The sequence below is a fragment of the Rhinopithecus roxellana genome, chromosome 19 (genome assembly GCF_007565055.1).
Source record: "Rhinopithecus roxellana isolate Shanxi Qingling chromosome 19, ASM756505v1, whole genome shotgun sequence".
Classification (NCBI taxonomy): Eukaryota; Metazoa; Chordata; class Mammalia; order Primates; family Cercopithecidae; genus Rhinopithecus; species Rhinopithecus roxellana.
In genome coordinates this window covers 78,553,070-78,625,158 of record NC_044567.1, presented here as the reverse complement: position 1 = coordinate 78,625,158, position 72,089 = coordinate 78,553,070, and positions in this window count along the sequence as shown.

The following is a 72,089-nucleotide window of genomic DNA, read 5'->3' as shown; positions in this document are numbered from 1 at the left end:
TCTATTTATATCTCAGGTTGGTGAATAAAATGCTAGTGAAACAGCAGGCAGGAATTGTAAAGAAAAGATTATGAAGTTACTCAGCGGAGGTGAGGGCCCTGATGGGGGAGTTTGGAGGCCTACTTTGGGGACCTAAATGCCTGAAGGGTCAGGGGAAACCGTGCCTCATGGGAGAGAGGACTGGATGTCTTGGCATTTACAAGTAATTGTGTGGCTCAGGCAAGGCAGAGGAAAATGGAACCATTTCCTAACTCCTAGGGCTGTGGTCTTGGTGGACAGAGGATTCAACTTGGGCAGGGGGCAAGTGAGGGGCAGGGCGTGGCACGTTGCACTGGACATTGCCTTTAGCCCAGTTCAGGAAGGGGGTGGTAAGAAATGAAATGGCACAGTTAATCTGCAGTTGTGACACTAGGAGTATTCTAAGAAATAAAAGGAGAAGTCTAGGCCACTCACCAGGCTGTTTTAGGAGAGGTGTAACCCTTGAGATAGGATGTGGGTAACACCACAAGCCTGAGGGCACACGTGGCCACCAGGGCCACCTGTCTACCCGGGAGGATACCCGATGCCGCCGGGCACCGGGCCGGGGAAGGGAGGCACTGAGACCCTGGGGTTCCCGTGAGTCTGCTGGTGCAGGCTCGGCTCCACAGATGGTCATTGTTCTCAACACCCCTTTGTTGTCCTTGCCCAGGCGCCAGGCGGGTGGGAACTGAAGAGTCATGGCTTACCCAGAGATAAGGTCTTTTTATGAGCTTCCTGATTTCGCTGAGGGAGGGACTTGGCCAACTGGCACGGATGATGGACAGTCCCCTCTACCTGGTTCCTTCTGGGAGAGTGAAGCTCTTTCCAGTGCAGATGGGAGGGTGCCGACCGGCTCTGGGGAGACTCGTGCTGGGGTGCTCAGGTGCAGAGGTCCAACCCAGCAGGACATCAGCAAGAGAGAGGAGAAAGCTTTTGTTTATGCTGCTGCAGTTCACGCCAACAAATGCTCAGGAGAACAAGTCCAACCCTCGCTTCTGGAGGTGGGCAGACTAGCAGATTATGTCCCAAGATTCTTCTGGAAATTCCTCCTTTCCCCTCCAGGGAAAAAGACAGTGACGGGGATTAAAAGAAAATCCAAGAAACACCCATATATTTTATCTAAATTCAAAATGCAGGAGAGACTTGAAGGTGAACGCTTGAAATGTCGTTAGTCAGGTCCAAAGGACTTTAAATGAGGTAGTTTCAAATGTTCATTCTGGTGAATTCATAAAGAAACAGAGACAGAGGCAGAGGAAAAGACACACAGAGAGAGAGAGAGAGTTCAGAGAAAGAGATTTTAAGTAAGGTAAACTTTTAGTATGGAAATACATGTGCTTGGTAAAATAGTCAATTAAAAAAGTATGGAGTGGCCAGGCGCAGTGGCTCATGCCTATAATTCCAGCACTTTGGGAGGCTGAGGCGGGTGGATCACTTGAGGTCAGGAGTTTGAGATCAGCCTGGCCAACATGGGGAAACCCCGTCTTTACTAAAAATACAAAAATTAGTCAGGCGTGGTGGCCCGCCCCTGTAATCCCAGCTACTTGGGAGGCTGAGACAGGAGAATCGCTTGAACCCAGGAGGCAGAGGTTGCAGTGAGCCAAGATTGCGCCACTGCACTCCAGCCTGGATGACAGAGCGAGACTTCATCTCAAAAGCAAGCAAACAAACAAACAAACAAACAAAAAAACGGATAAATGCTTGAGGTGATGGATACCCTGTTTACCCTGTTGTGATTATTACATGTTGTATACTTGTATCAAAATATCTCATGTACTGTGTAAATATATATACTACTATATAACCACAAAAATTAAAAATGAAAAAAAGATATGTACATTTTTCAAAAACAGAATAAAAAGAGAACAAAGCTTCTGTCCCGATGGTGGGAATAGTGGCAGGCAATGAGGTCTGAGGTTCGGAGAATCCAGCCGTAAACAAACACACAAACAGATCATAAAATGTGAGATACTGTTAAGTGTTAAGTACTATGCAGAGGATTAAAATAGACTCTGATATGTTGGCAAGTGATTGGGTGGTCACACCCTCTCTTTGTGAGCAGACGGCTTTTAAGGTGAATAATATGAATAACTGGTACATCTCTTCCTTCTTTGTTAGCTTTCTAATCTCTAACAGTACTTAATGTTGAGAGTTGCTCCGATGCCATGTGTATGTCATCTCTCACTTATACAGACTCACACTGACATTCACACATTAACAGTCAAAGAGGCAGCCTCAGACCACTCACCATCTGGGGCCGCCTATTGTTCCCTCCACCCTCTTTCTTGTATCGGAACTAAGACCCCATTCTCCCCTGTCCTTATACACTCCACATGTTCCCCACCCCATCTGAGGAGTTCATGAGCAGCATGTTGAATATGTAAAGTGTATGATGCAAGGTGGAGATTGTGGAAGTGTGGGAGGCCATCCTGAACGTCTGCTAGCCTTAGATGGTCTTTTAGATGCTCTTTGTTTTTAATACATCCATGGCGTGAACCACCTTAGTCCTCCTTTGTTTCTCCAAAGGACTGCAGAAGAAAATAAGCCAATTATATAAGCATTCTGGCTAGCAAACTCTTGGTACCTACTAACCATAGATCTAAATGTTGTGTAGTAATGCTAAGGACTCCAAGTTCCTAGGAAATCCTCATTATTTTTACTCTCAATTCTAACACAGTAATTCTCTGAGTTAGGAGAGGACACCACTTCTCTCCAGAAATGAGAACACTCCCCCTTCCTTCCCTCTGCCTTTCTGCCTTCCTTTCTTTCCTTCCTTTCTTTCCTTCCTTTCTTTTCCTTTCCTTCCTCTGTTCCTTCCTTGCTTCCTTCCTTGCTTTCTCTCTTCCTCTTTCCATGTTTCCTTTCTTCTTCCTTCTCATAGTTTCATTCTTTATATATGTATCTGTCATCCATTTGTTTACTGTTACCATTTTTGCACTTTGTATTAATGAAATCATACACATATTCTATGGCTTCTTCTATGACACATTTCTTTGTTCATCATTTTTTCATGTTTTTGAAATTTACTCATGTTCATATTCATAGTTATTAGATATTTTCTCTAATCAATAGTTTTACTTTGTATTAAAATGCCACAATTTTTCCCTTCTGCTGATGGGCATATAGGCAGTTTCTGATTTTCACTATTGCATGCGATGCTGTAATGAACATTCCCTGTGCTGCCTCCTGGTACACATGGACATACACTGGTGAACAGAATTCCTGGTTCAAAGTGTTATGAGCAGATTCAACTTTATCAGACAAAACAGAGCTATTTTCTTTTATTTTTTCCCCAGAAGAGCTGTCATTTGAAGAAAGCTCTCTGTAGTTAGGAAAGGGGAACATAGGTCAGGGTGGGTTCAAAAGTAGCTTCTCTAACCATTACAAAGGAATTTATTAAGTTTTTTAAAAAGTAAGTCTGCAATTTTAATCAATAAGAATCCACATAAACAAAGAACTTTGGCATACATGGAAGGAGCCCAGGCTGTGGGAGGCATCGACGAATACAGGGTGCTCCTCCTGTTAGATGGTGGACTCTCCTAAGTAGGCAAAAGTGTGATGCACATAATTGTGATGTGTTTGAGGTAAAGCCAAAGGAGAAAGAGTCAGGGAATGCTAGGGCTACCCATGGCACTAACTAGTTGGGGCCTGGATCCCAGTTTTCAGATGGAACTGTCCCCTCTGGCTCCTCAGTCAACATGAATTTGCTTGAAGGACCATCAGTTCCTTAAAGCCTCATCTCCCCCAATGGGTGTTGTTTTATCAGCCTCCTTCTCCCTGTGTAGGGAAGCCCGCCTCGCTCACCCTCACTGTTTTACATAAAACTGGCCAATTCCCTCATTTGATTCATAATAATGAAAACTGAACATATGACTGCAATTTTAAATTGTTTTGGGTTTTGTTCATAATGATGCAAATAGGAATGCATAGATTCATAGATATAAAAAAAAAATCAAGACCATTGTTTAACCCCAAATGGATTTTATACACAACATAGACCAAAGTGAATTTCAGTGAAATGCTGGAGTTTCCAATCTGTCATGGGTGCCCACAGGGGTGATTCTATGACAGGCTTCCTCTACCCACACCAACGAAGCGTGGGCATGGGAAGATGACTTCATCCTGTGCTCCCATTTTCTGATTGATTTGCATAATGCTTAGGAATTTGTGAAATATTTCCACCAGCACTGTTTAATTAGATTTTCATAACCTAGTGAGTGAGGAAGAAGGGATGATCTCCAATTGTGAAGAATGAAGAAACCAAGGCCCAGGGAGGTTGACAGACTTGTCCTGAGTCACCTTTGCTCCTCTCCCAAGTGGGCTGGGTCCAAAAGCGCTGGGTTGTGCCACAGTCAATGGAAACGTGTGCATCTCAGGGTGCGTCTTGGGATTACAGTGGTATTTCTCCATATCCAGGGCTAACCGAGCTTAAACTCACTGAGGAGAAATGGGCACCCACAGAGCGAGGTGGCCATCCATTCCAGCATCTCATCACGGCCCTGGCCCCAACAGCATCTTCCAGAGGGACTCAAGCCCATCCAGGGAGAAACCATGAGCAATACAGTGATGATAATTGTGTAATAGGCAGGAATAAATTTCAGATTCCCACCTTGCTCTGATTTTCAGGCCTCTCTTCTGTGGTGGAAGGTAAATATCCCAAGAAAAACAAACCTTGGCTGCAGCTGTCTTCAAGGATCTGTGCACTTTCAAGATAAGGTGAGTTGCCCCAATCATTTTATGATCCTAATTGTTGGGGAACAGGATATTCATCCTCAAACACATCACTGTGGCCCTCCCAGTTTCCTTCTGTGCTGATTAAAATGAAGCCATTTGCTTAGGAAACCCCCCAGACCTGTGGCATTGATAGTCATTTTTTTTCTTTCCCTAGAAAACCTAATTTCCAGAGGGTATGCCTTACCACAGCAGGCCTCCACGTGGCTTACACAAATAATGCAAAAATCTCCAACAACCTCTACCAAGAACTTACTCCTGGTGCATGGGCTGCATTTTATTTTATTTTGTTTTATTTTATTAAATTTTTAAAAATCTAACTACAACATTTGGGCCGTTGTTTTCCTTACCCCTGCCCCCCAACACCTTCGATTGTACACAGAGTAATTTCAAACTGTAAGCTACTCCTGACTTAACTACTTATTAAAAACACTAATATGCTTGGCTGCTTTGATGTCTATGGAACAACAAAGGAAGAGAGTTACTCTGGGCCACTGTAATCCTTGATTTGTCACTAAGTTATGACACCCAGCAGAGCCGTGTGACAGTGCAAATCAATCATCCCGTGTGCTCCGCGGGGCCTTCCCTGCCTCCCGCCGAGCCGCTGCAGTTTAATTAGCTTTTTTCACACTACCGCAATGTACATCTGCAGCTTCAGCAAGAAAAAGAGATGGAGGCAAGTTCACTGGGAAGTGGGAGCCTTAAAAAAAGTTCATATCGTGGAAAAAAAAAAAAAGTCTGAAAGAAGAAACATCAGAGACCTTTGTAGTTTTTGCTTCAGAGGCATTAAGACTGAGATACACAGGCCTGGGGTACACCAGATTGTTAAATGTAGACTTTAAAAACAGCTCCACCAAACCCTGTGCAGAGGAGCTATCAGATGGTGTTTAAAGGACTTTTTCTTCTTTTGGGGGTAGTCTGTGTCTCCTGTTTTCCTCCTGCCTCTATACCCCACCTTTGTGGAGAAATTCTTTGAGTCTGAACCTTCTTGAGCCCATCAAGATGAAAGAGGTGAGACCTTGATTCTGCCCAAGTTTTCCAAAACTTTGGATAAGTTCCTCCCGAAGGGTGGCGTCCTTGAGTGAAAAGCATGTTCCTCTGTTCATTTTGCAGTGATAAATAATGGCAGCCAAAGGCTAAAGCCAGGAATGAGGCCTCGAAAGTTGGGAGTCATTGACGGGGACAGCAGGGGTGAGAGCAAATCAGGCCTCGGTGTCAGACACAGAGCGACACTTTTGTCCTGGCCTGGGAGGGAGTTAGACAGATGAGATCAAGCTGACCCTGCCTATGCTGGGGGTGTTCAGGATACTGTCTGGTTCCTCTGGAAAACCACTTACCAGGGGAGGGGCTGGGAGACAGCCAATCTGCTTTTCTGGCCAGTTCCTGGGCAACTGTTACGGCTCATGGGCTTGTGAGCTCAGACTGATGACAGCGATTTAAGGCAAGTTGGAAGTTGGGTTTTCTCCTCCCAGAATTATCTTTCCCCAGTTAGAGGAAGGGAGCAGGACAGAGCATGGAGGTGCTGAGGGGTCACCTTGTCACAAGTCATCACCCCCTATTCAGGTGATGGCTTTTGCATCACTTGCAGGGAGGTGTGTATCTGAGGATGCCAAGAGCCCATCTCACAAGCTCTCCCTGGTGCTCCTTCTACCCATTTTGTTTAGGCTTTGGCAACAGACTGGGTCCATTTCTTCTGTTTCTGTCCCTCATGTGTTGGCACATCTTAGCTGATGGAGGCAGGCTCTGCTGTGTGCGCTGCTCTGAGACTGCACTGCCAGACCCTGGAGGGTCTCCCATGAAGATCCTGGCCCAACCTGCAGGACCTTCAGCACTGTATCAAAAGGTCAGGGTCAGGGCTAAAAAGAAATGAGCTAACAAGCCACAAAAGGATGTGGAAAGAACTTAAATGCATGTTGCTAAGTGAAAGAAGCCAATCGGAAAAGGCTATGTACTGTACAAATCCAACTGTATGACATCTGGAAAAAGGCGAAACTATAGGGGCAATAAAAAGGTCAGTGGTTGCCAGCGGGGAGAGGGAAGAGGGTGAATAGGTGGAGCATAGGGCATTTTTAAGGCAGGAAGACTCTTCTGTATGAGATTGTCATGGATACATATCATTGTATGTTTGTTAAAACTTGTAGAATATACAACACAAAAAGGAAAAACCCTCATGGAAGTTATAGACTTTAGTTAGCAATAGTGTATCAATATGGTCTTATCAATTGTACCAAACCTACCACACTAATGTGTTATTAACAAGATGTTAATAATAGGAGAAATTTGGTGGTGGTGTAATATGGGAACTCTGTTATTTTCACTTATTTTTTGTAAACCTAAAACCACTGTAAAAAAGAAAGTCTTGGCCAGGATCTGGATTAAAATGAAAAAAAAAAAAAAAAAAAGAATAAAGTCTGAGTGGACGAGGTGGTTCACGCCTGTAATCTCAGCACTTTAGAAGCCCAAGAAGGCAGGATTGCTTGAGCTTAGAAGTTCAAGACCAGCCTGGGGAATATGGTGAAACCTCGTCTCTACAAAGAATAGAAAAATTAGCCAGGCGTGGTGGGATGCACCCATAATCCCAGCTACTCGGGAGGCCAAGGTGGGAAGATCATCTAAGCCCAAGAGGCAGATGTTGCAGTGAGCCATGATCACACCATTGCACTCGAGCCTGGGTGACCGAGCCAGACCCTGAAAAAAAAAGAGCAATAAAGTTTATTCATTAAAAAAAATTTTTTTGGCCGGGCGCGGTGGCTCAAGCCTGTAATCCCAGCACTTTGGGAGGCCGAGACGGGCGGATCACGAGGTCAGGAGATCGAGACCATCCTGGCTAACACGGTGAAACCTCGTCTCTACTAAAAATACAAAAAAAACTAGCCGGGCGAGGTGGCGGGCGCCTGTAGTCCCAGCTACTCGGGAGGCTGAGGCAGGAGAATGGCGTAAACCCGGGAGGCGGAGCTTGCAGTGAGCTGAGATCCAGCCACTGCACTCCAGCCTGGGTGACAGAGCAAGACACCGTCTCAAAAAAAAAAGAAAAAAAAATTTTTTTAAGTCACAGGGACAAAAGCCACAAAAACAGGAAGGAGAGGAGAGGTGAGCAAGGGGAGGCTTCCCTCCAACCTGCAGTGTTTATTTTGTAGTTAATTGCCAGCGGGCATTCACTGAGACCTGTGGTCACCTGGGAAGCATCCTTTCTTCTGAGACAGGCTTCTTCTTGACCTTGCTTTGAGCACTGAGCAACAATCACCTCCCTGTTAGTGACACGTGAAACCTGAGTCTAACTCTCCTTCCCTGTTGACCTCCAGGGACATCCAAGTGCCGAGTTTTATGTACTAGGTGGATGTAAACAGCATTTTGATATGTTGAATCACCTTTTGAAATATACAAAGAAAATATTCTCTAGTGAACTCCTCCAGAGAGGAAAGAGGTACATAATTTCAGGGCAGAAATTGTTCTTCTAGGTCATGTGGTCCCACCCCCAGAGGGGTTCATTGACCTCATCAAGGTCATCCAGCCAAGCCTGGACCAAACTGAGACCAATTTGAGGTTTCCTGACTCTCCATCCTATCCAGCATCCTTCCACTGGGGTGGCTGATAAATGGTCACCAACGTGGTGGAAAGTTGGCCTGCTGACCTTCCAGGAGACCTGAGTCCCAGTCCTATATCTGTTTGTCAGGTACTGTGAGGCTTCATTAAATCTCATAACCTCCCTCTACACAAGCCCAGATGAATTTCTTTGTCTCCAAAATGGAAACACTCATCATATTAGAACTCTTGGCTGGGTGTTGTGGCTCATGCCTGTAGTCCCAGCACTTTGGGAATCTGAGACGGGTGGATCACTTGAGGTCAAATGTTTGCGACCAGCCCTGCCAACATGGTGAAACCCTATAGCTACTAAAAGTCCAAAAATTAGCCAGGCGTGGTGGTGTATGTCTGTAATCCCAGCTACTTGGGAGGCTAAGGCAGGAGAATCACTTGAACCTGGGAGGTGGAGGTTACAGTGAGCTGGGATCATGCCACTGCACTTCAGCCTGGGCAACAGAGTGAGACTCCGTCTCAAAAGTAAAATAAAATAAAATAAAATAACTCTCACCAGCAGTTACTAGGATTGAGGAATTTTTGCAGAATAGACACCTTGTCCTGTGTCAGTTAATGCCGCCTTGGGTTACTTTCCTCTCCACTGCAGTTTTATTCCAGACAGGGATTATATATTCTTCCCAGAGAGAGGCAAAGGGGTTATTTACTCCTGTGGAGTGGTGCTCCTCAAACTTCCATGTGCACCTGAATTCTGGTTCGGGGATCTTGTTAAGATGTCCATTCCGATTCTGCAGGTCTGGGGTGGGGCTCCACGTGCTTCATTGCTTCCCAGCACCCAGATGGAACTGATGAAGCTGGTTCCTGGCCCACACCCTGAGTGGCAGGGCCCTGGAGGACAGGGGAGGGGCTCACAGAGTGAGAATCCCTTCAGTGGGTGTCTCTGGCTGCTTTTGTCAGGGATAAGGGGCCTGGGGGACAGGTCCCCATCTTTGACTTCAGGAAGGGCAGAATCAGAAGCTCCTGGGGCCCGGGGCCTCCCCAGCATCTGGGGGATCAGCTGCCAGGGTTGACAGCCTGGTAGGGTGGGGACAAGGACCTCGAACGGCCCCTGGCCCCTCGTTCATTTTGGCTCCTGTTCAACTTCACACAAGGCTCAGCACCTTTCTTCATCCCCTGCTCTTCCCCACCCGAGGAGTCCACACCCCTCTCCTGCCTGAGTGTCTGATGCAGAACTTTCAGCTGCTCAGAAGCTCAGCCTCACCAGACACTTCAAATACTTTCCCACCAATGGGTTGGGACATCCCATGAAGCCCTCACAGCCCCAGCACCGGGAGGTCAGCTTCAAATATAATGTGTGACTGGGGGCCAGCTCCCGCTCAGAGAAGCCTTAGCACTTTGTGGGTGACTCCCCGGAGGAAAGGCCTACTCATCGCAGAGGGGAAGGACGTCCCTTTTGAAAGAAAAACCTTGTTTTCCTCCTCTTCTCACCCCCTGTTTCATCTGTTTCATGTCATCTCAGTCTGGTTCCAGGAAGATGTACGTGGGTGGGGCTGGGAGGGGTGGGAGTTTGGCACGCGTGGCCTCTCCTGGTGTGTGATTACCTCGGGTGCTTTTGTTTGCACCTCAGGAATGCTAATGGCCCTGGGTAGGTTCACTGGAGACTGTTTTTGCACAAGTGTCTTTTTTCGCATTTAGCTGACATTCCCCAGAGGCAGTACCCAGCAAGCATGGAGTGAGGGCTCTGGGAAGACAGCGGGCATGAGGCCCCCAGCTGCCACCAAGCCCCTAGCTGCAACCGGCCCATTGCACTGTGAGGGGCATTTAGCATTCTTGGCCTCTTTCTACTAAATCAGAGTCCTCCCTAGACATGCGACAATCAAGAAATGTCCCCCCACAGTTCCAAATGCCCCCTAAGGGGGCTGGTCCCTCTTCTGGTTGAGAAGTAATGAGGGCCTCGGTGACAGTGGAGACCTGCCCCTTTGGCCAGCCATGCAGACCTCCTGGCTCAGGGTTACGCACCTGAAAATTCATGGGTGTAACCTGGACAGAACAGGACGCTGGGACTGGTCTCCTTCTGTGGCTCTTGGGTTCTGTAACCGTAGTTCATCCAAGACACCGCAGCGCAGGTGTCTGTGCCGCCTCCTGTCTTCCACTCTTCTCCCTCTGCTTGCTGACCCCAAAACACCCACACACATAGAGTTACTCACACTTACATACACGTATGCACACACACTCATGTACACACATACTAACACATGCACACACACATGTATGCACTCACACATATACATACTTCCTGACACACACACTTACACACTGTGATGTCTGGTCACACACTCATATACACATACCTACACACCTGTACACACTCACACACTCATGTACAGGCACTCATAGTTGCACTTACACACAGCCCCCCAAAAGCCGAGGTTTCCATACAGGCTCCTCAGAAGAAACACCCTAGTGTCCTCTAAGGGAGTCCCTTTTTCTCAGAGTGCCTGGGCAAGGAAGGAGGAGGTATTGCTATCCTTGGGTCAGCCTGGCCCTTGGGGACAGAGAAGACAATGAGGGCTGGACAGGGACATAGTGTCACCTGTGTCACCTGCCACCAGCCCAGACAGGAGCAGAACTCTAGAGGGCAGCTGCTTAGCTATTTAATAGTTTTGTCCCTCTGGACACCAAAAATGATGATTTAATCTAGTTCCTCCTCCGTGTCCATCAGATAAGCAATTCATGATTATACAGAAAATGTAGAAATGACAGAAAAGAAAAGAAAATACTCCAGAACACAATCTCACTGCTCACTGAGAGATAACCCATTGTTAACAATTATGTTTACACTTTCTAGTCATTTTTCTAATTGCCTATTACCACACTTAGCTTAATTAATCACACCTTTTCTTTACTCTAATGCTTTAACATCTTGAGGCCTTGCTAACCCTCGAGGTACGGGCTCCTCCAAGTTTAGCCAATTTCTACAGATAGTAAGAGATTCACTTAGAGTTCCTTGCACATGCAAACCAACGAATCCAGAGCCCACACCCCAAGCACCTCCCTTATTGATAATATGGTTGGGCTGTGTTCCCACCCAAATCTCATCTTCAGTCGTAGTTCCCATAATCCCCATGTGTCGTGGGAGGTAATTGAATCATGAGGGTGATGATTTTATAAGAGGTTTTCCCCCCTTTGCTTGGCTCATTTTCCCGCCGTCTTGTGAAGAGGTGCCTTCCACCATGATTGTAAGTTTCCTGAGGTCTCCCCAACCATCCAGAACTGTGAATCAATTAAATCTCTTCTTTATAAATTACCCAATCTCTGGTATTTCTCCAAAGCAGTGTGACAATGGACTAATAAAATTGGGTTCTTACACTCAGGGCTACTTGCTGTTGCCCTTCTCCAGTCACTCCAGAGCCAGTTGTCAGCAACTAGGGACAGCCACCCTGCCCCAGAGCCCAGTGAAATTATTTAGGTGAGTCAATCCTAAGCTTGCCTACCCTGACTCACCCATTCCTTCCTGCAGAAACCACAAAAAAGGCTCTTGCCTGTATTTTCCCCTCACTCTCTCTGCCTCCTGACAGATCCTGGTGCTCCCCTGTGTGCCTTCCCGTGGCCCCCACTGTGGCATGGTCCACCCCTCCTCATGGGATGTGTGAGCATAACTATTGGTTCAATAGCAGTTGCCCCCTGATCTGAATACCATACCTGAATACTAATAAAACCTGCATTTTAAGACACTGTAGTATCCAGCTATTGAATCAAACACTGATCTGGATGTTGCAGTGAAGGTACTTTGCAGATGTGGTTAACATCAGCAATCAGTTGAGTTTGGATAGAAAAGATGCTCCTCCATAATCTGGCTGGCCCCTGACATGGTTTGGATCTGTGTCTCCACCCAAATGTCATGTCAAATTGTAATTCCCAGTGTTGGAGGTGGGGCCTGATGGGGGGGTAATTGGATCATGGAGGCAGTTTCTAATGTTTTAGCACCATCCTCCTCGTGCTGCCTCATGATAGAGTTCTCATGAGATCTGGTGGCTTAAAAGTGTGTATCACCCTACCCCCAACCTCCTTCACTCTCTTCCTCCTGCTGTGGCCTTGTAAGATGAGCCTGTTTCCCCATCACCTTCCATCATGATTGTAAGTTTCCTCAGGCCTCCCCAGAAGCCAAGCAGATGGCCAGCGTCATGCTTCCTGTACAGCCGGCAGAACTGTGAGCCAGTTAAACCTCTCGTCTTTACAAGAGTCTCAGGTATTTCTTTATAGCAATGTGAGAACGGACTAATACAGCCCTCATCCAACCAGTTGAAAGGCCTTAAGAGCATAACTGAGGTTTCCCAGGAAAGAAGAAATTCTGCTGCAAGACTGCAATATCAATTCCTTTATACGTACATACATACATATATTTCCTATTGGTTCTGTTTCTCTGGAGAATGCTGACTGATACACACCTATCTATTTATCCATTCATCTATTAATCCACCCATCAATCAATTTGAATCATGCAATTTGCACCTTACTTTATTCAGTTAACATTTCTTCCATATCACCATTTTATTCTCTCTTTTTTTTTTTTTTTTTTTTTTTGGTTTGATTTTTTTATTTTTTTTTTGAGACGGAGTCTTGCTCTGCCGCCCAGGCTGGAGTGCAGTGGCCGGATCTCAGCTCACTGCAAGCTCCGCCTCCCGGGTTCACGCCATTCTCCTGTCTCAGCCTCCCGAGTAGCTGGGACTACAGGTGCCCGCCTCGTCGCCCGGCTAGTTTTTTGTATTTTTTAGTAAAGACGGGGTTTCACCGTATTAGCCAGGATGGTCTCCATCTCCTGACCTCGTGATCCGCCCGTCTCGGCCTCCCAAAGTGCTGGGATTACAGGCTTGAGCCACCGCGCCCGACCTTGGTTTGATTTTTTGACATAGAGTCTCACTCTGTTGCCCAGGCTGGAGTGCAGTGGCACCATCTTGGCTCACTGCAACCTCCACCTTGCAGGCTGAAGTGATGCTCATGCCTTAGCCTCCTTAGTAGCTGGGACTACAGGCACCCACCACCACATCCAGTGAATCTTTGTATTTTTAGTAGAGATGGGATTTCACTGTGATGCTCAGGCTGGATACCCAGAACTGCTGACCTCAAGTCAACTACCCGCCCCAGCCTCCCAAAGTGGTGGGATTATCGGCTTGAACCACCACACCTGGCCCATATCACCATATTAATGACCACATAGTAGCTCATAATATGGCTACACCACAGCTCACCCAAATTCCCTATTATTGAACCTAATTTTTGGCCATTATAAATGTTACTATGAAAATTTTTTATATTAATTATTGTATGCATCTTTGATCAGTTCTTAGGACAAATTTCCAAGAAGGGTACTACTACGCTGATGGGAATGAAAACATCCATTTCTCTGTTGAGAAATATTAATATTTCCAAAATGCCCTTCAGCGCCTCCACCTCTAAGTTAAACCTGTGCTTCTGCATTCAGCCACAGAAGCCTCTGAGTACTATCAATTTTATTTCCTTTTAAAACAAAAAACTGTAATTTCAAAATTACTGAAAGAATGTGTTATTATAAACTTACTGTAAACATTTCAGATATTGCAGAAGTATTAGATTGGTGCAAAAGTAATTGCAGTTTTGCCACTAAAAGTAATTGCAAAACCACAATTACTTTTGCACCAACCTAATATATAAGATAAAAAACGAAGTCTCTTTCTCTCCCTGCCTGTACTTTGCTCCAGCTCACTTCAGTTCCTATAATAACCCCCAAGAGTGGATCACTGGGCTTCCTTCCAGATCTTCCCCCCATCAGCCACAGTCACACACAGGTGGCAGGATGATATCGCATAATAGGGACCAATGTCGATTTCTTTCTTCTTCACGTTTTCTTCCTACTTCTTGTTGCCCTGAGGGAGAGTTGTGACCACAAATGTAGAGAACAAAGGCATCAAAATATCTTGGCATTTATGTATTAAAAAGCCAGATTCCAGGAGACCAACTTCCTTGCTGAAGAGTTTTTCCCCACCAGCCAGGAGCAGGCACTGTCTGGGCAGAGGAAGAGGAGGAGTCAGAGAGTCAGGGGCTGGTGGATGTGAACCCTACACAGACCCCTACTCACGTGCTGCCCTCACTCCCAGCAAGCTGCAAGAGCAGGAAGGTGGCAAAAGAACCTTCCCTTGGAAATGTCTGGAAATCCACCAGCACAGTGGAACGTGCCCCTGGCTCCCTGGCTGGGAAGTGGCTGCCACTGAGGAGCTCTCAGTCTCCACAGTGTGGAAACAATAGAGGCAGCCACAAGGGCTGCCAGGGCTAGAGAGGACCGGAGGCAGTGCCACTGGGTGTCCCATGGTCCTAGAGGGGAGCTGGAGGGAGAGCCGACCTCAAGTGCCTCTGCTGTTGCGAATAAAAGGACTGCTGCAGTAGCTAGAAGGGAGGCTCAGAAGACCTGGGAGGTAGAGAGAGAGAGCAGTGGAGACCCCTCCAGTGACGCAGGTGTGGTGTGAGCCTCTCCTGGGGGCCAGACTGGAGCATCCATCAATGGGGATTCTGGCGTGGACAGACACAGCTCCCAGACGAGACCCTTCTTCTAGCAGCAGGACACTGAGCAGTCTTCCGTCCAAGGTCAGAGGCCACCTGGGGGAAAAACAAAAGAGGAAAAATCTTATGGAGTGAGTTTCCTTATAATTGACTGTGACTCCGTTTCCTACCACTAAGTTGAATTTCAAAGTAGTCAGTTATTTTGGACATCTGGACATGAGTTTCAAAATTTGTAATATACATATGTATATTATTTTTATTGCTAAATCTTCAGATTATCCTATATATACATACTTGTATATCATTCTATGACTTGCTTTTGGAACTTGGCTATCTACCTCTCTATCTATCTATCTGATATTTCTATTTCAGTTCATGTCTTCTGCCTCATTCTTTTTTTTTCTTTAAATAGAGATGAGGTCTCACTATGTTGCCCAGGCTGGTCCTGAGTTCCTGGGCTCAACTGACCCTCCCACCTCAGTCTCCCAGAGTGCTGGGATTATAGGCATGAGCCACCGTGCCCTGCTCACCTCATTATTTTTAAACATGGTCATCATCTCTCTCTGTCTCTTTTTCTCTCTTCAGACTGGATGCAGTGGCTCACTCCTGTAATCTCGGCATTTCAGAAGGCCAAGGCAGGAGGATTGCTTGAGGCCAGGAGTTTGAGAACAGCCTGGGAAACAGAAAAAGATCCCATCTCTACAAAAAATTAGCTGGGTGCAGTGGCACACACCTATAGTCCCAGCTACTCAGGAGGCTGAGGAGGGAAGATCAATTGAGCCCAGAAGTTTGAGGCTGCAGTGAGCTTAAGATCAAGTCATTGCAATCCAGCCTAGGTGACAGAACAAGACCATGTCAAAAAAATTTTTTTTCAATGACTGTAATATATGCTTATAATAAGAAACCACCAGGAAAGTCAGTCTCTCCAGCCTGGGTTCCTCATTCCCCTCTCCTCCCTGCGGGTAGCTATTGAAGCAGATGATGATGGTTTTGTTGACTGGAAGAGTCTGCTTTCTTCTGAGATCTGGAGATGGGCCAGGGTTTCAAGCCTTGTTTGGTGAAAAGAGTCACTTCCTCCTTAGAGAGGCTGAGAGTGGATCCCTCATGGGGCATTAGAATGAACTTGCATATTGCTTCCTATTCCATAGTATTTGCACCCATCCCTCTTCCACAGAAGTTCAGCAGGAGCAGCTGAACATAAACACAAGATTGACAACATCCATACAAAAAAGTGTACGAAGCAAAAATGTATGGCTCAGCATATTACCACAGATTTATTGTGAAAACCCATGTAGCCAGAACAAAAAACACACTCTAATATCCCCTCCCTATCACTAATCCCTCATATCCCCTCATATCCCCTCCCCATTACTAATCTTTCCCTCCCTACCATGAGTAAATTTTATAACCACTTCCTTACTTTTCTTTATAGCTATATCACCCAAGTGTGCATTCCTAAACACTATAGTTTGCCTGCTTTTTTGAATTGTATATAAATTGAATAATACAGGATACAAAGGAATGTATGTTTTTGCATTTGATGTCTTTTGCGCAACATCATGAGACAGATCCACTCTCTTGTGTTACTTTGGTTTATTCAATTTCATTGCCAGATAGCATTCCATTATATGAATATTCCACAATTTATTATTCATTCTGCTGTTGATAGACATGTGGTTTGTCTCCAATTTTTGGCCAACATGAATAATGTTGCTAGGGACACTTGTGTGTAAGCCTCATCGTACACAGGTACATATATTTCTGTTAGGCATATACTTGGTAGAATTGCTCATAGGATAAGCCTATCTTCAACCTCAATAAAGAATGCCAAATAGTTTTCCTGAGTGATTGTAATAATTTTCACTTCCATAAGCCATGCATGAGTGTTGTAGTTACTTCACATCCTTACCAATTATTAGTACTAGTTGTTTTTGCTTTTGAAATATTAGCCATTGTGATGGGTGTATAAAAGTAAGTCACTGTGGTTATAATTAGCATTTCTTGATGACTAATGAAATTAATCGCCTTTTCTTGTTTAGAGGACATTTGAATATCCAATGTGTAAACTACCCATTAATATCTTTTGACCATGTTTCTATTGGGATTTCTGGCTTTGTCTTATTGATTTGTAAGAGTTCTTTATATATTTTACATTGAGTTCCTTGTTGTTATATTTACTGCAAATATCTTCTACCATCATGTGGCTTTCCCTCTCACTTTATGATGGTGTCATTGGGGGGGGGGGTGGAAAAAAGGATGTTACTAATTTCGATGTAGTCCAACTTGCTAAACTTTTACTTTATGGTAAGTGCTTTCTGAGATCTGTTTAAGAAATCTTTGCTCACTCTGAGATAGTGAAGATGTTTTTCTGTGTAGTAGCTTTACTATTTACATCTAAAATCTACCCCAGAATTGATTTTCATAGATGGTATAAAAAAGAATCAGTATTAATTTTGTTCTCTATGCATATCCAATTGACCCGGCACTATTTATTGTAAAGATGTATCCTTCTTTTTTCATTGTCCTGTAGTGCCACCTTTATAATATATAAAGGTTTTATGTATGTATTGGTAGGTTTCTGAATTCTTCATTTTATTATTTTGGCTCACTTATCTAACATGTCACCATTACTACAATGTCTTAAATATAGCAATTAATATCTTCATATCAAGTACAGCTAGTACTTTTATTTTATTATTCTTTCTCAATATTATCTTGGCTATTCATGGCTATATGCATTTTAGTATAAATTTTAGGATCAACACACACATAAAATATCTGTTGAGATTTTGATTGGGATCGCACTGAATCAACGTATCAGTTTAGGGAGAATTAACATCTTTCAATACATGAATATAATTTTATATTTTTAAAAATATCTTCAATTTTCCTCAATAATCTTTTGTAACTTTTCTGATAATGGTCCTGAATAGCTTTACTAGTTTTCAGCCTAACTGTATGTTTAATGGCTTTTTATGTATGTAAAAATAAAATTTTATTTTCTAATTGTCGCCGGTATATAGAAATACATTCGATTTTTAATATTAAATTTATATTCAAATAATTTTCTAAATATCTTATTTATTTCGGTTAATCAGCGATTCTTTTACATTTTCTACAAGCACAATTGTGCTGTTTGTGAATAATATTTCTTACACCTTTATTTCTTTTTCTTGCCTTATTGCACTGGCTAGGTCCTTCAGTATAATGCTAAATAGAAGTGGTTGTAGTGAGCAACCATGTGTCTTTCCTGATCTCAAGGGGAGACTTTATCAATATAATGCTTCTAGTAAGTTGTTTTGGGTAAATACCCTTTATCAGGTTAAGAAAGTTCTCTTCTATTCCTAATTTATAAAGACTTTTATTTTTTGATCATAAATGGTTGTAAAATTTTATAAAGCAAATTTTCTACATTTATAGAGGTAATGCAATTTTGCTTATTTATTTTGCTAGTACAGTGAATTGCAGTGGTTAATTTTCTAGTGTTAAGCAAAGTTGAGTCTATTACTAAAATAAAAGTCTACCCAGAATTACTGCAATCAACTCAACTTGGTTGTAGTATATTACCTTTTTAAAATATCTCAGGATTTGGTTTTCCAGTCTTGTGTTCAGAATTTGCATCTTTATTTATATGATACATCAGCCTGTAATTTTCCCTTCTTATAAATGCCTCATCAGATTTTGGTGTCAAGGTTACACTGTCTTCACAAATTGAACTGAAAAACTTTTCTTTTTTTACATTTTCTCGAAGAGTTCATACAAAATTGGTGTTTTTTTCTTAAGTGTTTGAAATGATTTACTGGTGAAGCCATCTGGCCCTGAATCTTTCAATGTTGGAAAACTTTATAATCACAGATTTATTGTTTCTATTAGATTTAGAACTATTCACATTTCTCAATTCTTCTAGTGTCAGTTTTGGTCAACTAAATTTTTCTAAATGATTGTTACATTTAAATTTTCAAATGTATTAGTGGAAAGTTATTTATAATATCTTCTTTTGTTATCATTTTCATGCCTTTAAGAATCACAGTAATATCTCCTTTTAAACTTAATTCCTGATAATGGTTATTTCTGTCTTCTTTCCTTTTTATTTGATTAACCTTATGAGGGAATTATCAGTTTTATTAATTATTTTAAAGAATCAGCTTTTGGCTTTATTTAATTTCTACATTTTTATTTGTTTTCTATTCTATTAATTTCTGCTGTTAGCTTTATTTCTTATTACCTTCTACTTTGTGGTGGAGGGAGGTTAATTTACTGTTCTTTTTTTCTAGCTTCTCAAGTTTGGTACTTACATTGCTAAGTTTCAGGCTTTTTTTCTTTAGTCTAATGTATGAAACTAAGGCTATGTAGCTTACTCTACGCATTACTTTAGTTATATCCCACAAATTTTGATGTGTCACATTTCATCATTATTCAGCTAAAAATATTTTCTAATTTCCATTACGATTTATTCTTTTACATGTATATGTTTTAGAAGTATATTGCTTAATAAACATATGGGAATTTTCTACTGATTGATTATTGATTTCTAGCTTAATTGCATTGTGTTCAGAGAATTTATTAAGCATGACTTCATATTTGAAATTTGTTGATACTTGCTTTATGATCCAGCATATATTCATTTATAGATCATGTTTTTAAGGAGTGCTTGAAAAGAATGTGTATCTGGAGTTGTTAATTCCAGCATTCTATATATATCAATTAAGTCAAGTTTGCTAATTATGTTATTCCAATCTACTATATTCTCACTGATTATTTGTCTGTTTGCTTTATTAGTAACTTAAGAACTGTATTAAAATATTTCTCTATGACTGTGGACTTGTTCATTCTCCTTATACTTCTGAAAATTGTTGCTTTATATATTTTAAAGTGGTCTTGTTTGCTGCATACAATTCAGAATTACTATTTGACTTGCTTATGAATTTTAACTTTTTGCATTTTAAACTTTCTTGTCATTAGTAATTATTTTTTCCCTTAAAATCTACATTGTCTGATTGAATATAGTTATATAGGCCTTCTTTTGTTTTATGTTTACACGGTAAACCTTGTTCCAAGTTTTTACTTTGAAATTTTTTATATCCTTATATTTTATATGAATCTCTGGGGAAAGTCAAATAGTTAGGTGTTATTAAAAAATAATCTAAGTTGGTGGCCAGACACAGTGGCTCATGCCTGTAATTCCAGCACTTTGGGAAGCCTAGGCAGGTGGATCAACTGCGTCAGGTGTTCAAGACCAGCCTGGCCAACAGGCCAGAGATTGGTGAAACCCAATCTCTACTGAAAATACAAAAATTAGCCCAGCATGATGGCAGATGCCTGTAGTCCCAGCTACTCGGGAGGCTGAGGCAGGAGAATAGCTTGAACCTGGGAGGCAGAGGTTGCAGTGAGCCGAGATTGCACCACTGCACTCTAGCCTGGGCAACAGAGTGAGACTCTGTCTCAAAAAATATATATACATAATAATAATAATCTAGGTTGGCAATCTTTGCCTTTTAATTGGCACATTTTAATCCATTTATACTTGATGCAATTACTGAAGTATTTGGGTTGACATCGATGATTTTACTCAGAACTGCCTATCGTTTCACCAGTCTATTGTCTTTATTTTTTTCCTTTGGAAAGAGTGAGGGTTCATTTGGATTAAGTATATTTTATCATCCTGTTTTATTTATCTAGTAACTTGCAAGTTCTATAAAACTGTTGCTCTTTCTCTAGTGATTATCCTGGAACAATTTTTCTCAGCAGGGGGCTGTTTATCTATCTCCTTATTACTGCTTTAGACAATCCATTTAGATTTATCCACATATTTTCATGGTTTTGGTGTTCATTCTCTCTTGCATTTCCTATTTTTTATCTGAGATAACTTTCCTCTGTCTGAAATACACTTCAGTATTTCCTTTAGTGAAAGTGTGCTTGTGATGAGTACTTAGTTTTTGTTCGTCTAAAATGTTTTTATTTAACTTACTTTTTTTTTTTTTTTTTTTTTTGAGATGAAGTTTTGCTCTTGTTGCCCAGGCTGAAGTGCATTGGCACAATCTGGGCTCACTGCAACCTCTGCCTCCCAGCTTCAAGTGCCTCAGTCTCCCAAGTAGCTGGGATTACAGGCATGTGCCACCACACCCTGCTAATTTTGTATTTTTAGTAGAGATGGGGTTTCTCCATGTTGGTCAGGCTGGTCTCAAACTCCTGACCTCAGGGGATCCACCAGCCTTAGCCTCCCAAAGTGCTGGGATTACAGGCGTGAGCCACCACTCCTGGCTCCAGTTGTTTTTATAACATCACTTTAGTCTCTCCCTCTCTTTCTCTCTCCTTCATTGTGATTGTGTTTTACCTACCTTCCATTTCACTAATTCTCTCCTCAGTTTTGTCTAATTTTATTAAAAAATCTGTTCATTGAGTTCCAATTTTTGTTATTATGTATTTTAGTTCTATATTTTCTTTTTGGTTTCTTTTAAAATATGCTATCTTCTCTCTTTTTTAAAAAAAGTATTTTAGAGTTACTTGTCAAAAATTATCTCTTCTTCATGATCATAGTAAGCATAGTTATTTTAAAGTCTGTGTCTAATAACTTCAATATCTGGAGTTCCTGTAGATCTGTTTCTATTATCTTTATCTTACTGTTCCCATTCATGTTTTCTTGTCTTTTTTGTATTTGATGATGATGGTGATGATCATAATGATGATGATGACTGTGAGCTAGGATTTATATTTGAAAAATGATTTTTGGAAATAATTTGTGGACTAAGATGATGGTTATCTTCTAGAAAGAATTTTCATTTGCTTCTGTAGGGAACATCAGCAATATGGCATTGCCTTAACCCCATTTCCATTGAGATTACTGAAAGTTGGACTGTAGTCTTTGTCATAGATCTTTCTAAGTGCAGAAGTCTTACCAGGTGCCATCCAACATTGGAAGATGCTGGACAACAACTTTATTCTCTTACTACTGGGAGTCTGCAGAAGGTACTGTTCAGCCTTTCAGTGTCTCAGTGTCTCTTTTAGAATAGCCAAATGCTCACAGAAGAAAGCAGTCCTAAAACCCAGGCTCATCTCTCTGGGTTGCCATCCTCTCCTAGATCTTGGCCCAATAATTCTTCCGAACCTTGTTAATACTCTCCTGCCTTAGAGTGATTTTAAGACTACTTTGTCCCGTTTATCTCATGGTACATAGTTTGGGAGATTAGTCTAAGTTACCCTGTTCTTCATTCCTGGAAGCGAAGTTTGAGATGACATTATTTAATCATCACATAATCAGTATTATATGAATTGCACTCATCTTATAAGGTGACTTTGCTATATCCCCTCAACATATAGTTTAAACCACTGGATTTGGTGGGCAGATTTAGAAGTAGCAAAATCTCCTGGACCAATCACTGGACTGCCTGTTAGAATACAAGCTTTTTTTCTCTCCCTATCACTAACTGCACGTGGCTCAAGCTGCAGTGGCCTTAGAGTCATAACATTTCAGTTTTACCATTTGTTCCCACCTCCTTTTTTACTTAAGGGAGAAAACTCAGTAATGCCTATGATAAGCCTAGAATTCGTGGCAGAGGAATTCTGCGCCTGATATAATTTGTGGAAGAAACCCCCTCTTTCCTTACTTTTGATGACATGCTCCGGATTGAGGCAAACAAACCTTGATTCTGCTACCCTCCTTCTACTTCCAGAGTGCTGACAGGCATGATTAAGAATTGTATTAGCTAAAGTGGAGAAAAAGTGGAATTTCAAAGCTTCTATCTAGCCTTCATGTAGCTAGGATGGACCTAAAGAGTGCACGACTGTTTGTGAAGGTAATGGAACAACTCCCATTGCTTAGGTCTGGTGGACATGTTCTATAAGCAGAAGAATTCATAAAAAAGAAAAATAGAAATTTCTCTGCCTATATTTCTGTATTAGGGACTGGGAAACCCTTGACCTATTATGCCATTTTAAGAAAATATTTATTACTCTGAATATGAGTTTAGGTTCCACTATCTCTGAGAGTTGTATGATATCCGTGGAAGTTATATGTATCCTGTCCAAGTCTAAAGTCTCACTGGTACCAAGACTTTGAAAGAGACTAAACTTGCAGCACCAATGCCCACCTTGGCTTGCCCCACAGAAGACCCCTACAGTGTTACTGCAGGCTGTGTAACTCAGGTGGTTGGGTTGTAGTTCAGAGATTATTGCATCCCATGAATTGCACTGGTGGTGACAAAACAGCTCCCAGACAAAACAAACATTTTGTTTCATGCTTCAAACACTTTTTTTTTTTTTTTTTTGAGACAGTTTCACTCTTGTTGCCCAGGCTGGAGTGCAATGGCGCAATCTCGGCTCACTGCAAACTCTGCCTCCCAGGTTCAAGTGATTCTCCTACCTCAGCCTCCCGAGTAGCTGGGATTACAGGCATGCACCACCACACCCAGCTAATTTTATATTTTTAGTAGAGACTAAAAATATACTCCATGTTGGTCAGGCTGGTCTCGAACGCCTGACCTCAGGTGGTCCAACCGCCTTTGCTTGCCAAAATGCTGGGATTACAGGCGTGAGCCCGGCCTCAAACACTTTTTGGAAAAACAAAATGTTTTGTTTTTCCTAAAGAGAAACAGAGATAAAAGGATTGAGGTGACTCTATGTCTAAAGAAAGAAGGAAAGAAAAAGACCTTAAGGCAAGGAAGCTCAGCTTGGAAGACTTTATCCTATTTTCTTTTTTCCTGATTCCCTTCAGTTCTGGAAACATTCATATTTCATATTCAGTTTGAAACACTTTACCTTACATTACTTTTTTTCTATTTACCTCTATACTTTCAGCAACGTCCACTATATAAACAACAGCCTTATGTTGGCAATGTATGTGTGCTGAGGGGAATTAAAGCGGTCAAGGGAAGTGGGGTCTGCCCCCGGACTCTCTCTCCTCCGAGGGTACCATAACAGCAGCGCAGCACTGTGTCAAATGGGGACGGCATGACAATCAGCAGAAAAACTAACAAGCCCTGACCTCCTTCTACCCCCACCGTCCCCCATAGACTAGAGGAAGATGCTCTTTGAAAAGAGAGAACAGATGCTGTGTTACACGGAACGCTTGCTCAGAAATACCCACGTTTATTGAACCTTCATGTTTGGGCTGCATAAAGGGTGGGAGGATCTGACAGAGCCAGGATTAGGGTGAGGCAACTAAGGGGAGTTGTGCAAGCGTGTGGCCCAATCCTGCTTCTATTTAAAATTTTGTCACTGTTTTCATCATCAATTTTTTTGCATTAATTTTGAGTTTTTAAAATCTTGCATGGACATTTTCTTCATGTTGATGACTGAGGTTGTTCTTTTGTTGTCTACCTAAAATTGGGGCCCTAGGCAAATGCCTCACTTACTTCCCCCTAGTCACCGCCCTGCATCTCTCACACACACACACACACGCACACGCACGCACGCACGCGCAACTGGTACTCTGTTCTCCACCTCTACAAAACACATTCCAGTTTTTTTGAGCTCCTCCTACTTTGCTACCAAGGGTGTCTGCTGCTTACAATGCCATTTTCTCTTCCCCACTCATCTGCTTATCCAATTCCTCAGTTAACTTTCAAGACTTGAACATCAGCATCGATAATCTCCCCAGAAAGAAAGAATTACCTGTTTCCCCTGTGTTATTTATTCACCCTGAACATACCTGTTTCACTGTACTCATCCCACTGGACTTTAATGATCAATTTATGTGTCCAGTGTCCACCTCTCCTACTAGAGTGATTGGTCTTTGAGGGCAGGCATCTTGCCATCTTGATGTCTTTCTATTTCCAGCAGCAGGCATGGAGTCGGTGCTCAAGAAAACACACAGTCAACACAGAATAAAGACAAGGCATTGTCCCCATTTTATGGAAAAGGAAATAAAGTTCAGAGGGTTGGGATGGTTTGCTCAAAGTCACACTGGGTCAGCCGGGGCTCAAAGCCAGGTCTTCAGTTGCCCACAGCCAGTGCTGCCTGCACTATGCAGAATAAATGGTGCTCTTTGTAGAGGACCAAGCCTCTCCATTTTGGGGAAAGCCAGCGTCCCTGCCAACCACAGTAGCTCTCTGCCCAGGTCTTGCACCCAGCCCTGGCCCACCCTGGGCAGTGCTCCAAGACTTCTCTCTTCATCCTCCTCCCTCCAAGGAAACTGACTCATCTGGATTCCAAGCAAAGCTCCTGGACTCTGGTCCTGCTGGAGCTGGCCACCAACACACCCTCTGATTACCATGGCAGAGTTTCCTGGGATAAAAGGCATCTCCTCATCTCCAGAGTGGAGAGCCAAGCCCGGCCCAAAGCCTGCGAATGAATGCCCAATGTACCAAGGTGTTGCCCTCTGATGGAAGAGTGTGCAGCATGAAATGGTCTGCTCTTTACAAGACATTTTTCTGGAAAGCCTCAGGTCCTGAAAGGGAGCCGCTTAGGCAGTCAGAAATAATTTTTTTTTTTTTTTTTTTTTTTGGTTTTTTTCTCCCCCTTTTCTTTTTTTAACCTTCTGCTTCTGACTCTGCCAGTCTGTGTCTCTCTCTCACCCCTGGAGCTTTCTTTTCAATACTGGTCATTCGTGGAGTCGGCTCTGCCCTCTCCGCTTGTGACTGGTGGGAGAGCTGAGCCGCCTCCCTCTAATGAGGGGCCCTCCAGGCCGTGCTGCCCTCATTTTTGATACCTGGGGAGAGGATGTACAGGCAAGGGCCAATTGGATCAGAAAGGCCCCACTGAACAGACATCACAGCCAAGCTCAAAGAGTGCAGGAAGTAGAACAAAGAACAAAAACATTTACAGAAGTGCTACAGTGTAAGGGGAAAAAGTACTAGCAACTCTAACAAGGTCAATGGTGAGGGAAAAAATTTTTTTGAAAGGAATTGCTGAGGGAAAAAAAAAGAGAAACCTCAAAAAGGGGCCGAGGATTCCGAGTAGGTCCTGCTGGTTGGCTCCTGGGACGCCTTCCTTGATATCTTCCCATGAAGCACTGTTTCTACAAGACTTCAATACATTGGAAAAGTTTATGCAACGGACCAGGAGGACGGTTAGAAGTTGTGAGTCACCGTCATCAGCCCTGCGTGTGTTTGCTTCCTGTGGGACCACATAAATGGAGCCTTTCTGGTTCTTTGGCATGTGTTGAGGTGGGTTGGGATGGGGGTGTCTGGCCAGCCTATTTTAAGGGAGCGTGGGGTAGTGGGCCTTCATGGCTCCTAAGAATGGAACAAATGAGCTGACCTCGCCTTGTACTTGGTCCTCAACGTCAAGACTAACAGGAGGAATTTAGGTACTAAGGTTTCAATTCCACAACTTGGGGCAAGTTTTTTTGTGTTTTTTTTTTTTTTCTTTTTTCTTTTTTGAGATGGAGTCTCCCTGTGTCGCCCAGGCTGGAGTGCAATGGCGCCATCTTGGCTCACTGCAACCTCCACCTCCCGGGTTCAAGCTATTCTCCCACCTCATCCTCCTGAGTAGCTGGGACTACAGGCACCCGCCACCCCACCTGGCTAGCTTTTGTATTTTTAGTAGAGACGGGGTTTCACCATGTTGGCCAGGCTAGTCTCGAACTCCTGACCTCAGGTGATCTGCCTGCGTCGGCCTCCTAAAGGGCTGGGATTACAGTCGTTAGCCACCGCACCCGGCTACTGGCTACTTGGGGCAAGTTTTCTAAACACACACTACCTCAGTTTTTTTTAACCTGTAAAATGGGTGAAATATCTCCTTTGCAGGGTTATTCTGAGGTTATTATGACACCCAGTCAGCATGCCAAAAAGCATATCTAAACATAGAAAACATATCTAAACCTAGAAAAGGTACAGTAAAAATACAGTATAAACAATACAAAATGGTGCCCTTGTACAGGGCCCTTAGCAGGAATGCAGCTTGCAAGACTAAAAGTTGCTCTGGGAGAGTCAGTGAATGAGTGGTGAGTGAACGTGAAGGCCTAGGATGTTACTGCTCACTACTGTAGACTTTATAATACTCTACACTTAGGATACGTGACTATAATTCTTTTCATAGCTCCATACATAGCTTTAACTCTTTTTTCTTATCATTATTTATCACCAATAATGGGAATGTTAAAATAGAATTTTCCAAATCTTGGGTTTGTTACCTAAAAGAATGGGCTCTTGTAAAGTCTGTTTCCCAGGAGATTTTTTTTTTTTAATTTTATTTTAAGTTCTGGGATACATATGCAGATTGTGCAGGTTTGTTATATAGGTATACTTGTGCCACGGTGTTTTGCTGCATCTATCAACCCATCATCTAGGTTTTTTGTTTGTTTGTTTGTTTTGTTTTGTTTTGTTTTGTTTTGTTTTGTTTTGTTTTGTTTTGTTTTGTTTGAGACAGAGTTTCGCCCTTGTTGCCCAGGCTGGAGTCCAATGGTGTGATCTCAGCTCACCACAACCTCCTCCTCCCGAGTTCAAACAATTCTCCTTCCGAGTAGCTGGGATTACAGGCGTGCGCCACCACACTTGGCTAATTTTGTATTTTTAGTAGAGATGGGGTTTCTCCATGTTGGTCAGGATGGTCTCGATTTCCTGACCTCGTGATCCACCAGCCTCGGCCTCTCAAAGTGCTGGGATCACAGGCGTGAGCCCCATCATCTAGGTTTTAAGTCCCTCATGCATTAGGTATCTGTCCTAATGCTCTCCCTCCCCTTGACCCTCATCCCCCGACAGGCCCCAGTGTGTGATGTTCCCCTCCCTTCCCAGGAGATTTTTAGTGGAATAGACAGCCATCAGTCTCAGGTGTGTTGCTAAATTTCATCTCATTTTGTGGATCACCTGTAGGCAAATGTTTAAATCTTCCTTCCTCTTGTGAACCAGCAAGTTTTAGGGTTGTTTCTCCTTGACCTCTGTTATGTGGACTTTATCATGCAATTCATTTGAACATCCACCAAAATATTTGGAAAGCAGAGCTGCCACATGAATAATTATAGAAAGAGTATGTATTTCCTTCACACATACCATATAATGTACTGAATTTAAACTGATTTTTTATTGTTGTTTTTCCCTGTCCACCTACCAGAATATAAGTCCACGAGGGCAGGAAATTTTTAAAAATACAGTTTTTTATTTTTGAAGAGTTTTAGATTTACAGAAAAGTTGCAAAGATAATAGAGTTTCCATGCACCCCACATGCAGTTTCTCCCATTGTTAACTTCTTACATTATTATGGTACATTTGTCACAACTAAAGAAATGACAGTGGGGCCAGGCACGGTAGCTCACGCCAGTAATCCCAGCACTTTGGGAGGTGGAAGCGAGTGGATCCTTTGAGGTCAGGAGTTCAAAACCAGCCTGGCCAACATGGCGAAACCCTGTCACTACTAAAAATGTAAAAATTAGTCAGGCATGGTGGTGCCTGCCTGTAATCTCAGCTACTCAGGAGGCTGACGCATGAGAATCGCTTGAACCAGGGAGGCGGAGGTTGCAGTGAGCCGAGATCACACACCACTGTACTCCAACCTGGGCAGCAGAGCAAGATTGTTTTTGGGTTTTTATAATAGCCATTCTGACTGGTGTGAGATGGTATCTCACTGTGGTCTTGATTTGCATTTCTCTAATGATTAGAGATGTTGAGCATTTTTCATAGGCTTGTTAGCCACATATATGTCTTATTTTGAAAGGTGTCTGTTCACGTCCTTTACCCACTTTTTGATGGGATTGTTTTTTGCTTGTTAATTTTTTTAAGCTCCTTATGCAGTCTGGATATTAGACCTTTGTCAGATGCATCATTTGCAAATATTTCCTCCCATTCTGTAGGTGTCTGTTTATTGATAGTTTTTTGGTTTTTTTATTCTGTGCAGAGGCTCTTTAGTTAGGTCCACTTTTTCAATTTTAGTCAATTGCTTTTGGCATTTTCATTATGAAATCTTTGTCAGGGTCTATGTCCAGAATGATATTTCCTAAGTTGTCTTCCAGAATTTTTACAGTTTTAGGTTTTATATTTAAGTCTTTAAGCCATCTTGAGTTGCTTTTTGTATATAGTGTAAGGAAGGGGTCCAGTTTCAATCTTTTGCATATGGCTAGTGAATTATCCCAACACCACTTATTGAATAGGGAGAACTTTTCCTTTTGCTTGTTTTTTTTTTAACTTATTTTGTTGATGGTTGTAGATGTGCAGCTTTATTTCTGGGGTCTCTATGCTGTTCCATTGGTGTATGTGTCTGTTTTTATACCAGTACCATGCAGTTTTGGTTACTGTAGCTTCATAGCATAGTTTGAAGTCAAGTAACATGATGCCTCCAGCTTTGCTCCTTTTATTTAGGATTGCTTTGGTTATTCAGGCTCTTTTTTGGTTTCATATGAATTTTAAAATAGTTTTTTCTAACTCTGTGAATAAAGTCATGGTAGCTTAATAGGAATAGCATTCAATTTATAATTTGCTTTGGGCAATATAGCCATATTAACAACACTGGTTTTTCCTGTCTATGAGCATGGACTGTTTCTTCATATGTTTGTGCCATCTCTGGTTTCTTTGAGCAGTGCCCCCATTCAATTACTTATGCAATCATTTTTATATCAGTATGGGCTCATGAATATTTATTTTATACCCTAGATTGTAACCCAATACTGTTATTTGTCTTGTTACTCAGTTTTGGCTATTGGGATCCCTTTCTGGTTGGCACCTGTGTTATTGATACGCCCCCATGGTTTTGTTCCTTGAGCACTTTCCTACTTTCTAACACTATAAGATGCTACAAGCTCATCTTGTATATTCTGTGCCCAAAGCCCAGAAACAGCCATTTCTCCAAGAAGTCCTGGTTCTTTGTATTAGAGAATGGTGTTAGAAACCATGATCTGGGCTCCAGATATGATTATTGCTACTGAGTTGTTATTGCTCACAGGCCCATGGAGACAGAATTTTTGTCTGTTCTGTGAATCTCAAGCACTATAATACCTGTCACGTAGCAGTTGCTCAACACGTATTTGTCGAATAAATTAATGACTAAATAATTTTCAAAACTACTCTGTAAAACTGGAATTGTATTATTATCATTTTATAAATAAAGTAACAGCGTCGGGGGAATAAGAAACTTGCTAGTCATACAGATAGAAATGGCAGATCAGGGATTTAAAACTTGTCTGACTTCAAAGCCATTGATGTTTTATTATCTGCCAATTTGAACTACCTGCTTGACTGTTTTCTTTGTTTACTATGGTCATCTGAAGATATTTTTAAAACAGTGTAACCTTTCATCTTTTTGGAGTGGTGTAGCCTAGCAGGATGAAAGAGCTTGGAAGGTAAGATCAGACAGACCTGGATGAAATCTGAACTCTATCTCTTGGTAGCTGTGTGATCCTAAGCAGATTGACTTATTAATATCTTCTTTTTGCCTTAATTTCTTTAACTATAATGTGTAGACAGTAACAGTATCAGCCTCAAAAAAATTGTTGCAAATATGAAAAACAATATCTATGATCTAAAGACTCTCTCTTTCCCCACGAAAGGCATTTGCTACTCATCACATACTTCTTCTAAGAGGTAAATATTGTGACTTCCCTAAGTCTAAAGAAAGCTTTTGTTTCCCCACTACCAGATACAAGGAAAGAAGATACATGCATAAACAGGACAAAAATATTTAAGGAAATAGTGTTTAGCCTAACTAACTCCAAAAGCTATAATTCTCCATGGCAGTGGATCTCAACCTGTTAGTTGCAGACATCTAGGGTTGGTGAGGTTACTTCAACTTATGCATATTTGCAGGAGCACCAGGCACTATGGATAGGCTATATAAATACTATGTCTTATACATATATTCCATCTTATATTTTCATTATAGGTAGATGATATTATGGTTAATAAAGTGTAATTTTTATTGCACTTGTGTGGTATAGCAGACTGTTAATAAGCAGTAGTTATTGTTATTTTACTTAGTAGTAGGGAAGTTAACTAGATTTATTCATCACGGTCCCTTGTAGCCCTGGATGCCTGACTCTGGCCCAACATGCAATTTATACCCAAGTAATCAACTTTAAAAATTATACTAATAGTCTGAATAGGTTTTATGTAGAGTCTTTAAGAATTTTCTGTGTGGAAAATTGTATCTTTGCCAAAACTATTTGTTCTTTTTCAAACTTTACCTCTCATTTATTTTTCTTGTCTTATTTCATTGGCTAGGATCACCTGTGCAATGTTGAGTAGATACATGAAACAGTGATAGGAACCATATTTATATCATTTCTGACTTTAAAAGGAAGCTTGTAATGTTTCTACATTAGGTATGAAATTTATTAAAGTTATTGGATGAGGAAGTTCCCTTATATTACTGATTTGTTGGGTGGCAAATTTATTGAATACTTTATGTCACATATACTAAGATGATAATATGGTTGTCATTTAAAAATATGTTAATGTGTTGAATCACATACCTAGATTTTCTTTTCTTTTGTTTGTTTGTTTGTTTGTTTGTTTGAGACAGAGTCTCACTCTGTTGCCCAGACTGGAGTGCAGTGGCATAATCTCAGCTTGCTGCAACTTCTGTCTCCCATATTCAAGTAATTCTCACGCCTTGGCCTCCCAAATAGCTAGGACTACAGGCGCACACCACCACACCCGGCTAATAGTTTGTATTTTTAGTAAAGACAAGGTTTCACCCTGTTGGCCAGGCTAGTCTCGAACTCCTGATCTCAAGTGATCTGCCCACCTTGGCCTCCCAAAGTGCTGGGATTACAGATATGAGCCATCATTCCTGGCCACACATACCTAGATTTTCTAATGTTAATTAGAAACATATTCCTAGAATACTTTCTATGGAAGTTAGGCTTACAACTTAGTCTTTACTATATATATAGCTGAATTTTATATATATAGCTGAATTATATATATATATATAGCTGAATTTGATATGCTAGTATTTTTTTTACTCTCAACAGCAATTCTTCTTTCCTCTTTTATATTTATAGAAATGTCTTCCTAGAACGTTTTGAGGCACAGATGACATACAATAAATTGCACACACTGAAAATGTACAATATGATAAATCTTGCCATATGTATGCATCTGGAAAATCATCACTACAATCAAGATAATGAACATATCCATCACTCTCAAAGGTTTTCTTATGCTCCTTCATATTTCATCGTTTCATCCTTTCTTCCTCTCTGCCCCTTCCCCTCTTCCCGATGGTCCCCAGGCAATCATGATCAGCTTTCTGTCACCATAAATTAGTTTGCATTTTCTACAATTTTAGACACATAAGATAATTTAGTACTCTTTTTTGTTTGAATTTTCACTCTGCGTAATGTAGGTATGTTGTAATGTGTATCAATGGTTCATTTCTTTTTATTATTGAGTGGTATTCCATTGTGTGAATATATCATAGTTCAAGGACATTTATGTTGTTTTCAGCTTTGGGCTATTACAAATAAAGTTGCTTGACATTTTGGGCTGGATGATTAAAAAATAAATAAATTAAAATTAAAATTAAAAAAACAATTAAAGTTGCTGTAGACATTCATGCAAAAGCCTTGTAGAACATATGGTGTCATTTCTCTTCAGTAAATACCCAGGAGTAAAATGGTAGGATCATATGGTAGCTAAGTATTTAATTTTTTTTTAAACTGAAGCCAAGCATGGTGGCTCATGCTTGTGATCCCAACACTTTGGGAGGTCAAGATCGGAGGATCGCTTGAGCCCAGGAGTTTGAGATCAGCCTGGGCAACATAATGAGACCCCATCTCTCTATATATATTAAAAAATTTAAACAGCTGGGCTTGGTGACACACACCTGTAGTCCCAGCTACTTGGGAGGCTGAGGTGGGAGGATCACTTGAGCCCAGAGGGTCAAGGCTGCAGGAAGCCTTTGTCTGCCACTGCATTCCAGCCTGGGTGACAGAGTGAGACACCCAAGGAAAGAAAGAAAAGAAAAGAAAGAAAGAGAGAGAGAGAAAGAGAAGGAAGGAAGGAAAGAAGGAATGAAGGAAGGAAAGAAGGAAGGAAGGAAGGAAGGAAGGAAGGAAGGAAGGAAGGAAGGAAGGAAAGAAGGAAGGAAGGAAAGAAGGAAGGAAGGAAAAAAGGAAGGAAGGAAGGAAGGAAGGAAGGAAGGAAGGAAGGAAGGAAGGAAGGAAGGAAGGAAGGAAAGAAAGAAGGAAGGAAGGAAGGAAGGAAGGAAGGAAGGAAGGAAGGAAGGAAGGAAGGAAGGAAGGGCAAACTATTTTCCAAGGTACCATAGTGTGCCATTTTACATTTTACACTTCCATCAGAAGTGTATGAGAGTTACAGTTCCTCCACATCCTTGCCAGTACTTGACACGGTCAGACATTTCCAATTTTAAACATTCTGATAGGTATGTCATTGTATCTTTCCCTGGTTTTAATTTAAATTAATTGATGTTGAGGATCTTTTTATGTGCTTATTTGCCATCCATATATCTTCTTTGATAAAGTTTCTTTTCAAATCTTTTGGCTATTTTTTAATTGGGTTGTTTTGTTTTTGCTTTCTTATTATTGAATTTTGAGCATTCTTTACATATTCTATACTTAAGTTTTTTTAATTAGATATATGCTTTACAAATATTTTATTTTAGTCTGTAGCTTGTCTTTTCACTCTCTTAATAGTCTTTTCTAAAGAGCAAATTTAAAAATTTTTGATGAAGTCTAATTTAATAATTTGTTATTTTATGAATTATGCTTTTGGTGTCATTTCTAAGAAACTTTTGCCTAATCCTCAGGTCACAAAAGTTTAGTTCCTTTCAGACGCTTTACAGTTTTAGGTATTAGCATTTAGGTCAATGGTCCATTTAAAGTTAATTTGTTTTCACATGATATAAAGTATGACTCAACATTTGTTTATTCATTTTTGATGTCCAAGTTCACTTTTATTGACAACTAACTTTATTTCTTTTTATTTTCCCTTTTTATTGTCCACTTTTATTCTTGTTCAATATTTTCCAATATGTCCAATTCATTTTATTGGTACTCAATTTTCCAGCACCATTTATTGAGAAGACTCTTTCTTCTCTCTCCACTAAATTTATGTCCAATTCATTTTAATGATACTCAATTGTTCCAGCTCCATTTGTTGAGAAGACTCTTCTCTCTCCACTGAATTGCATTTACAATCTTCTTAAAAGTCAGTTGTTTAGAACCCAGGCATGCATGGGTCTATTTCTGGACTCTCTAGTCTGTTCTGTGGATCTGTTTTTCTTTATACCAATATCACACTGTCTTGATTACTGTAATTTTACAGTAAGTTTTGAGGATGAGCTGTGAGCCCTGTGGGAGGCTGTATGTATCTGTGAAGAAGAAATTCAAGTGCTGACTTAGAGAGGTGCCAAATGAGGCACTCTAACTAATGTAAGAAATATCACAGGGCCATGGTAAGTGAGAGCTAGTAGAGTCCTTACAACACATGATTATTTCACTTCATTATTAACTGAGTGTTTACTACATTTTAGATTCTATGCTAGGCACTGGGGATAAAGTGAGTATATAAAATCAGACAATATCCTCATTCTTATTGTGTTTATATGTTAGGAAAAAAGAGAGGGACTAATTAAATAATCACACTAAAATGTGTAATTACAACTTAAAATAAATGTTGCAAAGGAAACGAATAGGCTTTTAGGATGGAAATAATTCTTCCTTGTGAAAGTAATTGTTCACCTAATTAATGAACGGGAGTTTACTAGGAGAAGGAAAGGAAGGTAGAGAATACTGTATCACAGACTGCTAGTTTTCCTCAATACCTGATATATCTATTGTTTCCTCGATAGTACCAGAGGATTTTTAACATATTTCAGTTTTAACTAAACTTTTGACACATTTTCAACAAATTTTAGTTGTGTATACGATTGTTCAGCATGAAAACGATATTTCCCAGCCTCCTTTGCAGGAAGTGAGGCCACGTGATTAAATTCTGACCAACAGGATATAGGTGGAAGTCTGCGTGCAACTTCCAGGAAGTGTCTTTAAAAGGGGCTGATGTGCCTTTTGCCTTATCTTTTCAACTTTCTGCTAGCTGAATGTAGATATGATTGCCGAAACTGAGTAGCTGTATTAGCCCCAAGGTAGAAACTACGGGTTGCGAACAGTGCAACAACAAGATAGAAGGAGCTTGGGTCCCTGATTGTTTTGAAACTGGTAGATCAGCTTTAGACTACCTACCTGGAGAGAAATTAACTCCAAGATCATTTTACACGCTGGTTGTTTTTTTTTTCTTTAAATATTTTTTCTCTGTGCAGCTGAATTTAATCCTACCTATGCTAACTAATTAATTTAATCCTAACTAATTTTGTGCCCCAACAATGAGCACAAAGTCCCAATGGTGAGAAGGAATGAGATACACACAGGGAATGGAGGGATCAGTACAGCTGAAGTGCACAGCCTAGCCCTTTCCTCTCTCGTTTTATGGACAAAGCAGCCAAGAGCCAGAGAAATAATTAACTTAGCTCTGACTGGAGTCATGGGGACTGCTATCCAACCATAGTGATCATTATTCAGAGCCTTTACAGTGTCTCCCACCATGCTACATGCCTGACAGTTATTTGCTCCTCGGGTCCTCACAGCAACATTGAGACATCATGTGCCACTTAACAATGAGGATACATTATGAGAAATGCATCGTTAGGTGATTTCATCATTGTGCAAGCATCATAGAGTACTCTCATACAAACGTAGATGGTATAGCCTACCACACACCGAGGCTATATGGTATAGCCTATGGCTCCTAAGTCATAAATCTGTGTAACATGTGACTGTACGGACTACTGTAGGTGACAGTAACACAGAGGTAAGTATTTGTATATCTAAACATAGAAAAGGTACAACAAAAATACAATGTAAAGGATTAAAAATGGTACACCTGGATAGGACACTTACCATGAGTGGAGCTGGCAGGACCGAAAGTTGCTCTGGGTATCAGTGAGGGGTGAGTGAATGTGAGGGCCTAGGAGGTTACTGCACATGACTGTAGACTTATAAACACTGTACTCTTAGGTGACACTAAATATTTAAAAATTTCTTTCTTCAGTAATAAATTGTACTTACTGTGGCTTGTGTTTAGCAGGTCTGAGAAGGAAAGAGACAATCTGAAGGCTGATTAGTCCTCATTTTATTATTGGTCAAGCCAACCCCGAAGAGTAGCAATAGACAAAGGCAGCCTTTTCTTGCTTTTGTTTTCTGGATTTTTTTCTTAAAATTAGTTGTAGTGCTATGCATTTGAGGTCACCATGCTGCCCGCTTCCTGGACCTAAGGATTACATGTTTGGGATATAGATGTGAAGGGGGTAGGGAGGTTTGAGTACAAATTAAAATAATGCATTTCTGTGCATAATATACACAGAAGTAGGAAGACAGGAGAAACATTTAACCATGAGCAGTGGCTTGCCCCTGCTTGCAGCTCTGCCTAGCATGGGAAAATGCTGAGATGTCAGAATGACCTACACTCTCTGGGACATGCTGCTCTGAACATCAAGCAAAGCCAGGCAGGCCCAAGCATCTAGCCACTGAAGATTAGTTCTGGGTGGGATAGAAATCTATCATCTAGGCAAACAGTGTATCCTCTTTCTGGAATTATTTGCTCACTCACCTACTTACAATGTGGGAGCATGGAAACCGTACCAGACACTCTGTAGGCACTGAGGACACAAAACAAATAAGAAGAGTCTCAATAGGGCTTTGGGGAAGACAGACAGGTAAATGAATCATCACCATGCAGAGTGGTGAGAGTCATGAGGGCAACTCAGGGCCCTAAGGGACCTCTTGGGAAAAAAAAAGCTGTAAGATTTGCCAGATTGTGGAACTATTGGATGCGATTGCAACTGCAAGTTTAGAGGCTTGTCTTTAAGGCCTTCCTGCTTGTCACTGCTTCCCCTTCTTGTTCAAGGGGGATGAAAAAGTGTGTGTATTACCATATGGTCCACTCTTGGCTATCTGTGCCCAGATGAGGGGAGCAGAATTAAAACCAGGGAATGTGACCCTCTGATATGGTCTGGCTCTATGTCCCCATCCAAATCTCATCTCAAATCGTAATCACCATTGTGTCAATAACCCATGTGTTGAGGGAGAGACCTGGTGATTGCATCATGAGGGCAGTTTCCCCCATGCTATTCTCATGAAAATGAATGAGTTATCATGGTTTTATAAGTGTTGGACAGTTCCTCCTTCACACACTCTCTCACCTGCCACCTTGTAAGATGTGCCTGCTTTCCCATCTGCCACGATTGTAAGTTTCCTGAGGCCTCCCCAGCCATGCGAACTGTGAGTCAATTAAACCTCTTTTCTTTATAAATTTTCCAGTCTCAGGCATTTCTTTATAGCAGTGTGAATACAGACTAATACACCCTCCAAATCTGCTATATTTGACTGTGGCAGGTATTTTAGAATTCAGGAAGTCTGATCTGCTCCCCTTACTCCTGCTGTCTACTTTATCTCAGGTGGAGGCTGTAACCTTATGCAAAGTTCCTCATACATAACAACAGGAACTGCCTCTGACCTGGAAAATGGACTGGAACCAGGGCCACTCTTGCAGTGGGAATGCAGTGGGTGGAGAGAAGTAGCAGGCAGTTATGAAAATGCCTCTGTTGGAAAGAATTTGCTGCAACCACTCTGTCTTTAGGTGACTCAACTCAAGAGTCACATCCTAGGATTGGCCTGGTTTATGTCATGTGACCACACATTGGCCTCGATGAGAGAAATAATCTGCCACAAAGAAATGGGGCTGCTTTCCCAAAAGTAGGGGGCAAAGGTTCTGGACAGCTAAAGCAATTATCACCAGGAGGCTCTGGGCAAGTCACTCCCTTCCCTCAGTTTCCTACCCATATAATAAGGACAATAACATCATTTATTTCCTGGGGTAGCAAGAGGTTAAGGGTAACAAATGAATGACATGCTTAGAACAAGTTTGGTATGCAGTCAGTGTGTTCATTTCTATTGTTGTTGCAATACATCACTGTAGACGTAATGGCTTGAAAACACACACATTTATTAACTTACTGTTCTGGAGGTCAAATGTCCTAAAATAAAGGTACAACACATCTGTGTTCTTTCTGAAAGCTCTGCAGGAAAATCCATGTTCGTGTCTTTTTCAGCATCTAGAGGCCACCTGCATTCCTTGGTGCATGGTCTTGTCCTTGCATTGCTCTGACCTCTGATTCTATTATCATATCACCTCCTCTGATTCTGACCCTCCTGTCTCCCTCTTATAAAGATTCTGTGATTATGGTGTGTCCCCTGAGATTATCCAGGAAAATCTCCGCATCTTAAAATCCTTAACTCAAACACATCTGCAAAGTTCTTTTCGCCATATAAGGTAACATATTCACCGGTTCAGAGTATTAGGATGTGAACATATTTGGAGGGCATTATTCCGCCTAACTTGTAAGTATTCAGTGAAGACAAAAACTGTATCAATTGCCTTTGTGGTTTAGATTGATGCAAGGTGCAGCCCTAGGATTTACCCTTTCTGAAAACTTATCTTACGCAAGAGACAAGAAGGTTTCCAATGTCCTCTTTTAGAAAAGCATTTTCAGAATATAAAATTCCAACATCAATAAAGCTACTGATTGAGCTAATAGTGTTGCTGGATGTCAGCAAAGTCCAAAGTAAGATTTGTTGTAGTCAAAATGTAACCCAGTTGTATACCCATGTCATGGCAACCTTATCCGCAATAGCCAAAACCTGGAAGTAACCCAAGTGTCCATCGACAGACAGATGAATAGATAAACAAAATATGGTACATACATACAGTGGAATATGATGCATCCTTAGAAAGGAAGGAGATTCTGATACATGCTACAACATGGCTGAACCTTGAAGACATTATGCTGAGTGAAATAAGCCAGCCCCAAAAGGACAAACATTGTATAATCTCACTTATATGAAGTCCCTAGAACAGTCGAATTCATATAGAGAGTGAATGGTGGTTGCCTGGGGCTGGGGGAGTAGGGAATGGGAAATTAGTGTGTGTTGGGTACAGAGTTTTAGTTTGGGAAGTTGAAGCATTCTGGAGATGGACAGGGGTGATGGCTGCTCAATGATGTGAATATACTCAACACCACTCTGTAATTAAACATGGTTAAAATGGTAAATTTTGTGTTATGTGCATTGCACCATGATTTCTAAAAATTGACTAAAGGAATGAAAGAAAGAAAGAAAACGAACATGGATAATTCTGCTCTGGATAATGGAGAGCCGAACCTACTCTTAAGGGAGGGTTGTTCACCAAGCAGAGCTGAGGAGAGTGGTCTGGGGAGAGGGATCGGCAGAGGCAAAGGTGGGTGTCTGATTGAGACTTCATTCGGAGGTTGGTGTGGTCACCAGAAGTGGGAGTGGAGCTGTGGGGTGGCCAGTGGGGGAGTGAGAGAGTGGAGGGAGGCTGGTGAGTAGCTCCTGGGCCCTGTCCCCTTCCCAGCTGCGCAGCTCTAAGGCTCTCACTGTGTCAGCCTGCGGTGGGCTGAGGATGTCAGAGTTACTTGGTCACTCTTCCCAGAGTTGGTCCATCCCATTCCCACCCAGGATCAAAGTGAGCTTCCCTCCACAGGAACCCTTTGTTTATTTCCTCGATTTCCTGGTGACCTAGTTTCCCTGTCCCTGCTCTGTATTCCTACTCTCCCAACACCCCTTCATCCCACTCCTGCTGTGCTAGAAGGAAAATACTCTGACCTTCCAGCCCAGATGGTGGCCCCTAGGCTGCTCCCAGCTCCTCGTGCCTGTGGGAGCCTGGCGAGGCCTCCGCTCCCTATCAGGCCTTGCCCTGTAACTGCGGGAGATTCTCCAAGGACCAGTAGGCACAACTGTCCCTTTGTTCTTCCAGCCCCTAGGAGCAGAGTTCCTCCCAGAGACTGAGGAGTCAGCCACAAGCCCTGTCTTCAGCCTTTCAAAAAAAAAAAACTCATTTTTTTTCTGCTTATAAGCAATGTACATGTGTTCATGGTAGAAATTTAGATATTACAGAACATCAAAAATTATTTTAAAAATTATTCATCATACCCTCCCAGGGATGTGAACTCTTAGCATTTTATGTATACTCTCTCTCTCTCAATCGACTTACCTCTAAGTTTATATGAGGATATATTTTATTTTATTTTTTTACATAAGAGTTAATACCTGGAAGGATTTATTTTGTTATCCATACATTTATACATACAACTATATAATCCTTATTAATAATATAAGTAATTACAAACTTTACATGATGTAATAGTTGTTCAAGTGTGCATGTTTGTTTTTTCTTTTTCAGTTAGCAGTATCTTACAAACATTTTTCTTTCATGGACTCTTCTGCAATATCCATTTAAATGACTATAATATTCCATCATATTGTTCAGTTTCTTAAACTGGGGTCCACAGTCCCTGGAAGATTTATAGGGATTTATAAGTTCACTCTGGACATTTTTTTAATTCTTATTTTTTGGGGAGGTCAAGGCAGGTGGATCACCTAAGGTCAGGAGTTCGAGACCAGCCTGGCCAACATGGTGAAGCCCCATCTCTACTGAAAATACAAAATTACCCAGGCATGGTGGCGCATGCCTGTAATCCCAGCTACTTGGGAGGCTGAGGCAGGAGAATCACTTTAACCCGGGAGGCAGAGGTTGCAGTGAGCTGAGATCGCGCCACTGCACTCCAGCCTGGGCAACAAGAGTGAAACTCCATCTCGAAAAAAATACATAAAAATAACTTCTCATTTTTTAAAGATATAAGTAGGAGTTACAAGGAGAAAGAATGAGGGAAGAGCCTCCCAGAGAAGGTAGAGAGCCCATGCAATGGTGTTGAGGTATGAAGGAACAGGTTTCAGATATTTAGGATGGTCTGTTGTAGGGGGAAAAAAAGGATCTTGCCTGATGGGGAATGGTGAAAAATGAGTTTATTTTGGTAGAACAGGAGCCATGTCAGGCTTTCTACTTCCTGCTGTATTGACAGGTATTGAGGAATTTTTGTGGCAGGACATGGTCCATTTGCCTCTTTTCAATAGAATTGAGAGCACTGACCATTGAGTCTTGTAAAACATTGTCATATTTATTCACTCATTTTTTATTCATTTATTCATTCACCAAGAATTTGTGGAGAATGTATCAGCTGTCTATTACTGTGTGATAGATTACCCCCAAAATGTAGCAACAACAGTAAATATGTATTGTCTTTTATAATTTCTATGGCTCAGGAATTCAAGAGTAGCTTGGCTGGGTGGTCCCTGCTCAGGTCCTCCATGGGATTGTAGTCAAGGGGTCAACTGGGGCTACAGTTGTCTGAAGGCTTGATTCAGCCTGGAGGATCTGCTTCCAAGTGGCTTATTCACTCACATGTTGGCAGGAGACTTCGGTTCCTTGACATGTGACCTTTCCGTAGGGTTCCTTGAGCGTCCTCACACCATGGCAACTGGCTTCTCCTACAGCAAGTGATTTAAGAAAGAGCAATATTTTTTACAACCTTGGCTGAGTAGTCCCTATCATTCCTGCAATATCATGTTCACTCAGGGGCCAGCCTTACTCAGGTTGGCCCTATTCAGTGTGGGAGGGATTTGCACATGGGTGTGAGCCTCAGAAAACAAGAATGATTAGGGACCATCTTGGAGGCTGGCTATCACAGAGTGGTGAGCAAGACCAAGTACTAAGGACAGAAATTGAATTAGATGTTCTTGCACTCAGGAAAATTACTGTGCCATTGATGTGCACAATTTCGATGACACTCAAGCTCCAGTTGGAGGTCACCTTAAAGGTACAGACAAAAACAATTGATCTCAGCCTAAAGGCCTTCTCTGCTCACTGTGAGCCAGCATCACTGCACTGCCAACAAAGGCTCATGAGCAGAACCCTCTTGAGCAAAATCAAGGACCAGACTCATTGTCTGCAACAAATTTGGGTCCATTTTGTTCAACCACAGGACAGTCAGTATGAAGTGATATGAAGTAAAAGAGGACCAGGAGGTCAAGCCCTAGCTCAGATTCCCTGCCTTACCTAGAGGTCATCTCACTTCCTGTTCTGACAGGCGCTTTTAATACTTCCTAGAGCAGCCTTAGGCCTACATGAGCATAGGAAAAGACTCTGGACTCCAAAGGTTCTCTTCCTCCTTTGGCAATAGTAACATGTACATTTCCTCCTGTCACTGGAAGACAATTGATCCCCCGTGCTTTGCTTTGAGTTAGGCTTAAGGGTGCAGGTTCCTTCCTTGGTTCCTTGGTTCTTTCCTCCCTTCCTCCCTTCCTTGGTTCCTTGATTCCTTGGTTTCTTTCTTTCTTCGTTTCTTTCTTTTTTTCTTGGTTTCTTTCTTTCTTTTTTTCTTTTTTTATTTCTTTCTCTCTCTCTCTCTCTCTTTCTTTCACAGGGTCTTGCTCTGTGGCCAAGGCTGGAATGCAGTGGTATGATCACAGCTCACTGCAGCCTTGACCCCTTGGGCTCAAGCGATCCTCCCACCTCAACTTCCCTAAGAGCTGGGACTACAAGCATGAGCCACCACATCCAATTAATTTTTATTCTTTTTTTTAGAGATGGGGTCTCCCTATGTTGCCCAGGCTGGTCTAGAACTACTGGCCTCAAGTCATCCTCCAACCTTGACCTCCCAAAGTGCTGGGATTACTGGCATAAGCTACACCACCCCCACCCCCACCCCCCCCGGTCCAGGTTTCTCCTGTTTCAGAACTTGGGAGTGGAAAAAGGTCACATAACTTGTTGAGAAAATCACAACTATCAAAGTATGAAATCACTGAACTTCAGTAAGACAGAAGGGAAAGGCAACAGAGAGAACCAAAGTCTCTGCTGGTGTGCAAGGAGTCAAACCCTGTGGATGCCACATCCGCTCTATTCTCAGGAAGCCTTGTCCCAAGAGAATAACATCCAAACCTCCAAGAGAAAGCTTCTACCCGGGGGACCTTGGTGTGATGACACATGGACTCTCCAGTTAGCATTGCTCCATCACCCCTTCTGGCCACTGGTGGGTGGAAGGTGAAGGGGACTCATTGAACTGTGATGGTACGCCAGCATGGAGTGACCCTACCCTTGTGGGCAGGAGCTGTCTTCATCTCCACACAGTAGTGTTTCAGCAATATTTCCCAGGAGATCAAGGGATGAGATTGGCATGGCAATGAGTTCAGGCAGAGTCTGAACTCTGCCCATGGAATGAATTCAGGCCCAGTCTGGTGGATGGGTGGACCTTGGCAGCCTCTACCTGCCTCATCATGCCAGTTGGACTTCAGAGAAGAGAAACGACTGTGAAGGGGACTTGGAAATTGGCTTCCACAGATGAACTGAGAAGGCTCCAGTTTCTCCCCAGGGACCCTACTGGACCTGCATTTTGGCAAGAAAATGCCAAAGGAACCACAGAGAGTAGAGGTCTATAATACGGAAAGAATGTATATGAAACATGAGTCTCAAAACCAATCCACCTGGAGGGAAAAGACATGAAAACCAGAATGGATGTGTTTGAAGACTCATCTCTGAGGTTCTTGAGGGTTCCATGTCTGAAAACCATTGTCATGACGACCAAGACCATTTTTAATGCCACCACAATGGGGATGATTTTGAGCATGAATGTGATTCCAAGGTCAAGTTATCTGTGGCATGTCCAAACTGAGTCATGATGATTATGAAAAAAGCCTGGGTCAGGAGACCTGGTTCAGGTTCTCTTTCTGTCATTTACCAGCTATCTGACCCTAGACAAGACATTTTTCCTTTCTGAGAATCAAATTCCTAATTTATGCTACAAAGAGGTTGAACCGATCATCCATGAGGTTTCTGGTTGAAGGACTCAAGGAGACATTGTTCTAGAACTGTAGCTCAATTGGTGATATACAATTAAGCTAATTGGAAGACAATTATAAGTGAACCCAGAATTTCCACAACCTTACTGAAAATTCAACAGAACATTCAGTCCCCTTATCCTCCCACAGGACTATATGCCATCTTCAGCTGACTCTAATTTGCATGATTTACTCTTTTGAGATTATGTTTTGCAATGATGCTCATACTTATATTTCTTCTAAATCCACACTGTCATTGCCCTTCCCTCTCCCGTAAGTTTCTTTTCTCTTATGTTATTTTATTTTTGAGACAGGGTTTCACTCTGTTGTCCAGGCTGCAGTGGCATGATCAACCTCTTTCTCCCAGGTCCAAACAATCCTACCAGCTCAGCCTCCCAAGTAGCTGGGACTATATGAACACATCATCACACCTGGCTAATTTTTGTATTTTTGTAAAGATAGGGTTTCACAATGTTGCCCAGTCTGGTTTCAAACTCCTGAACCCAAGCTATCCACCTGTCTTGGCCTCCCAAAGTGCTGGGATTACAAGCATGAGCCACCATGCCCAGCTTGCCTCCCCAATAAGTTTCTTTGATGTGCTATTCCCTACCAGCCCTGTCTGTCACAGTTTTATTGTGTGGCTATTTATTTTCAGCAATGACTAGGAAAGCCCTCCACCCCACCTGGACTCTTTCTGCATTCCATCTCAGGTGTGTCCATCATTGCTGTGATGGCCACCCATTCCATCCACCCTATCCTTGGCCAAAGGTTACCCACCCATTGCTTCCACATTTCTATCTTTAGGGGTGGGATTGGGGAGCTAACTTCATCCTGGGCAGCCCTTCCCCTAACTAGACACATATTTGAAGGGTATGTGAATGTTGAACTGAGCTCTGGCTCTCTGTACCATTTCCGCCTTGGCATTTGCATGCCCATCTACAAGACAACTCTCCAAAGTGTTGAAACCTGGCATTTATACATCTCTGAGGCTCCCCTTCTCCAAGGGAAGGAGACTTAGCGTCTTTAGCTGTCCTTCATTTGAATGCTTTTTAATCTCTTCACCCTCCTGATTGAAATCCTCCAAATATGTTCCAGTTTCTCCATGTTCCTCCTCAAATGTTTCCCAGAACTGAAGGCAAAGCTCCAGATACAGTTGGCCTGAGCAGTGCAAGATTCGTTTCTCTTGCTGCAGCCTAAGATCGCCTTTGCTTTTTGGCAACCACATCACACCGTTGCCTCATATTGATTTGCAGGCAACTAAAACTTGACAGTGTTTGTTTTTTCTTAACATGTGTCCTTGTTAAGTCATTCTGTACTTGTACTGCAAATTTTTTTTTGACGTAAGTACATGATCTAACATTTGACTACCCAAGAGTTCCTTCTTGTGCAGCTCAGTCCCTTCCCTAGTCTGTCAAGGTTATTTAAAATCCCGAGCCGGTCATCCAGCTGTCCTTCTGGCTTTGGGTCAACAGCCAATTTGATTCGCATGCTTTCTAGAACTTAATCCAAGCCATTGATAAAAATGTTGAATAGAACCTGACCAATGACAACAGCCCTGTGCTACTAGAAATCTTTCTTGGGGTCAGAAGCCACACGCTGATGGTCTGATTGCCAAATGTGGCCTGCAGATGTGTTTTGTTTGGCCTGCATAATGTTTTATTTTTTTTTAAAACTTTGAATTAGTGGCCAACATCTGGACTTCTAGCTTTCCCTGGATGATCAAAGATGTCTCAACACTTGACTTCACAATTCAACAAGAGCAGCTATGTGTGATTATATAGGTTTTAGACTGCACATTCCACCTCGATGCGTGTAGTGACCACAGCCACTAGGCAAGACATGGGCTCTCTATTTTGCCTGTGTTCCCACACTACTCCTTGTTACTAAGCACCTGACCACTCGCACTCATTGATGATTCCTGTCTCACTCCTAAAGGTATTAAGTTAGTAGCCTCTACTCCCAATTTATCAGCACCTTTTGGGTATGATTTCTCAACCAGTTATAAATCCACCTAACTGTACCATCTGCCAGGCCATATAATCTCCCCTGGATTTTGTAAGAGATCTTGTTAAATGATGCATAAAACTCAATTATCAGGGTTCACTGTGTCTCCTTGACTTACAGATTATTAAGACCATGGAAGATAAAACTGCAACCAGCCTGACCTGTCTTGATTTGGAGAACGATGCTGACTCCCTTTTTTTTTTTTTTTTTTTTTTTTTTTTTTTTTTTTTTTTTTTTTTTTTTTTTTTGAGACGGAGTCTCACTCTGTTGCCCAGGCTGGAGTGCAGTGGTATGATCTCGGCTCACTGTAACCTCTGCCTCCCGAGTTCAAGCAATTATCCGCCTCAGCCTCCCGAGTAGTTGGGATTACATGTGCGCCCACAACCACGCCTGGCTAATTTTCGTATTTTTAGTAGAGATGGGTTTTCACCATCTTGGCCAGGCTAGTCTTGAACTCCTGACCTCGTGATCCACCTGCCTTGCCCTCCCAAAGTGCTGAGATTATAGGCGTGAGCCTCCGCACCCATCCTGTGCTGACTCTTAACTATCACTATTTATCTTTCTAAGATCATACAAACTATCCTTTAAAATATTGTTTTTAGGATTTTCTAGGAGTTAACCTGGGATTGGTCATCAATACACCAAGCAAGCATGCATGAAAACACCATCTTCTCTTTTATAACAATTAGGAGTGCATTTTACCCATCTTTGGTTGTCTGATGTGTTTATTGTTATTTGTGATGCTTGCTTTGGTGCTATTTTATCAAGTCTTCTTGAGATCTCTAGGGTAGAACCATCCAGTCAAGAGAGGAGATCCAACTGGAGTCAGTAAGTATTTCAGGTTGGGCTTTAATTCCTTCTTACCAGTGTCAACTCTACTCTAGTCAGTCTGATTATTCTCTTTCCAGACAGAGAATCAAAGCAAGAGGAGATGAAGAACTTCCTATTCTTTTTTCCATTATAAATTTTCTAACATTAGACACAGAAGGTAGGTCTACCCCTTTCTTGGTCATCTTCTTGCTTTAACTATCACTTTAAAAAAGAAAAGTCTTTCATATTGTAAGAGAGACAGCTGGATATCCATCAGCAACGTATCCTTTCCCTTTCATGGTGTAGGATTTTACCTGTGAAGGACTGCTTGCCAAGGACTACATTTCCCAGCCTTCTTTGCACCTAGAGAGGCCATGTGACTAGTTCTCTCCAGTGAAATGCTAGAAGAAGTGATAAGTGTCACTTCTGGGCTTAACAGCTTATGATGTGAGTGCTGTTTTTCTCTTCCCCTACTCCTGCCCCTGTGGGCTGACAGCAAAGGGCTCCTGGAGGAAAGTGGAAACACAAGGTGGAAAGAGCATGGATCCCTGCATCACCACATGGAAGGCCTCCCGGTGATAAGAACACCCTTATTGAACTGTTATATGAATGAGAAAGAAGCTTTAATTATGATATGCCCATTGAACTGTGCTTTGTTGATTTCAGTGGCTAGTGTTGCTCTAATTAATAGAGTCATCCTAAGTATTTTTCAGAAGTCTCACCTGCCTGATGCTACTCTTCTAATTCTAAACTACCTGTCCACAATTAGCATCTTTGTTCTTGGTTATGTGACCTTCTCACCTTTTGTTATATGTGTCCTTTAGAATGTCAGCTTTCTGGGCATTCCCTTTACATTTAGTTTCTTCAGGCATATCCCCTTGTGCGTCTGCACTGGGACCATTTGAAACTGCATAGTCACAGCTACATTTTTACAAGCCTTCAACTCTCTTGAGGTTTATTTCCATGCTAGTCACTGCCATAGAATTGGGTCCAACATTCCAGAGTCGTCCCCTTGCCAACATCCCACAGCCTCTGGAAACGTCAGAGTGCAATGATGGGAATTATATCAGAGACTCTATGTTAGTTAAGATACCACTAGATGCTCAGCAACCTCCAACATGTATAAGGGATCATGCATATCTTATTTACATAAAATCAAAAGAAGTCAGCCTAATTGGTGACTTGGGGGCAGGCTTTCCTCAAATGGACATTCAGAGATGCAGTCTCCTTTCATCTCATGGCTGAGCTGTGTCCAATGCCTGGCTTCCCAGGTATTTTCACGGCCCGGTTTCATGCTACCACACTGCCATAACAGCAAAAGAGTCTAGGAGGCCAGTGGCGGTGGCTCACGCATGTAATCCCAGCACTTTGGGAGGCCAAGGCGGGCGGATCATGAGGTGAGGCGATCGAGACCATCCTGGCCAACATGGTGAAATCTTGTCTCTACTAAAAATACAAAAAAAAAAAAAAAAAAATTAGCCAGGTGTGGTGGTGTGTGCCTGCAATCCCAGCTACTTGGGAGGCTGAGGCAGGAGAATTGCTTGAACCCGGGAGGCAGAGGTTGCGGTGAGCCAAGATCACGCCATTGTACTCCAGCCTGGTGGCAGAGCAAGACTCTGTTTCAACAACAACAACAAAAAGAGTCCAGGAAAGAGAGAAGATGCCTAGCTACTCAGCCTCTGTCACAAAGGCTAAGGTTCCTTATACTTTAAAGACCACTTTCACAGGTATTAACTCATGTTTTTCTTTTCTTTATCCAGTGCCTCTATATTTGTTGAGCACCCATCGTGTGCTCAAGAATACATGAGTGGCCTTCTGTACTTCCTCTTTGCCCTTAGAAACATTTGTGGGTGCTTCTCTGCTCACACGTTTGTCTCCCCCTTAGGTATCCTCCTGCCTGGGCTGATGAGAGCTCATTCTTGCTTTGCTACCTGCACAACGACTTGACCCCAGCCCTGGGCTAAGCAGTTTCAACTTCCAAATCGCCACGGAATCTTTCCCTACAGCTTTGTCCTGTTGCCAGGCACTGCACAAGCCACAAGGGATATAACAGTAAACAAGAGGGACTCTATGTTCAGTATAATCCTGTAAGGTAGGCAGGCACATATTTTTATTCTGATTTAAAAGCTGAGTCAATGGAGACCAGAGAGGCAAATGGGTTGCCCAGAGTTACACCTGTGGTCAGCAGTAGAGGAGGGCTAGGGTGCAGGTCTCCTGGATGAAGCCATACTTTGCATTGCAGTGATAACTGCAACAGTGCATATCTGAGTTCATTTTCATGCTTCCTGCTCATCTGTGCAAATTAGTCCAAGTCTGCAGGCCTGACCTCAGAAAGAGACTGAACTTTGGGGAAGAAACCCTTGAACGAATGTCAAAGCCTGGATCTTGTCCTTGATATGTTTTCTAGGTTGGTAGGACAGTGATCCTTTTGGCTTCCCTGCTTGAGAATGGTGGAATTTGTAAGTGGAGACTCCCTGTCTAGGGCCTCCCACGTGGTAATTGAACCTCCTGGTTTGGCCACAAAGCTGAGGCTGTTCCAGTCTGCTGAATTTCTCCTCCCAGACATTCAGGCTGTGGATTTGTTGGCATCCTCCTGAACAAAGCCCCAAATATTTGTCTCTCAAGTTACCACCTTGCCAAATGCACTTTGGTTCCGCTTCTAAGTAGCATGGCTACAAAAAGGTGCTATCTACAAAAGTCCCAGCCACTGTGCAGCCACTGCCAGGTTCTACCTGGCCCAACAACATCAGCCACACACAGGGCCTGCTTGGGAACCAGCCTCAGGAGATGCTCTGATCTAGGCACTTCTCAGGCTACTTCAGAGCAGAGAAAGGCAGGGCTCCATGTTATAAAATAACCCCAGGCTGGGCGCAGTGGCTCACATCTGTAATTCCAGCATTTTGGGAGGCCAAGGTGGGCAGATCACCTGAGGTCAGGGGTTTGAGACCAGTCTGGACAACATGGTGAAACTCTGTCTCTACTAAAACTACAAAAAATCAGCCATGCATGGTGGCAGGCGCCTGTAATCCCAGCTACTCCGGAGGCTGAGGCAGAAGAATTGCTCGAACCCGGGAGGCAAAGGTTTCAGTGAGCCAAGATCGCGCCACTGCACTCCAGCCTGGGCGACAGAGTGAGACTCTGTTTCAAGAAATAAAATAAAATAACCCTAGATGTGGAGGGATGGGGCCAAAGGATTTGCTAAATGTGAGGCCTGCAGGATTCATATGTACCAAGTGGATTAAAACCACTTGGACCAAAACTCTGAAGTTTATAAAAAGTTTTTTTTTTCTTATTACAACAAATAAATTATGTTTATTGTAAAAAAAAAAAATCGGGTAGAAATTAAGGAACTAAAAATCTATCATCCACATCATTTGCATATAATTACTCTTAACATTTTTTTCTCTGCTATGGATTGAACTGTGCCCTTTCATACTTCATATGTTGAAGCCTTAACCCCAACGTGACTGTATTTGAAGATAGAGCTTTTAGAGGTAATTAAGGTTAAATGAGGTTATAAGAATGGAGTCCTAATCTGATAGGACTGGTGGCCTTACAAGAAGAGGAAAAGAAAGAGATCTGTCTATTAAATACACACATGCACTGAGGAAAGACCATGTCACCCCAGAAAGAAAACGTGGCTATAAAGCAGGACGAAAGCCCTCAACAGGAAACAAATCAACTTCACTTTGATCTCGGACTTCCCAACTTCTGAAGCCATGAGAAAATTGATTTCTGTTGTTTAAGCTGTCCAGTCTATGGCACTTGGTCAGAGCAGCCTGAGCAGACTAATACCGTCTCTATACCCTTCTTTCTCTGTGAATGTGTTTATTTCCTATTTATGAAATCGTACTATATATTACTTTGTAAGTTGCTTTTTATCTTAATTGTATGGTATGCATTGTGTACTATGTCATTACTCTTTCATATGTCATATGTAGTGGTTGCAACATGTTTAATACTGAATATTCTTTGTTATAGACCTACTTCAAATTATATAAGCAATATTCCGTTTTTTGAATATTTAGATGGCTTCAAATGTATCACTCTTATAAAAAGTGCTGCAAGGAACATCCAGCTAAATCTTTGTGTATATGTAGGCTTCTTCTAGAATAAATTGCTAGGTGCATTGAAAAGTGTGTACATTTTTAGGGCTGTTTATGTTGGTTTAATTGCCCTCCAGATAGGTAATGCCAATTTACTGTCTCACCCTGACAGTATGAGAGTGCCTATTTCCCTACATCTGTGCCCACTTTGAGTTTTATCTTTTTTTAACCAGAAAGGTAGAATAGCATTCATAAGCACTTCTCTGCTCACATGTTTGTCTTACCTTGGAGACCCCCTTGGCTGGACAGATAAGAGCCTGCTCCTGCTCTGCTACCCACACAGTAACCTGGCCCATCTCTTGGCAGTGGGTTCTGAGTCACCATGGATTCTTTCTCCACAAATGTATCCTGCTGTCCTCATCTGAGGCCTCCTGGGAGACTTTCTGGAGCATTCTCCTGTACAACAGCCATGGTTTCCTTCTAAGGTTCAGAGTCCTGTGCAAAGGAGCACACATAGATGAACTGTAATTTTAGAAAAGTTCTTGTGTTTCTGGAAAAGTTTTTAAAATAAGATCTAAGATTAATTCACAATCTCCAAACAAAAGTGGGTCATGGTATAATACTGCCCTAATAGGCTGGGCGTGATGGCTCACGCCTGTAATCCCAGCACTTTGGGAGGCTGAGGCGGGTAGATCACCTGAGGTCAGGGGTTTGAGACCAGCCTAACCAACATGGTGAAACCCTGTCTCTACTAAAAATATAAAAATTAGCTGGGCATGGTGGCATGCACCTATAATCCCAACTGCTCAGGAGGCTGAGTCAGGAAAATCGCTTGAACCTGGGTGGCGGTGGTTGCAGTGAGCTGAGATTGTGCCATTGCATTCCAGCCTGGGCAACAACAGTGACATTCCATCTCAAAAAAAAAAAAAAAAAAAAAAGCATAAATACTGCTCTAATATAGATATAGATAGTTATAGATATAGACAGACACAGATAAAGACATATAGACATAGACATATAGATATATATTGTATAGATATAGGTGTAGATATAGTTATCTAGATACAGTCTTGATTCTACCACTTCTTAGCTATATGGCCTCAACTATGTAACCTAACTTTGCTATGCCTCAGTTTTCCCATTGTGATAATTGCAAAATCTCATACATTAGACATGAGGATTAAATGCACTGATACATATTAAATGCTTAAAACAGTATTTGATACATAATAAAAACTTGGTAAATGGAATCTGTTGTTGCTGTTATAAAACACAGGGGCCATTTCTTCCTGGATGTCGCATCAAAACAATGGGAGTCTTTGGAAAATATATAATAACTTCTAAGAAAAAGTAAAAAGCAACACTCGATGGGAAATATCATCCTGATATCCACTTAGACAACAAAGCATTTAAATAGGACAGTTTTTGCAGGAGATAAAGTATAAGGTATCCAAGCACGAAAGAGAGGTTGGGCATAAAGGAATTTATGAACAGGCAGAATCTCATTACCCCAAATATCAAGTCATCTGATGATGGAATTAAGCCACTGATGCTCAATGTCACGTCATCTTTAAAGGCAAGGCCACGGACCTCCTGTCTAGGACCATCTTCCCAGTGGAAGAGTTGGTTGCTCTGAGTGCTTTATCTCATCTCACTTCCTGTCTCTGGTCATGTTCATTGTCAAGGGCTGGTTGAGCCAGGGAGAAGGGTCAGTTTCATGGCCCCGGAAAACAGCAAAGTTTAATTGTATTTCTAAAAACTCTAGGCTTGGCAACCAACTCCGCTACCTGGACTTGATCAATGAGAACAACATCCAGACATCCATAGCATGGACTCCGGAGTCTGAGTGCCTAGGTTCAAATCTTCGTTCTGCAACTCACTAGCTCTGAGTCTCAGCTCTTTCACCTATAAAATGGAGCCAGTAAAAGAACATACCACATAGAGTTGATGTAATGATTAAATATGTTAATCTGTATAAAATGCTTGAAACAGGGGTCAGCACAGAGTAAATGCTCAATAAATATGGAGTGGCTTAAGAGCTGTCTCAAGGCCAAGGGATGAATTTGGTGGCCCCTCAAGGTTCTTCTGATCCAAGTCTCCTGTGCCATATTTTCTACAAGGAGTTTGCAGACAGGTCTCTTCCAAGCCCCTTCCCCTTCCTCATCTTCTTCCCAGAGTAAGTGCAGCTCCTACTCCAACATGCACAAAGCAGCTGATGCCCTGAGGCTAGGCTGAGAGCTACGCAGCTGTGGGTAGCAAGCTCCTGTGCCCTTCTGTGCTCCCAATCAAATACTAGGGTCTTGAGAAAGAAAACCAGACTGTCCCCAAAGAGGAGGTAAATACAAAAACCATTTTGTGGTTTGTGCTGGAAGAAACTTAACCTGAGAGTGTGAGTAAATGAGTGTGTTTCTTGTCCTAAAGACCCCAGTTGAAGAGGGTGGGATCCCAGTTAAACACTTCTGCTCCCCGTCTTATTAACAGCAGTCCCATCTCAGCCAAAAGAAAGGGAGAGAGAGGAGAAAAGAGACCAGCAGCCTCACTCCCTCAAAAAGAAAGGAATCCAGATTTCAAACGCTCAGACTTATTTTTCTGTCAAAAGGCAACTTCAGAAACCTGTCCACCCCTCCATCAAAGAGTGGAGCTGTTTGAAGCAGCCCCCTCCCCAAGCCTACCTGCTGATTATTCAGGAAAATATTATATTGACATGACTCTTTAGAATATCAAGGATTTGCAGTGTTTGGGCCCAACCCTGTGACTATTTTGCATCCACACATGATTAAAAATTTAGACGGCTAACTTTGAAACAATCAAATGCATTAGAAGCTTCATAATGAGCCACTATCTGAACTAAAACACAGCAAACTTCAGAAAAGTGCTTCTGTGGAAATTCCATCGTCTTTGATCCGGTAAAGTCACGGCAGGGTGGATTTATTTCAAGTTTATTTTTTGGCATACTGGTCCTCCCGAAATATTGGGAGATATCTTTCTTAGCAAGATGTGGGAGAAAACAATGGTGCCGTCTCTTTCATTTATCTGCAATTTGACAGGAGTGCAGTTTATTAACTTGAAAAGAGGCAGAGACATTATCTGAAGCCCGGAGACTCTAGTGGGGATCGCCTCCCTTTTGTACCAGTGGGAGTTGGCGACATTTTGAACCTGCTCACCATTAAATGCCTTCCTGAGTGGTGGAAGAGCCTTTAAAAAGAAAGCCGATGCATTTATGATGTAAATTCGTTATTTTGACAGTCTTTGAAATCTGTCATATTCACATCTGATTTAATGCCTTGCAAAAAAAAAAAGTCCCTTTTCTTTTAAAACACTTTTAAGATTTTCAAAGCCATTTTCATGTAGCAAACTATTGTTATACCTAACACATCCTGAAAGTATTTTAGCAAAGGAACTTATAGGATTCTGTTTTAAGTCGTGTCGAGTTTTAAAACATGGCAGTCTTCAAATAAGCTTTGACCAGGATGTCTCTTTTTGATTAGTGAAAAGCTGTTCTTGATTTTCGTGTACACAATTAGGCAGCACAGATGGCTATCAGCTTAGGCAATCATTTCGTATACAAGAAGTTGGCCTTACAAGCAGCTGCGTATATTGTTCTATATTTTGGGTAACTGAATCTTCTAGACCATAGAATATAGAGGTCTCCTATCAACCATCTAGCTGTCCAGAACTGAGCAGAGTTTCTCAACCAGGGACAATTTTGCCTCCCAGGGGAAACGTAGCAATGTCTAGAGACACACTCTGTTGTCACAGTGAGAGAGAGGTGCTATGGTATCCAGAAGGTAGAAGGAGTTTAGGGGTGCTGCTTAACTCCTTAGGATGCATAGGCCAGCCTCTTACAACAAAGAATTGCCCCTCCCAAAATGTCAATAGTGGTAAGTCACAGAGGCAGTCGGTAAAGTCTCTCCCTGCAGCCTGTGCACCAGGCTAGCAGTTACCAAATAAGCATGCGAACAGCTTGGGCTGCTTTATTTATTTATTTATTTATTTATTTTTCACTGGTTTTGGGGGAACACGTGGTGTTTGGTTACATGGATAAATTATTTAGCAGTAATTTCTGAGATTTTGGTGCACCTGTTACCCGAGCAGTGTACTGTACCCAATGTACAGTCTGTTATCCCTCACCCCCCTCCCACCTTTCCCCTGAGTCCCTAAAGTCCATTATATCATTCGTATGCCTTTGCATCCTCATAGCTCAGCTCCCACTTGTAAGTGAGAACATACAATATTTGGTTTTCCATTCCTGAGTTACTTCATTTAGACTAATGGTCTCCAACTCCACCCAGGGTTGCTGCAAATGCCATTGTTTTGTTCCTTCTAATGTCTGAGTAGTATTTCACGGTGTGTTTATATACTTATACATAAATCTCACAATTTCCTCATCCATTCATTGGTTGATGGACATTTAGGCTGGTTGCATATTTTTGCAGTTGTGAATTGTGCTGCTATGAACCTGCATTGCAAGTGTCTTTTTCATACAACTTCTTTTGGAATTGCTGGATCAGATGGCAGTTCTACTTTTTGTTCTTTAAGGAAGCTCCATACTGTTTTTCATAGTGGTTGTACTAGTTTGCATTCCCACCAGCAGCGTAAAAGTGTTCATTTATCACCACATCCACCCCAACATCTATTTTTTTTTATTTTTAAATTATGGCCATTCTTGTGGGAGTAAGGTGGTAGCTCCTTGTGGTTTTAATTTTCATACCCCGATAATTAGTGATATGTATTTGAGCATTTTTCCATATGTTTCTTGGCTATTTGCATATCTTCTTTTGAGAACTGCCTATTCATGTCCTTTGCCTGGGCTGCTTTTGAACAAATAGAGATTCTCAGAACCCTTTCCACCCCTACTGAAACAGGTCCTCTAGGGAAGGAGTTGAAGGAATCTTCATTGTTCAGATGTGTCCTGGGTAATTCTGCTATGGTTAGTCCACAAATGAGTGTCTGAGGACCATCACAATAAACCATAGGCATCTTTTCTTTTTGAGAAAGAGTCTCTGCCTTCCTCAGAATTATTAACTTTTACTTTTTACACAAGTCTAATAAGCTTGTCTATTGCCTTCTGAGTTCAGGACATTTAGATGGAGCTTAAATTCAACACTTATGGAACAAAAACAAGGGAACTGCATAGGAGAAACAGCAGACAGCGGTCAAGGGTAGGAGGAAACCAGGCAGGCGGCAGGAGAGGTGTTGTAGGCAGGAGCAAGTGGTTAACCGCGTCCCCGATGTCAACCACGGCTGGGTATGCTTCTGTCATACAATTGCGTGTGTAGGGGAATAGTGAAAATATTTCGCCAGTGATAAGACACAGGCCAGTCAGAGCAGATGCAGGCCTGAGCAGCAGGTTCAGGGACCCAGAGACCCTCTGCTGTATCAGTCGTTCACTCTTAGGTGTCTGAAATATGGGGAAGTCCAGGAGGTCCTGGGAGAGCAGGCAAGTAGTTGGGACAGCAGATGACACACAGGAAACTAGAAGCTGTGGCTGTTTATCAACCATTAGCCCAGTATTTCAATATTTTCACCCCAAGTGCTAGGATGTCCCATTGGATCACAGCCCTGCATATGTGGTATTGGGGCCACTGGTCAGCTGGTTCTAGAACAGTATTTTTAAAAATCTAGTCTTGCCCTGGGCACGGTGGCTCACGCCTGTAATCCCAGCACTTTGGGAGGCTGAGGTGGGCAGATCACCTGAGGTCAGGAGTTCTGGACCAGCCTGGCCAACGTGGAGAAACCCTGTCTCTACTAAAAACACAAAAATGAGCCAGGTGTGGTGGTGTGTCTCTAGTCCCAGCTACTTGGGACGCCGAGGCACGAGAATTGTTTGAACCCAGGAGGTGGAGGTTGCAATGAGCCAAGATGGTGCCACTGCATTCTAGCCTGGGAGATAGAGTGATACTGCTTCTCAAAAAAAAAAAAAAAAAAAAAAAAAAAATCTAGTCTTGATCACTTTAGAAGCCCCTGAAGTCTTATTAAAAATCCAATTCACTAGGTCTCAACCCAGGCTATGCAAATAAGATCCTGCGGCAGTATCGTCCCAAGAATCTGCATTTTAACCAGCTCTTTGGGTGATTTGAACACCTGATGAAATTTGAGAACCACAATGTAGAGGAAAAGTGATAACCATTTCTGAAATTGAAGGACTTTCTGAATGTGAAGGTAGGGACACTCACAGTGTCTGCAGGGTGGGGCTAGGGGGGTGGGAGACTGGGGTTTGGGTTCATTTTGATGGAATCCAAATCTCACATTTTTTTTCAACACAGTCTTCAATCCAAACAAACTTTCTCAGGTTCACTAATCCCTATTACTGAGTGGATTTTAGCTGGATCCGCACTTCTTTATCAGTTGGCAAGACATTTTCATCTCATACAGAGGTCTTCCTGCAATTCTACTTCAAAGTGGCAAACCCAGGAACATTGGGGAAGGAGTTTCAGAGTGTTTACAGATGCCTTATCGTTCTGGGGGCGGGGAGGGAGAGGCAGGGAGTTTGGGTAAAGGAACAAAATTCTCCAAAGCAGTTCAGAGCTAGCTAATCTGGTAAGGCTATCAAACAGTAGCTTAAAAGATCTCTCCTACAAAGAAGGAAAATTCAGTTTTCTGGCTTGTCAATCACCCAGGATCTAGGCTGGTGTCTTCAAGTACAGAGAATTGTCCTTTATGGGGTGTTAATTACAGGATCTGGAAGCAGATGCGTGAGGGTGTAGACACACACACAAGCACACGTATCATCTCATATGAGGATATTTATGCATGTGAGTGGGTGTCCATATAATTAGGGGAATAAAATGGCTTTCCTCCAACTACACTGGAGAGGGAAAATGGAAACCATTATCTCTATTTCTGAGTTGAATTGGGGGTGGGAGGAGAGGGAAGGGGATTGGTTTTACCAAGTCACCCTCTAATTCTTTTAATTGCCTGATATGAGAAAGGGACAAATATATGTTTTCTTTTGTCACCTAGAAATACACTGTTCTTCCCAATGTTTCCCCCTGGAGAAGGGAAGTTGAATGTTTCAGACTCAGAAAAATGAACTGGAAGGTCCGCAGGTGGAGCACAGAGTCACAGAGAGGAACCAGCTGGGGACGTTTGGTGTTTGCCCTCCCTCAGTCTCAAGGGGAGAGTGGGGCTCAGGGATGGAGCTCCCATGGTCTGACCTGTTTGGCGTAAGTGAGGCCTGACTGCTAGAAAAAAAAAAAATAGTTTGGAACTTGGCCTAATAGACTTGAGTCCGTTCAGAATATAGTATGCCACGTAAACCACCAGAACAGTGTGCATGGGAGAGAGAGCGTGACCCCGTATATGGATAAACCATAGGGTATTTCCTTTGCAGAAAGCATATTTAATCATATTTAAGTATAGGTTTGTTGTGGGAGGGAAAATGTCACTGCCACCATTGATTTTCCCACAGAAGGGCTTGGTTCTCTCAGCATCAGCAACCAAGCACCAGAGGGTTTCCCTAGCCCTCTGCCTTCCCAGGGAAGCGAGGCTGTGGGCTCAGCCACAACAGGGGCCTTTCTCCTTTGATAATCACAGGACTGTGTTTCTTTAACTATTTTTGCACCTTAGGGTTTCTCAGAATTCTCATCCTTTTCGTTTCTCTTTGGGGTTTCCTCATTTTCTGATGGCATGGTTTTGGAAGATGAATTGCTTCTGGTTACAGAAGGCTGAGGCTGCTTAGACCTTGAAGGATCTGTGCGTTCTTAGCCCCTGGGAGAGACTTTCTGAGAGGGCAGTCAGCATAAGACAACGGCAGGAACTCCACAGCCAGACAGCTTGGGTTGGAATGCTGGCCGCTCCCTGACTCTCTCTCTGTGACCTTCGGGAAGTTGCTTCACTGCTTTGTGACTCAGTTTCCTTTAAAGTGGGGATAATCCTAGTGTCTGCCTTATAGGGTTGTTTGAGGACGAGACCAGAGTGCCTGGTACAGGGAAACACCCACAGACTGTCAGCTACCATGATTTTTCTGCTCCTTGCCTCATGCCCCCAATAGCTCCACATAAGGGGTTTAATCACCTTCTGAGCTTGCCCGTTGTGTAGTGTGGGACAAGAGCTCACAGCTAGGGGCTAAAACAGAGACTGAAACTGCAGCTGCTGATGGGAAGGGGGAGTGATTGGGGATTTGTCTACCCAGAGGAGCGTTTGTGCCACTGGAGGGGCTGCTTCGAGAGGGAGATCTGGGGAGGGCGAAGTTGGTGGTGACCCCTCTGAACGGTGCCTGCAATGGACCTTATCATTGTGCTATGTCTAAGCAGGCTGAGCCCCATCCCAATGGGCTCCATGTGGTCTATTTGTGCCTGGCATCGGCTGCCTCCCAGGCTCAGCAAAGTGTCAGTACAGGTGCTAGGGTTCTGCTTACTGATTTTGTTCCTAAGACTCTTCTCTGCACAGTGTAAGATGCACAGGCCTCCTCCCTGACACTGGTGATGGGTCTCCAGCTTCTATTCCAACCCATCCCTCAACACCAGAGCCATCTATTTAAATCACAAATCAAAACATTCTGCTCCCTGCTAGACTCTCACCAATAAAATAAAACCCTAACACCTTCCTATGACTTGCAAAGGGCCCCTTGATGTGGCCTTTTTGGCCTGAGCTCATTTCTCTGCAGCCACGTTGGGCCAGTTTGGGGTCCTTCAACTTGCCAGACTCAGTCCTGCCTCTAGACCTTTGTCCCTGCAGTAATCCCCACCAGAATTTTGCTTCTCCTAGCTCCTTCTCCTTCAGATCTCAGCCCAAATGTCACCTCCTCAAGGGGGCCCTTGCGAACCACCTGACCCAAAGTGGACCCTTCCCTGCCAGGTGCTGCCTCCTTCACTCTGGGAATTTACCACAATCTGTAAGGATGCAATCCACACCAGACTGGAAACTCGCCAAGGGCTTGGTCTGCATTTGATATACCACTTTTCCCCAGTACGTAGGATAAGACATGGCACATCTTGGCAATGGAAATATACATTTTTTTTTTAATTAATGGATAAAATTCTGCCCTTTGTCTGTTTCCTGGGAGCTCTTTGAAGTGCTTTTGACTCAAGATGATGACTTTGGGAGATGTGAGGAACGGTTTGGCTACTTACCAGCACGAGGACCTTCTATAAGTTATGTAAACATGTTGGACCTCAGTGTCTTCATCTACAAAATGGGGACGATGTCAGCCTATGTTTTGTTTTTTTTTCAGACAGAGTCTCACTCTGCCACCCAGGCTGTAGTACAGTGGCGCCATCTTGGCTCACTGCAACCTCCACCTCCTGGGTTCAAGAGAGTCTCCTGCCTCAGCCTCCTGAGTAGCTGGGTGCCACGATGCCCAGCTAATTTTTGTATTTTTTTTTTTTAGTAGAAACGGGGTTTCACCATGTTGTTCAGGCTGGTCTTGAACTCCTGACCTCAGGTGATCCACCTGCCTCGGCCTCCCAAAGTGCTGGTGTGAGCCATCACACCAGGCCAATCTGATTTGGGGCAAAATGAGCATGGTGCCCAGCCCAGAATGAATGCTTAGTAAATGCTCTGGTGGCTCTGGTGGTAAGTGCTATGGTGGTCGTTGTCACTGTTATTATTAAGGGGCAGGGGAGGCAGATTGCCCAATGCATCTCTTCAACACACATGCCAATTGTCATCCACTTAGCCCTTGACACAAGGTCTGAATAATTAATGTGAACATTTTCCCAGAAGGGGAACCCCAGTCACCCATCTGCCTACATCAGCCTCAATATAAGTTGATTTGTAGGCTGACAGCAGAAGGGCTCCAAGAAAAATAAAAGCAAACTCATTTAAGAGTAAGAGAGGGGGCTGGGTGTGGTGGTAATCCCAGCACTTTGGGAAGCCAATGCGGGCAGATTGCCTGAGCTCAGGAGCTCGAGACCAGCCTGACCAACATAGTGAAACCCCGTCTCTACTAAAAATACATAAATTAGCCAGGCACGGTGGTGGGCATTTGTAATCCCAGCTACTTGGGAGGCCGAGGCAGGAGAATTGCTTGAACCCAGGAGGCGGAGGTTGCAGTGAGCCGAGATCATGCCATTGTACTACCCTGGGCAACACGAGCGAAATTCTGTCTCAAAAAAACAAACAAAATAAATAAATAAACAAGAGTAAGAGAAGGATGAGATTGTCCAGGTCAAGTACAGACCACCTCAAGAAAGTCAGACACCTTGACTCCCCAGAGACACCAAAATATGCTCAAGTTCCAGCCTACCAGTTGGCATCTGTAGGATGGGTGGTCTGAGAGTATGAGGGACCCAGGGACAGAGTAGAGGGTTGAGGCAGAGTAGGGACTGAGCAGTGAGGTTGTGCAGATTCAAGATGAAGGGCGTCTATTTTCAGTCTTGACCTTGGCCTTCAGCCATCATTGCCCCTGGCTGGAGAGACCCAGGAGCCCCGGGTCAGCCCACTCTCCCCATCTCCAATGCCTCCACCTGTCCCTGGAGTCCTTCTCCAGCCCAGCCTCCCAGAAGCAGCCTGCGGGGTGCCAAAATCAACTCAACCATGTCCCAGGCTAAATCCCCTTGTTCTGCCAGGCCTCAGTTCCTCCCTCTCCCAGCCTAATCACCATCATCATTTGCGGTGTCAGGCAGTTATCGCTGGGATTAAAGAGCTCTGAGTTGGAAAAACACTTTGAACTGCGTGCATGAAAGTGTTCAAAGGAGAGTGTTGGAAAAGAGTGAGATAATGGACTATGGGGATAAAGTGCCACTTCTAGGTGTGGCAAGGAAAGTCATTTTGCTTCTCTGAACTCCCATCACCTTTTTTTTTTTTTTTTTTTTTGAGATGGAGTCTCGCTCTGTCACCCAGGTTAGAGTGCATTGGCACGATCTCGGCTCACTGCAGTCTCTGCCTCCCAGGTTCAAGCAATTCTCCTGCCTCAGCCTCCCGAGTAGCTGGGATTACAGTTGTGCATTGCCACACTGGGCTAATTTTTGTATTTTTAGTAGAGATGGGGTTTCACCATGTTGGCCAGGATGGTCTTGATCTCCTGACCTCATGATCCGCCTACCTCAGCCTCCCAAAGTGCTGGGATTATAGGCGTGAGCCACCGTGCCCGGCCCACCTTTTAATTCAGTAAAAGCCTTTCTGCCATCACCATCTTTTCTTCCCTCCCTCTCCCTGCCCACCCCCATACATAGAATGGGATAACTCCTACTGACCCCCAGTCACCTGGAATTGCTTTGGGCTAAAGAAGTGTGTTTCAATAGCCTTTTCCATGACTTGTAGAAAGGGACCATCAGAGAGTGAAAGATCACTTTATCCTTCACTTAAGTGCAGATGAGCGGAACACCCACAGAAGGCTGAGGATCACTAGAAAGAGGAAGGTGAACAAATAAGAAGGCCACTGAGGTTTCGCTAAGTAGAGAGGCAGGTGTGATCAATTTTCTCTTGCTGGGTACAAACCAAAGTCCTTTCAACTGGGTTTCAGCCAACCCAGAAGGCACTGGGGTGATTGCCCTGTAGTCTGAAGACAGTGGCTCGTCTAGAGAGAGGGAGCATTGGCCAGAACTGAAGACTTGGCCAGGTAGCCTAGGGAGCAGGATGTGTATATGCGCCACCTTCTTAGAAAGGTGTTTCCTTAGTTTGACTTCTTGATGCCTCCGGAATAAGAGTACAGAGTGGGGAGAAGTCTGGAGCACACTGGGTTTTCTTGAACAACAGGTACATGTTTGAGCTCACGGTTCCCTTGCAGAGCTCTGGCCATGCCCACCTTACTGGGGTGGGAGGGAGCTGTGAGAGAGAGGGAGGGAGGGGCACAGGGCTGGAAGGGACTCAACAGCTGCAGCGGAGCTGGTGGAAAGTGCTTATTTCTGATTCTAGAGAATCTGTGACTACCCTTACTGGCAGTGTTCTTTTTCTTTTCTTCTGAAGCCCAAAGCAGTTGGATTACAAATGACAAGAACTCGGGGCTTGGGGAGAGACTCTGAGGGTGTTTCTTCGTGGATTAATAAAAACTTCCAAAAGAAAATGCTTAAAAGCTTAAACACTCACTGATGACCCAGATGGGATTTTTATATCTACACCAGTGCCAGAGGCAAATGTGGACCATGCCTAATTGTCTGAAAACAATTCTTCCTGGAATCGCTCTACAATTCAGTCTTCTTTTAGCATTCCAGTGGGGGTGGGAATCTTGGGAGAGAGGATAGAAGAAGGCAGTAAGACAAGGGAGTGTGGAAAGCAAGACAAAATCATTTTTTTGAGACTCCCTTTTAAAGGGGCACCCTCTGTAATTAAAACTGGAGCAAATTCATTTGGACATACAAGTGCTCTCATTTTTCAAGTATGAGATTGCAGCCATTACTCTTTTCCTGTTCTGTTTTCTAGATAGACGGTAGATACATAGGTAGATAAGTAGATAGATAGATAGATAGATAGATAGATAGATAGATAGATAGATAGATAGATTTTTCCCTCACTTTTGGACCATTTGAGTAGGTTGCATACATTGCGACCCTTGACCTCTTAATATTCTGATGTGCATTTCCTAAGTGCAAGAACGCTCTCTTGTATAACTACAGTAAATTACTGAATTCAAGACATTTCCATTAAGACAATGCTTTATCTAATTCACAGTTCTATTCCAATTTCATCAGCTACGCCCAACATGTGTCCATTATAGCAATTCTTATTTTTTTCATGATCTATCCAGAATCACGTAAAGTAAGGATGATCTTTAGGCCTTAATTGAACCCCAACAATGTCCATGCTGTTTGGTTTATGTACTGTACACTGGGTTTCAGAAAGGATTTCAAACAGCATACAAAAAGACATAAATATATAATAAGATAAAATACAAACCACAAATATCAGATGAAATAAATGAAACAGAGGGGATATGAGAAAAGAGAAGCTGGAGCTGGGGATGGGATCATTTCACAAGGACATACCTTGAAGTCCTTCATGTCTCTTGCTTAAGTAAGCCATACTTTCACCTCTAAGCTTTCTAGTGGCCAAGGCAAGGAAAGAAATAAGAATGGATAGGCAGGACAATGGCATGGTCCTAGGTTGGGAATTCTATCTTGTGAGATAGCTTTTGTTTTAATGTTAGTGTCTATAGTTTACAACTGCAATACAAACTCTCTACTCAGCTTCTTCTCCAAACTCATGTGTCCCTGACCTCTGGGCGGAAGGGAGACAGAAGCTAGAAGAAACCTCTTGGTAAACAGTAGTTCACACACACTTGAGTGTGCATTGGATGATTGCTTCTCTGCCTCACTGGAGAGCTGGACCTCATTTGTTTTGCTCCTCATTGTCTCTCTAGGGCCTGGAAAAGGGGTCCCCAACCTCCATGGCCCATTTCTGCACAGCAGGAGGTAATTGACTGGTGAACAAACCAAGCTTCATCTGGATTTACAGCTGCTCCCCAGGGCTTGCATTACCACCTGAGCTCCACCTCCTGTCAGATCATCAGCGGCATTAAATTCTCATAGGAGCACAAACCCTACTGTGAATTGTGCATGTGAGGGATCCAGGTTGTCTGCTCCTTATGAGAGTCTAATGCCTGATGATCTGTCACCGTCTCCCATCACCCCCAGATAAGACTATCCAGTTGCAGGAAAACAAGCTCAGGCTCCCACTGATTCTACATTCTGGTGAGTTGTATAATTATTTCATTATATATTACAATGTAATAATAGATATAAAGTGCACAATAAATGTAATGCACTTGAATCATTCCGAAACCACCCCTCCCCCCACCCCAGCCAGTGGAAAAATTTATGTCCCATGAAACAAATGACTGGTACCAAAAAAGTTGGGGACTGCTGGCCTAGAATAATCTCAAGCATGGAGTGAGTGCCCAAGAGGTTTTCTTCTGAATAAATGAATGTCTCCAGGAACCAGCCTCTCCCTCTCCACACATGTCCCATTGTGTGTCAGCCCTTTCTTCCAGTGAAGTGTAGAAACCCCAAAGGAGCCAAACAGTTTCTCTGCTCGAATGTGGCATCTCAACTCTCAGAGGGCAGCCGGGCAGCTGGTGGACACTCGATAGCACTTGGGGTGGGAACAGAGTCTGGCGTTGGCCAGGGAGGTGAGGACACCCCCCCAACCTCCACTGTGTGTTGCAGTTGCACAAAAGAGCCATCTGGGTCACACCCGGCTGGAAGGGGGGGCCCAGTGGCGCCAGTGTTCCTTGGGAGCACTGGGCAGCCCTTCGCCTGGTCCCACCACCCTCCTCCCCGGCAGTGCTCACAACCTCCAGAAGCACCACGTGGCATTAGGGCTCCAGCTCCTGGCCACATGCTGGGGTCCCAAGGGTGCACCACCACCGCACTGTCCCCTGGCACCTTGGGGTCACTTGGGGATCATTCAGCTTAGACCCATGTGCCTGGTCTTCCCCTAGTGCCCCCTCTTCCTGTCCCGGCCCTCCTCCGACACCTCCACCTCCCCTTCCCCCATCCCACACTTGAGGCTGGCCCTAGTTCCTTGGGATTCAGTCAGAGCCTCCAACACATCTTTTATTAATATTAATTCTAAAAAGAATTTTTTCAATGCTATTTACCATCTGTTTTCTCCCTTGGCTGAAAATAATTGGAGATGAAACGCCTGCTGCTTGGTCCCCCGCACAGTCTCAGAAGAAACAATGGAGGCAGACAGTGACTGCATTTCTTTTTCCCCAAGCAAAACAAGCTGGAATAAACTTTCCATGCTGGGTTGCAGAAGTTGCACTAAATCAAGCGGGTCTCCAATCCCCGAGTTCCTTATCTTCTGCACACTCAGAGCCCTTTGCATTTTGGGACCAGAAAGCCTTCTCTGGGGCGGCAGGGTGGGAGGGGGAGCTCTTTGATTTCGATTAGCCAAGTTCACTAATTTTCCTCTATCCTAACGACATCTGGCACATTTGATGTTCCACTCAAGTTTGCACCATCTGTAAATATAAATAGCCTGGTCTTGATTCCATTAGAGTTCCATGAATGGAACAAAAATATTCCAAACTGACTCTGTCATGTCATGGATTCAACAAGACTGGGCTCCTGCTTTGGAGAAGGGAAGAGGATGTGGTGTGGTTTCCTCCTTCCCATGGAGCCAGACCTTCTCACTTCCTGGCCGATGGGCTCTAAGCCTCCCTAGATGCCCTCACGATCCTGTAAAGCCATGTCGTCACTACTAGAAGGGAACTTACAGAGGGGCCCTGGGAAGATAAAAAGCCAAGGCCAGAGTGGACCACTGCAGGTCAACACAACTGGGTCAGCAGCAGAGGCAGGAGGAGAACCTGAGTGCGCTTTCTGAGGGGAGGAGTCATGGGGCCACCCCCTCCCCAGGAAGCAGCAGCCCCGAGCCAGAGCTCCCCTGGGTATGGCGCAGCCTGAGTCACTCAGGGCACCAGTGGGTACTTTGCTGACTTGATGCTGAGCCCTCATCCTGCCAACTCGTCCAGCCCCACTGCCCTTGTGCCCACCAGTGGGCATGAAGGGTTCAAAGTTTGCAGCAGAGCAAGCCACTGTCAACCCATGGGCTCAGCATGGGTCTGTGGCACTGGATTCAGTTCTTACAGGCACTCACTGACTTTGCCTCCATCCTACTGTATGCTTTGCCTCCTGCCGGGTCATTTTGTGTCTACCCCTAGGTGTCCAGGCTGTGCTTATTCAATCTTCAATCTCTCCCTCTCCATCTTTCTTTCCCTCTCCCTCTCTCTCCCCTCCTCCTCCTCACTCTCTCTTTCTCTCTTTCAATCTCTCTCCAATTTCTCTCCCCTCTCAATTTCCAAGAAAAATACCAGGATCCTTTTCCTAGATGTTGTGATCTAAATGTTTATGTCCCCCACCCCAAATCCATATGTTGAAATCCTAACTCCATAGTAATGGTTTTAGGAGTTGGGGTCTTTGGGAGGTGATCAGGCCGTGACAGTGGAGCTCTTGTGATGAGGTTAGTGCCCTTATAAGAAGAGACACAGAGAGACACGTCCTCTGCCTCTGCCCCATGTGAGGACACAGCCAGGAGGAGACTGTCTGCAAAGCAGGAAGGGCACCCTTGCCAGATACTAGATCTGCTGGAGACTTGATTTTGGACTTTCCAACCTCCAGAATCATGAGAAATAAATGTCTGTTGTTTCAGTCACCCAGCCTGTGGGATTTTTTTGTTGTTGTCGTTACAGCAGCCTAACAGACTAAGACACTAGGTCTCCTGAATACCTCTCAGCTTCAGGGAAAATCTGCTCTTTGTAGAGTGGCCTGAAGTTTGACCCAAGAATGGCCCTGAACTCGGCCTGTCTCACCCCAGCGGAGCTTGGTCTTATGTTTTGTTTCCCTCTGTTCACCATACCCTCAGAGAGCATCTGGATGTGGCCGAATTTCTTCCCTAAACCTCGAGCTCATTCACCACTCTGTCTCCAGTTTCTCTACTGAGAGACTTTGAAAAACCTGGCCCTGTGGGAATTCCCCAGCCCAGCACAGTTATCTGGGGGTGCCTCGCCAGGCAGTCCTAACACCGGCCAGCCTTTCTATAAGAAAGGCTTCCAGAACACAATGCTTTGGGGATACACACCTGCCAAGGGGAGATTTGCTAGATAAATAAGTTTGAGATACTGGGTGCTACGGATTGAATATGTATGTCTCCCCCGAAATTAATATGTTGGGGTCCTAACCCCCAGTGTGTCTGTATTTGGAGATGAGGCCTCCAAGAAAGTAATTAAGGTGGAGCTCTGATTCAATGAGATTAGTGTGCTTAAAAGAAGAGACACCAGAGTGTACTTTCTCTCTCTGTCTCTCTCTTCCTCTCTCTCTCCTTCTCTCTTTCTCTGTGTGTAACAAGGAAAGGTGATGTGAGGATACAGTGAGAAGACAGCTGTCTGCAACCCAAGAGGAGAGCTTTCACCAGACACCAATCCTACTAGACCTTGATCTTGGATGTCCAGCCTCCAGAACTGTGAGAAAATAAATTTCTGGGGCCAGGCATGGTGGCTCATACCTGTAATTCCAGCACTTTGGGAAGCTGGATCGCCTGAGGTCAGGAGTTCAAGTCCAGTCTGGCCAACATGGATAAACCCCATCTCTACTAAAAATACAAAAAAATTTGCCAGGCGTGGTGGCGCATGCCTGTAGTCCCAGCTACTCAGGAGGCTGAGGCAGGAGAATTGCTTGAAACTGGGAGGTGGAGGTTGCAGTGAGTAGAAATTGTACCACTGCATTCCAGCCCAGGTGACAAAGCAAGATGCTGTCAAGAAAGAAAGAAAGAAAGAAAGAAAGAAAGAAAGAAAGAAAGAAAGAAAGAAAGAAAGAAAGAAAGAAAGAAAGGAAGGAAGGAAGGAAGGAAGGAAGGAAGGAAGGAAGGAAGGAAGGAAGGAAGGAAGGAAGGAAGGAAGGAGGGAGGGAGGGAGGGAGGGAGGGAGGGAGGGAGGGAGGGAGGGAGGGAGGGAGGGAGGGAGGGAGGAAGGAGAAGAGGAAGAGGAAGAGGAAGAGGAAAAGAGAAAAGAAAAGAAAAAGAAAAAGAAAAGAAATTTCTGTTGTTGAGGCCACCGGGTCTACCGCATTTTGTTATGGCAGCCTGAGCAGGCTAATACACTTTGGTAAGCCAGGTGAACAGGTTTCAACACAGTCATTCATTCATTCATTTGTTTGGTCAATAAATATTTGCTAAGCTCCTCCTGAAGTCAAGGGCTGGGCTGGGCTGAGTCCACCCAGCATCCTCTGCTCCTTCCACACTCTGATGTGCTTTGTGGTTCTCAGAGAAGGGGCTGTGACATGCATGACCCTCACTCTTATCTCACCATAGAACACTTTTGGTGAGGAACAATGCATCCCAATGGGCACTTTGAGAAACACTCAGATAATGCTTTCGTCCAATGGAGAGATGGATTCTTTGGGTTGTGTTTTACCAAGGCTGTTATTTGATACAGCAGAACTGGGCACCCATACTGGGTATAGCATCAGGCTGAAGGTTGAAAAGCAAAGAAAAGATAGGAGTCGAGAGAAAACGCGGCATATTTTAGAGGGCAGGAGTCTTAGAATAAAGCAGACTTGGGTTCAAGGCTTGGGTCTGCCAGTTTTATGATCGGTGTGGCTTCTTTTTAATTACTTCTCTGTGCTTCTGTTTCTTCCCATATAAAATAAGAATATCTTGAAATGTTACCAAGCCTTGAAATAAAATAGATATAAAGTACTTGGTACTCACAGCACCTGTCATAGGTGGTAGTCATCACTGTGGTATACAAAGAGTGTACCCTTCATGGGCAGAAATCAGAGGACATTGGATCTCCTCTGGTCCAAGATCCCTGAGCAAATCCCACAACTGCCTCCTGATGCCACTTCCCCATCCAGAAACTAGCTTCCTCCAGGGAAGCCAGATCCTGATGATCTCTGGGGGCCCCCTTAGAGCCCTTGGCACCTAGGACTGCCCTCCCCTGTAGGCTCCATCTCCTACCTTGACCTGGAGAGCTAGAGCTGGACTGTGGAACTTAGTCATCCATTTCTATTAATTCAGTGGTGATCATGCCCTTGTACTGAAGTGGAGGTCTGATTATGAAGGCCTAAATCCACATTTTTCCTAGCATGGTGATGACCAGCATGTTCTTTCATCTGAAGGAATTTTCTTATAGTTCCAGATGCACTGACCCATTGCATTATCCCCCTGAGGAGCCAGTTAGGCTTTTTCAGACTTGCATTTATTTTATTTTTTCATTTTTATTTCTTTTTGAGAAAGGGTCTCTCTCTGTCATCCAGGCTGGAGTGCAGTGGTATGATTTCAGCTCACTGCAACCTCCACCTCCTGGGTTTAAGCAATTCTTGTGCCTCAGCCTCCCAAGTAGCTGGGATTACAGCCATGCACCACCACACTTGGCTAATTTTTGTATTTTTAGTAGAGACGGGGTTTCACCATGTTGGCCAGGCTGGTCTTGAACTCCTGACCTCAAGTGATCCACCCGACTCAGCCTCCCAAAGTGCTGGGATTACAGGCATGAGCCATTGCACCCAGCCCCAAACTTGCATTTTAAGAGCACCTTGGGAAGCCCTCCCTTCTGCCCGTTTGCTTTGCAATTGACAGGGTCTTCCTGCTCACGTTTGGGTTCCCTATTAAATAAAACTCTGTGTCTCCACATTATGAGATGGCAAGGCCTGTGCCTGCTGAGCTGCAGGATGGAAACACAGTCGATGTCAGCGAAGGTTTGACCTCCCAGGCAAGTGTTGCCCATTGTTTGTGTTTCTTTCTCTCCACCGTGTTCTGGAGGGAGGTTAGAAGGAACACTGGACTCTGAATGACAAGAAAGGGATTTGAATCTATTTCTGCCACCAGCTATCTGTGTGACAGTGGGCAAGTGACTAAGACTCTCCAAGTCTCTGTTTCTTCTTTTTAAAAGGGGGTTAATAGCAGGTTATTTTGAGGATTACCCAGTGTATTGTTTGTAAGGGACTGCCATAATAAAGTACCACAGTGTGGGTGGCTTCAGCAACAGAAATTTATTATCTTGCAGTTCTGGAAGCTGGAAGTCCAACATCAAGGTGTCAGCAGGGTTGGTTTCTTCTGAGGTCTCTCTCGTGGCTCAACTGGCTGTCTCCTCCCTGTCTTTTCTTCCTTTCTTCCTTCCTTTCTTCCTTCCTTCCTTCTTTCTTTCCTTCCTTCCCTCCTTCCCTCCTTCCTTCTTTCTCTTTCTTTTTTCCTTTTCTTTCTTTTTCTTTCTTTCTTTCTTTCTTTTCTTTCTTTTCCTTCTTTCTTTCTATTTTCCTTCCTTCCTTACTTCCTTCCTCTCTCTCTCTCCTACCTTCCTTCCTTCCCTCCCTCCCTCCCTCCCTTCTTTCCTTCCTTCCTTCCTTCTTTTCTTTCTTTTGGACAGGGTCTTGCTCTGTCATCCAGGCTGGAGTGCAGTAGCATGATCTTGGCTAACTGCAACCTCCACTTCCCAAGCTCAAGCAATTCTCCAGGCTCAGCCTCCTGAGTAGCTGGGACTACAGGCATGAGCCACCAATGCCTGGCTAATTTTTGTATTTTTAGTAGAGACAGGGTTTCGCCATGTTGGCCAGGCTGATCTCAAACTCCTGACCTCAAGTGATCCACCCACCACTACCTCCCAAAGTGCTGGGATTACAGGCGTGAGCCAACGCGCCCAGCTGCCTCCCTCTGCTTTCATATGATCTTTACTCTGAGGGTATCTGTGTCCCAACCTTCTTTTCTTATAAAGACACCAGTCACAGTAAATTAAGACCTGCTCTAAAGACCTCGTTTTAACTTAATTACCCTTCAGTGACTGTATCGCCAAATGCAGTCACAACTTGAAGTACTGGAGGTTAGGACTTTAACACATAAATTTGGGGGTGGGGGAGGAGACACACAATTGAGCCCACAACACCTGAGGTAACAGGGGAAGTAGTGATATTACATTGTATAGGGCACATTGCTGAACCCGAAGCTGGTGATAGCTCAATGCCTTCAGTCATTTAAGGAGTTTCTGTTGTTAACAATCATCTGCAAATTTCATGCTGTACCGTATGAGATGAGGGTGCATTTTTAAAGGACACTTGTAGGCGGGGCATGGCAGCTCATGCCTGTAATCCCAGCACTTTGGGAGGCTGAAGTAGGAGGATGGCTTGAGGCCAGAAATTTGAGATTAGCCTGGCCAACACAGCAAGACCTCAACTCTACAAAAAATAAATTTAAAAAAATTAGCCAAGTGTGGTGGCAAACTCCTGTGTTTTCAGCTGCTTGGGAGGCCTAGGTGGGAGGATTACTTGAGCCCAGGAGTCCAAGACTGCAGTGAGCCATGATTGCCACTGCACTCCAGCTTTGGTGACAGAATGAAACTCTAAGATCCTGTTTCAAAAAAAAAAAAAAAAAAAAGGACACTCATAAAGAATACTTGCTGTTGGAGATGGAGATGGAGTCTGAAGCATCTTCTGCACCCATCACTCCCTAGTGTGCATCCTAGCCTGCACCCATCACTCCCTAGTGGAATGAACTCAAGCTAGTTACATAACTTCTCTGTTGGGCCTCCGCTTCTTCATCTGAAAGGCAGGGACAGTCATAGGACTGTCATGACAATGAAATGAGATAACCATGCCAAGTACTGAGAAAGTTGGGAGCATCATAAGTTCATGATCAAAGTGAGCAATGGATTATTGCTTCCATTTGACCCTGCAGATGAAAGCTGCAAGTGGCGGGAAAATGGAGGCTAACGTGAGGTTTGTGTGGTTCATCTCTGAATTTGGGTGCTTCAGACTCTCCCTTGCTTTTTTCAGGCAAACCACTTCCAATTCCTTTAACCTTTCTTTACAGGGCCCAGTTTCCAGCTCTTTGATCATTTTTGTGTCTCCTGCCTGGACATCCTCCAGCCTCTCCAAGCTCTTTTAGGAGGGAGTGACACAGACTTGACTCAGCAGTCTAATAAGGGGCTGACTAATGCAAGACTTGAGAAGGGGGATGACTTGGGGGCCGCAGCATGTCATGGGCCTTTTATGTGTGCGGAATCCAGGGAGCTTTGAAGAAGGCAAGGCGCTCTTTTGACTGCGACCAGATGCCCTGGATTTTCCAAAACGAGCTCTTCAGAGATGGCTCGGATTTCAAATATTCTATTTGATTGTCCCCATAAACCAGTAAAATGTCCCAGAACTTCTAACTTTTCTGCTTCCCCACTGCAGACTCCAGAGTGCCTCTAACACATGGACGTGACACCAGAATGTTCCCCTAGCCTGGCAGGGGGCAGATGACATCCTGCTGTGGTGAGGTCACACGATGGCAGTCCTGGAATGGGAAGGTTGTTCTGATTTCAGAGATCCTTCCATTATGCAAACCGGAAGTTGTAGCTCATGCCAGACCCCTTCGCTAGGATTTTGTATTCAGACAGTGGGATCCTGGGGACCATCTTGCTCATGTGTCCC